Below are 72,089 nucleotides of genomic sequence, written 5' to 3'. Positions count from 1 at the left end.
AAATTGAGTTGTTATTTTCATATTTGGTGATTAATTCGGATTGCCATTAAAAGTTTATACTAAAAACATGTACATTTACACCCCCCCCCCCCCAAAAAAAAACCAAAAAAAAACAAACAAAAAACGAAAATACAAAAAAACAAAAAACAACCTAATGATGATACTGACTTCCGAAGATTTTTGACATATATTTCATATTTAGTTAATGTTTCAGTTAGTTTACTACTTTGCCTTAATTAAAAGTAATTCAAATTTTTGGTTTCCCACTTAAAGACCCTTTTTCTTTCATTTACGTCACTACGTAAAAATCTAATTCCCAGCGTCAGTAAAATTTTAACTGAATAAAGGAATAATTAGTTTATAGTCTGAAATCTTGCTGAAAATGTCTTTTTCGTGACTGTAATAATTAGTTCTTGTCGGTATATGTTGCTGATATACTAAATTAATTTTATTTCCATATATCAAACTTCAGTGCCAAAGGCTTTAATGTTATTAACACTGTTTCGTCTGACAGAGAACAACAATTTGTAATTGGCTGATAAATTAATTGGAAGTATCACTTTTAAATAACTGGTCGAGAAAACAAGGCTTTTTCCTTCAATTAATACATACCAAATCACCTATAGCTAAGAATAGACCATGAAATCAATCTAAGTTCGGGACAAAACTTCAATGACCAAAAAAAACAGAACATTAATGTCATCATAAGCATTTCATAGGATCCAGACTGGTGGTATAATCACCATCTTGTTTCTATACCATACATTTTTTGATAGATTTTCACTTTCTAGTACCAGGTCGATACCGCTACTGGTGGATTGCTATTCCCCGAGATCAGTGTTTCGGTGCTGACATGGTTCATAACATACTTTTCACGTAATTTTGTCAGTTTTTATGGAACCCTTTTCATTTACCTTGGAGTTCGGTATTTTAGTTATACTTTTTTCTTTAACAAGCTAAGAAGCTAAGGTTCCGACTCCCTCATCCGAAGTTGACCTCAGATGGATTAGGTTGTTCTTTAAGTCCCTTATAGTCACATAACTCTTCTGAAAATTCCACTTAGTATTTTATTGAAACTCTTGCCTATTCTTAGTTAAAAAGTAAGCAAGTCATTTTTAAGTTGTCTCATACTTGATACACGGCTATAAGGGAACATTCGTTGCTTTTACAAAATGGTTATTTTCAAGCATGAAGTAGACGATAAAAGTTCAATATTAACGATAATCGCTAAGATGTTTACATTTTTTAAAGGATAATAATCTTTTACAAGTAAATCATGTTGAACTGTTGACGCATATGATGGAAAAAGAGAAGGGAGTGATAAAGGAAACTGAATCGGAAACATTTAGAAGATGACCCAAAATAAACGCTGTCGATCGTGAATGTAAAACAAAATCCATTTGAGAATGGAAGAGAAAAACAAAAGAAAGATAGAGAGAGAGGGTTATAATTCGAAACTTTATATTTTTATTTTTCCGTGGTTTGACTTCTAAAAGAATAGATCATAGTGGCACAATGCACTGAACGAACCTAATTACTTCTTGATAAGAAACATCATTAGATCGCATCCATCAATCTGCTTAATGACTCGTGCATTGGAAAGTTGGACACTGACCACAAAAGAAAATTGAAAGGAAGGATGTTATTACGTCAAATTAGTTAATCATGTATTGAATTCTGCCTTAGGATACGTTCAATACGCAAAATGTAAACAATCATGTATGTAAGCCAAGTCTCTACTGTTTGTCAACTAGTCAGATGAAAAACTGACGAGGCGAGATAATGCCCTGGTTTTCTTCAAAGTTAATTATTTGATAGATAAGAAGGAGTTCATTTAAGATTTGAAGCACGTTATACTAAGGGCTATAGGTATTAAGGGTAAAATTCAATACTCTAATACAATGCTGACTATCTTCAAACCAAAACAACACATGAAAGCCATACAGCTCATATTTTCAATTGGTTCCTTACCAAATACTTGCCTTAAGTGGGCATTTAAAGGTCAAAATCAAACGGAAGCGGGAGCGTGGTATTTCTTAAATTAGGGAATAGTAAAACATAGAATAGTAGCAATTTTGTTGAAATTTGGGGTAAATACATGGACCGTTATGTTAAGGTTTCAAGTATGATTATGGCTACAGAGATCAAATTAAACCCTCCTATTTTGAAACAAACAAGGGCTATTTTTTCACCTTCGATTTGAAGTCGGTTTTAGTTCCATTGTTAAACGCGTTGTTGTTTTCGTGTGTAATTAGTCTATGTAATTATTTTAATCATTTTATTAGAGAACAAAGAAGATTTAGCATTGAGACGAAATGAAAGGCGACTTTGCATAATGACGCCACGAAAAAAAGATTTGTTGACGTGATAACGGATAGCTCGAAAAAAGAAAGATGTTGAATAAATGTTTTATAAATTAATTTTTATGTTAGATTAAACTTATTATGAGAAAAGAAACTTTCACCACATCACACGAAATAAGATTTTTCAACTCTCTCCACAGAAAATGATTAATTTCTTCCTTATCACTGTTCTTTAAGATTTTTTGTTTAAAATTAACCTTGACTTATCCAGTAATATGGTATGTGTTTTGCAATGAACACACTAAATTGAATGTGCAATGATCAATTATATGTAACTAGCTTTATGTCAAGGATAAAGTCATGCAATCAAGAGAATAGAGAATGGGGGAATGTGTTAAAGAAACAACATACCGACCAAAGACCAGAAACAGCCCATAGTCACCAATGGATCTTCAACGCAGACAGAAAATCCAAAACATGAGTATGAAAATAAAAAAAAAAAGGCTCAAAGAATTTAAAGATGTCAAAACTATACCTGAGTTAAATATACACCTATAGTCTTAGTTAAAAGGGGACCCGGTGGTCGAGTAGTCAAAGTAGATCATCGACAGTGATCACCAACCTGTGAGGTTGCGAGTTTGAACCCCTCTTGTAGCGACGTGTGTTCAATCCCGATCTCCGAAAAGGATTGCCAATTATCCTGTCGAAGGTCGGTGTTTCTCCCAGAGTATTCCGACTTTCTCCACCAATAAAAACTGACCGCCATAATATAGCAAAAAGTGACATTAAACACAAAAAAAAAAAAAAAAATGAAAAAAAAAAACAGTTAGAGCTAAATTAATCACAAAAAGTACGAAAGTATTTAAAAAATATCTATTGAAATATGAATGAATAGTTGTTTAGAAAATTAATTGTACTTTACAATGCATCGAAAAATGATGTGTCACTGTGCAGTTTTATAAGATTTCAAGGAAGTAATTTTATAAGTACAGTTAATTTGTACTTTAATGCAATCAAAATGCACAAAGTTCATTTTGCATGATATGAAATAGATATATCGTCTCATTCCATTGGGATAACCTATAAAGATTTCTCACATTTCTCCGCATTTAGTTGTACGGCTTGTATCTAACCAACAAGGGAGAACAAATACATACTATATTATACATATATATTAACTTATAAACTACAATATTTGACAGGACTATTGATAAGTGAGGTAAATACAGAACCCAAAGGAATGGATAAAAATAAAATACTTCTATTAAGCTTCAACACCTATCTTCACATAATCTATTTTCCACATACTTGTAAATTATTTTTGACGCCGTGGAAACATTGTTTTGTGTTGTATTAATCGCATTATTACCCATCTATTTGAACCGCTCGCTCACGAGATAAAAATTTCGAATTAACAAAAGGAAACATAGTCATGTAACTATTCAACAGAAATCGTGTACGGCTTTCCTAAGTTGAGAGATTTACAATACATATTATATACTTAGTATACTGAATAAATATTAACTTAGCTAAGATAAATAACCATCGTTTTGTTTTCCTTTTATTATTATAAATTGTTTCTACTAAAACAATTTTCTACAAATTGCCAAGCTTCCTAGTAGATGACCAATGGCATCTCCTACTACTAACAAATGTGTATTGATACTTTTGTTTGATTATTGTATCCTTCTATTGTCATTCTGTCCAGACAATTGTAATTCTTGGCAGGGATTTATTGTAGGTTATTTATTAAAACTCATTATTTGACGGACATTTCAGAAAGGAAGCAGACAAATATAGTTTGGTTAATGGCTATGTATATCCTTCCGTTTGATATTGCTCCAATTCAGTCACTGACTGACTTGTTTCTGTCTCCGGCTTATGAATTAAGACACTCATTTTGGTTCCTTTTAATTCTATTGGTAGGTTAGGGTCTTTGTCCATTGAATTGATTGCATTTTTATTTAGGTATCTGCAAATCAGAAAAGTCTATTTGACTGGATTTGTTAAGTAAGTGACATTTATGACAATGTTTTCCATTTATAGGGTTTTTTTTCTGAATCCCTTAAACTGCAATACAATGAATGCATATCTATAAAATAAATAAATAGGTATTAACTAAAATGCCGAACTCCAAGGTCCATCAAAAAATAGTATATCAACCAACAGAACGGATGGAAAACAGCTGTCATATTTCAGACTTGGTGTAGACATTTTTATCTGAAAAATGGTGGATTAAACCTGGTTTTATAAATAATTGATTTGTATGAGATATGTAAATCAAAGGTAGTTGAATAATTCCATGAAAGAACAAACTCAATAAAAAGCGAAGATAATTGATTGCGTATTTCAAGTCATGATATCACTTTCATCTGAGGCGTGGAAAATGGACGAGACAAGATTTGTGCAAACCGCGCCCTAACATTAAATGAAATTTGTGCATACTGGACAAATTTTGACATATTGAACCTGATGAGATAACAAATGTGTGCATGCTGCCTTTGCCGTGAAATCAGATTTGTGTTTATATGTAGCAGCTGTTGATTTGACATGAAATAGCTTTTTTGCATTCTGAATATGACAAGAAATGATATTAATGCAAACTAAACTTTAAATGAAATCGGAATTCTCCATACTGAACACGACATTAAATCGGATTTGTGGTACTAGACATGACAAGGAATCAGAAATGTGTATACTTGTTTTGACCTAAAATAAAATATCCGTATACTGCACTTGGATTAATTGTATCATGCAATCTGAACTTCAAAGTTCAGATTTGACGGTATATTGCATATGGCATGAAACATATAGGGCCTATAAAAACATAGTAAACTTGACATGAAGTTCGATTTTCTGGTTAGTAGATTTAACATAGACTCGGAATTTGCTTTCTAAAGTGAAAAAAAAATTGACTTGAATTCGTGCCCATTAAGCAACTTAATCAAATATATACACATTGATTTGAAGGAAATAAGATACTAATAGTAGATTGACAAGATAATGATTTATCACCAATTGGGCGAAATGAACTCAGAAGTATGCACACAAAACTGAAAATAAAGAAAGGATATTGTATATGAAGACACCATAATTGACTAAGAGTCGGGTTTGTGCTTACTAGATCGTCAAGAAGAAAGAGTGTGTGTGTTGAACAACACGAAATCAGTAATACAAACAGCATTTAAATTGAAGTCAAACGTTCATGAAATTGAAACTGTTTTAGGGATGACGTTAACTTTGATATGTGTGTACTTAACACGTCATTAAATCAGATTTTGACATGCAATCACATGTATATAAAAATAAAGAGATGTTGTTTGGTTGCCATTGAGACAACTATCCACCAAAGTTCAAATGAAGTGAATGTAAGAAATTATAGGCAACTGTACGGCCTTCAACAATGAGAAAAACTCATACCGTATAGTTGGCTATAAAAATGCCTCGACATGAAAAATATGAAGCAATTCAAAAATTGCGAAAACTAGCTACCTAATTTATAACAAAACAATTTACGAAAAACAAATATAACAAACATGAACCAAAGACAACCACTGAACTACAGGCGCTTGACTTGGGACAGGACCATATAGAATGTGGCGGGTTTAAACTAGTTTGCTGGCGCCAAACCCTCACCCTATCCTGTGACAGTGGTGTAACAGTAAAACATGAGAACAAACTATAAAAATCAGTTGAAAAGGGCTCAACTCATCAGATCGATACAGAGCAGAAAACATCTAACGAAAACATAGACCGGACCTGGCAACGTATCTATACATCTCACAACCACGAAGACAATAAGTAAAGATATGTAATAGTATGCAGTTACTGACAGCTAGTTAAGAGGCAATAACTAATAAAAAAAAAGAAGAAAAACATGACCATGTGCAATGCCAAAATATAGTTATCGACACATTGTAGTACTTTGATACGTGCATACGTGTATAACAATAATATTTAGTATGCTTTTAGTTTACTGGTAACAAAATCAATATTTATACCAATAAAAACAATATTCAAAGTTGTAATTACAGTGTTGAATTGGTAACCTTTTAGAATAAGTTTATGAACCAGATCCGACATTAAATCGGGTTCGTACAAACACCTGGAAAGGCAATTCACGATTCGGAAGTTATGAAACAATCACACAGTGCAATACATTTTAAGAATTAAAAATATCCAACAAAATTTGTGGGTGGATGTAGAAAAATTAGCATTGACTATTCTCGAATAGATTTTGTGGAAAGATCTTCACCATAAGTGAAGACAACCAAAAAGGATGCATAGATGCAAAATAAACTAATAATTAAGAGAAACATTTTTAAATAAAACATTTATAAGTTCTTCTGTATGTGAGTTTCCTTGTTCAATGATATACTAAGTACTAGTAATATAGTCATACGAAAAGAAAGGGAATGGGATAGATGTGCATGGGGATGAAAATTCCTTGAAATACTAGTGAATAAGTACAGCGCTTTAAATTTTGTTATCCATTTGGACAGTTTAGGAAGGGTCATCAATCTCCGGCTTAAAGTTGATATCCGTTCCGTAAATACCCCGTTACACTCCACTTAATGTTTAGTGTAGTGTTACGTAGTATGGAATGGAACGGATATTAACTGTGTGCGAGATATATCAAGGTCTTCAGTATGAACAATGAAGCCTTTAAAACCTTGACAATAAAGGACGTCAGTAGTCATCCGATTTTCGAAATTTTGATTTCAAACTTCTTACATTGAATCTCAGATTTTTAATCTCGAATCTTACTTCCGGGCTTTCGTAGATTTAAGCATACAAATGAAATCAGAAATATGCATACTTATGAAAATCAACATGAAAGTGGATGTATGCCTACCCTTTAGCTTTTTTTTAAAGAAAATGCACGAGGATTGATTGTATCGTATAAACAGTTGGTTTACCTAGTTTTTATGCGAAATTATTTTGCTTGTGGTTTTCCAGTTTGTAGGAGGTATTCTCATAATTTTCTTTTTCATCTTTATGCTCTAAGTATCCTGACGAACAAGTAAATACAAAGAGAAATGTTAATGGTTTGTTCAATTTACTGAAACGATACAATCAGCCTATACAAGATAAGAGAACGTTGAAAGTTGAACGTAGAGAAACACATAAAGATAATAAAAAGTCTGAATTTACTGAGCTATTAAATTGGTAGCACCTATTTCACTCAAAACTTCTTTCTATAAATAAGTATGTAATATTGGCAAGAAAGTGTATTTCCCAACCTTAACAAGTATGACTTGATAAATTTCATTACAATAATAGTGGGATGTAAGAGTTATATAAATGTCAAAAATACCAATTAACGGACCTGAAATCAAATTTTCATGAAGCAATTGTAATCTATGCATGTATAAGCAACATTACAGTTGCATTCCTGATTTGAGTTTGGATGTTAAAATCCTATTTCTCCTTTTTTTAATAAATTTAATACAATTCGTTTTCTTTGAATGGGTATTGGCTATTTTAAATCGTATATAGTTTTCTGATTGTCAATTACATAAAACGGAACATTGTAAAATTAGAGCAATTACTTTGTTAAGAGTGAATAGTACAAATGAGAAAGTTTTATGGAGATATTAACGGTCTTACATCTTAAGTAGACTTGGAATTGCCCATAAAAATGGAAATTACATTGTAATCTGTTCTTATGCAAATATTTTGAAGATAGAGACAAAACCGAATGATTAATGTGGTAAATATGACAATGAACTTGTTTTTTTTACTTAAGATCACATGATCAGAAGATACAGCTGATAACTCTGGTGCTATAAGACGATTTAAATAAACGAGTTAGTAGTTGCTTTGTCGAATATGCACTGATAATAAAAGCTAAAGAGTTCATATTAAGAAAACGAAATCTGAATTGCTTTTTGTTTAATTAATTAAAACAAAACTATATAGTAATTGCAGTTTTGAATTAGTATAGGATACAGTAAACTGAAGAGTACCCACGGGACTGAAGAAAGTCAACAGACCAGTTAAATGAAATTGAGCAAATTATAATGAAAGAAAATTAAGCAATTTGAGTGCATTTCTTAATCAAATAATGAAACAAGTGTTTCAGGAAATGAATACAAAAATGATACATTGAAAAATAATTGTAGAGATAATTGTATAACCTAAAAATTAGGTTTTCATGGCACTTTTAGATCTGGATATAGTGTGGCATGGTACAAGAGTATTCAAGATCTATTCCTTCTTAGTTAAACTGTCAAATTGAGCATTTCGAATGACCTTATTAATCTTCCGACAGTCAAAAAAAGTCGACCAAAGATTAAATATGACTATTTTTGGTTCGTTTTTGGTAATATGTGTGTTCGTGTTGGAGATATTAAAAATAATAAGTATATTATCATGTTATTTCAGATTAATTCATGTACTGTCATAAATCACAATTTATGGTTATACTTATGAACTTTCAAATACTCATGGTCTTACATCTTGTCGATACGCAAGACAGATTGTTTATGACGTCTTTACATTAAATCCGTTGGTTGTGTACAGATTAGTATTTTAGTAAGGAAAACATGATTTATTTGTTAGCTGGACTTGGATTTGATCTAGCTGTCAGTAACTGCGAGTATTCTTAGATCGGTACTTGTCTTATTTGTCTGTTTGTTCAATTATTTTTTATGTTTATCTGATGAATCAAGCCCTCTCTAACCGATTTTTTTACAATTTGTTCTAATGGTTTGCGGCTACACTACTGTCACAGTTAAGGGGAGGTATGAACAATCTTTAATATGTTTAACAAGAATATATCGTTGTGTGCCTGTCCTAAGTCAGGAGCCTGTAATTCAGGGGTTGACGTTGATTTCTGTCTGCTATATTTGTGTGTTTTTTTAATTATTATTTTTAGCATAAACCAGGCCGCTGGTTTTATCCCTGGAAAGTTAATTCCGTCATTAATAAGCTTTGTCACACTATTTGAAAATGAGTCTTTTAACGTTTTAAGAGCAATAGTCTGTCGAACAAATTATGTGCAGTTGCAAATTTAATTGATTCGGATTTATTGTATAATTCAAAAAGACAATATATACATAGTTGGAACCTTGTGGTGTTTGGAAGATACTTTGGTTCAGTCGACATTGAAAAGTGTCCAGCATAACGCATTGTTGGATAATATGAAATACGTACTGTATCTAATAGTCTTCCGTCTGGAAAGTGTTACATTTTTTTTTCAGAATGGCTCGTTAAAGTATAATCAAAAGTTGATTCACTGAATATTGTAAATAATTGTGAAACAGAAGTGACAAATGTAATAAAGTATTCGTCTCGTCGTATCTTGTCGTGTGTACTGAAAATGTTCCAAATGGTGAAGTTGAAGTCATCCCTTCGTAAATTTTACGGACGCCATCACGAGTTGGTTGACCGTTATGGAATAACTGTTTCACAGATGATATCGGATATGTTCCTTATGTCGTAACTACAATACCCTTCCCTTTTCACGAATGTGACTTACCGAATTAGACTATTTACCGGATTTGTAATAACATAAGCAACTCGACGGGTGCCACATGTGGAGCAGGATCTGCTTACCCTTCCGGAGCACCTGAGATCACCCCCAGTTTTTGGTGGGGTTCGTGTTGCTTAGTCTTTAGTTTTCTATGTTGTGTCATCTGTACTATTATTTGTCTGTTTGTCTTTTTATTTTTGGCCATGACGTTGTCAGTTTGTTTTCGATCTATGAGTTTGACTGTCCCTCTGGTATCTTTCGTCCCTCTTTTGGTAAACAACTGTGAAAACTCACTGTGCCTTAAACTCGTGTGTTCAAATTATTGTCACAATCTTCCTTGTTTTCTGACATAAACTTGCATTAGAAGACACAATTTTTAACTCTAAGAAATTAAAAAAAGTAAAATGATGGCAATGAGAACAATTATATCGCTTAATAAGAGTTTATTACACTTTGTAATTTCACACGTTTACACAGTTTATGTATTTGGCGGTCGAAACTGTTTTTTACTTGAAGGTTATTCGATAAAAAACACATATCATAGATATAAGAAGATGTGGTATGAGTGCCAATGAGACAACTCTTCATCCAAGTCACAATTTATAAAAGTAAACCATTATAGGTCAAAGTACGGCATTCAACACGGAGCCTTGTCTCACACCGAACAGCAAGTACACTAAAATCTTTATTACATATTATATTTTTCTTTCACAATTGTTGTGTCCTGTTTTTGATATTCAAGACTTTTGTTCTCTTTCATAATTACAACTACTTGAACAGATAATCTAAGGTAAGACAGCATAGCCATACACAAAAATACTCAATGGGGCGCTGAAGGTTTTATCAGACACAATCTTTAAACAATTTATGTATTTGATTCTCGAAACTTTTGGTCTCGAGTGTACTTGATGAAGTTTATTAAAAAGAACCACGTGCGACACTAAAATCTATATTACAAATTATTTTGTTTCATTTTTGATCTATCCTGTGTTTGATATTCAAGAAATGTTTAATACATTTTCTTTTATGATTACAGTTCCTTGAATTGATAATCTAAAACAAGATCTCATAGACCTACACAAAATATTCATTAGGTTTTATCTGAACTAGTTTTATCTTTTTTGAAAAAAGTTACAATGCAAGATTTTAAGAATTAAAGCTCAGATTCTGTAAAACTAAAAAGATCAAGTATATTGACCTTAAAATTTCGGGATTTTCCAAAAGATTTTTTTTCTATTACGATTAGATTCTGTTTATACATTTACCCTGAGAGTTTTCAGTGTGTTGTTTCATTGTCAGACTTTAGTTTCATGAAAAAAGCCAATGGCTTACAATTATTAACAACATCTTTTACTGAGACATATCTGTCTTCTTCACAAACAAGTTGTTCATTACTCCAAACTAAATGGTGCTGTATAATTCTTAGATATGTTATTCTTTGTATCAATAATTTAATTATCTCCATCTTTTCTTTGCTGGATAAACTTGGTTAACAAAGTTATCATAATAAAAAAATAACCATGAACTAAATAAGCCGTAACATAAACTATTTACATTGAAGTCGATGACGGTCCTAATAATGATTACGGAAAGTCATTTAAGGATACAATATCATCATGTAAATTTGAACGGATGCTCTGCACATCAGTGTGAATATAAATCAAAGGGAACAGGCAATAATTCAGATTTGATAAAACACACTATTGATTGTCAGAACGGTCAGAAACATAACATCCTTTGACTTTGCGTCAAATTATTCTTTTCAGATGATGTTTTTTGTCTTTGTATCTGATAAATCAAACGAATACCGTCACATTTGATTAAGAGTATGAGCTTTTCTAAGGAAATTGCTGTACAGTGATATTAGACAACGAGTATGTTTAAGTGAAGACTTCTTGGTAATAAAGAAGCCGAAGATGGAAAAACAAATCAATTATAGTTATATTGTTTGTGTTGTTTTTGTATTTTCTTTATGCAATATAATCAAATTTGTAGTTCAAAAGTCTATTTCTGTTTAAATGATGTAACTTTTAGATGTAAACGGTCGAATGAATAAACGACTACTTGCTAATCTATAATTCTATTGAGATATTACGTTTTACCACAGTCCTTTTATTGCAAACAAACAAATTTAATAATAATAACAAAATTGTTAATATTAAATTCGTGTACCATCACGAATATGACAGCCATTTCCAAATGATTGCATCTATTGATGAGTAACAGTTTTCTCGATGAGCCAGCAATTATTTGTTAATCATTGTGCTATGGAAATAGTATGATATTGATATTTTAATACCAATGAGTTTAAATGAAAAAATAAATTCGTACCATTTAATATTAAAAACGGAAAGTCCCTTATCAAATGGCAAAATCAAAAGCTCAAACACATCAAACGAATGGAAAACAACTGTCACATTCCTGACTAGGTATAGGCATTTCCTTATGTAGAAAATTGTGGATTAAATATGTTTTATTAGGTAGCTAAACCTCTTATTTGTATGACAGTCGCATGAAATTCTATTGACAGCAATGTGTGAACAAAACAAACAGACATAACAGGTAAAAATATCAAAAATTTGGGTACAGCAGTCAACATTGTGTTATAATCTTAATCACTATAAAAACAAACATCTATGTTAACAAAGAAAATCAAAATGATATATAGACACTCTATAGACAAAGCACATATTAAGCAAAAATGAAAGACAAGAATACAAAAAATGATCATAGCACAATGGCGGGACGTATAAATACCGAGCCACGCCAAAAGGATATTACCAAAAATGGACTAAACAGTAAAGTATACAAAGACAAATGAAAAGAACAACATGTGTTATTTGTGAAGTTGATAGAGAATATTTATCAACAAGGTCTTGGTATCTTCCGATGAACTTTTTTTTTAGAAAAAGGACGAGACGTTCTTTGACATAACCCTGGTTCATCAGCTTTCTGCTCAGACACTGGTGACGTTTTAGTGCTATTAATACAACAGGAAATAACAAAATGAACGGAGGTGCATCACACACTTTTGAATGACCTAAATAAGATGTACCGACAAGGTATAATACATACAACTATCTCCTATTATTAACAAGTCCTGTGTTCATTTTTCGAGAATATCCTTATATGCAGTGCTGAATACAAATTCTGCCATTTCATATCTGGTCATTCAAAACCAAATTATATTAATGGATTTGATTATGATTATAGGGTATAAAAGATATCTATCTCTTTGAAATTTGCTTTAACAAAATTTTGGAAATAATTTCAAATTAAGGAATGTATCTCCCTCATGCAAAGCCCGACTTTAGCTATAACTTTTGTCCTTTTTGCATGGTTAATAAGCTCTCCATTTTTTAATAAGTTTTGGACTTTCAATTATTTTGTTCACAAGCAATTACTGAAGTGACATTTGCGCATCTGATGCAGAAAAAAATGGTACTGTTATTGTTATTCATAGAAATAAAGAGATATTTTATCTTTTATGTAGATCCTGCTTCTTCTGAATATATATGTTGAAATTCAGTACACAACATAACACAATAATAGTACGTGATTACACATCACAAAATAATTATGTAGGGTGCATTTCCCTTAAACTTTTTCACCACACAGTCATTTTCTCTCATCTTAATAAAATTCCCTGCTTGTTGTGTATTCTTTAAGGTTTCAACAACCTTTTGTTGTAGTTTCGAACATGTGCCAAAATTAAAATGCCGAAAGATGGCCTAGAACTGAAATTTGGAGTATTTATGAAAAATGAATAAGGACATTCTTAACCACACCAGAACAGACACCTAGAATTATATTTAATCAGAGTAAAGCTATGAATTGTATTACAGATACAATATAGTTATTTTCACCTTAGTGTGTTCTTCGATTGAACTTTTAACGACATAGAGTTTTGTTTTTGTAAGATTTTTCACAGGACAATAAGAAACGTAATGAAATTGTAAACCGGTAGTGTTAGTTTTTACGACATTTGAAAGTTTCCTTTTAAAGTATTAAACCTTTGAGAACTTGTCATCAAGTACATAATAAACAATATTTCCATGTCCTTGAAATATCTTTTCAGATGAACAACACTGTCATAAAATGTTTCATGATATTTTTAATTGAGAATACTATAATTATCTATTTTATTTTGGGAATTATTCCGCAATTCGTTATTATCCTATATTAAATGTTAGGGCAACGAACTGGTAAAACAAAAAACAGAAGAGAAGGTGGTTAACATTAATCAAATGAATTCCTCGGCAATTTAAGTACACAAAAAATGTATCTACTGATCGAGTGATTTTTAATTACACATTTAATTTCATGAAGTATATAAATCACATTTTCACTTCACAGAGAATTCTTTTTCTGGAATAATCTTGATACATTCGCGGCTAAACTTTGAGTAAAAAGACAACGATGGACGAAACAAAAGCCAATTAGGAAAAAGGTTGATCGCCAAAATATCAAAACAAATATATAAAAAAGATTTGCAAATTTGCTTATTTACTGTGCTTTTTTTGTATTAATTGAGACAATAGTTTTGTCATCAACGTGCCTATTTGTAGTTACTCTTACTTGAATTAACTGTTAAATTTAAGATATCGATGCTTAAAAAACTGTCTATATACATAATGCCGTAATCTGATTGTTTAATCACACTTGCATCTCTTTTTACATGTATGTCTGCTTCTGTGAACATTAAGGTGAAATATAATTGTTTTCTCGGGCGGTCTGAGGAAAGATTTTTTAAAACTACTTAATTAATAAATACGGACCGCAAATTTTTATAAAAATGACCTGATATATATGATTTTAAACTGAAGAAAGCTTAGTGTTAGTATAATACATTTGATGAATTCATTGATTTATATATAATGTTTTCCCTTTGAAAAACTGAAATATAGTTCTTGATTTATTGATCACTTATATTTTCCTGATGTAAAAGTCAGTTCAATTTGCTCCCACATTTTGTGTTTGTTATGTTTGACAAATGGATACACCTCTGTTGAGTTTATCCAAATAATGAGAGGGTTTCATTGTAATCATATGGCCAAGCGACTTGTACCGCCATCATAATCAATCTTCAGAAAACGTACAAGGCCAACTCGACTGCTAATGATCTTATTAAGGTTAATGAAGTTGACAAGATCCTATATTGAATACTGATGTTCATATCAAGCTTGGTATAAAATAATAATCAGACGAAATGAGACATTGCGATGCCATCACAACTTGTTAAACTCCTGTAAAACTATTGATCTTAGTACTTGATTAATGCAAAGATTATTGCATGTTATATTGTTATTAATGGACCGGTTGCATGAGTTCTTTACAGAAGACAGAGGTCAATTTTCCATCGTCGACATGTCCATTATTGCCTTCGCAAAACCTAACTTTACAATTAAGAGAGTTATCATGCTCAAACAGTAGTAAAGTATATAAAGTATAAACATGCAAAGCCTGCACTAAATTTATACGTCTTGCTTTATTATAGGGGAAGGATATTAATATCAAGCTAGAACAGTTGTTTTCATAGCAAAAAACCAGACAAGGTAAGTACGAGATTAAAGTCTATTATGTAAATGTCTATTATATTTTTTACTCAATTTCATATTTATGAGTTCAACGAATACATTAATATGACCGACTTGATCTTGCTATGCAATGTGGTTTTCAGTCATTTATCAGTTTTTAAGATGATACACATCGTGTATGTTTTCCTTGAGTCGGTCTAAGTGTATATAAAGTGCGAATCCAGTTTGTTCGTTTTCACTGTCGTATGCGAGTATGTCTCTTGTAGAATAAAGGATGTCGGGAAAAATTGCGTTTGTTTACTTTTTGAAAATACATGTACGAAATAATTGATTTGAATGTATGCTTTAACACAATTTCATTTGAATATAACTTTCTAATGTCATGATTAAAGTCCAAAAAAGTGTAATTAAAGCAGCTGAATCAATAATATTGTTTACTGAATGCGATTCATTTTAACTATAGATGCGATGAATTATCACTGTAAGAGCAATCATTTCTGATGTGGAATTTTTGGAGGTGCGATGAATTTTCATTGTTGTTTTATATGATAATTCGACATGCAACAACTGCAAATAGTCTTAAAATGACTTTAATATTGATGAAATTTACATAGTGTATTTAAAGCAGCTGAATCCACTGGAGCTAGAGAAGCCTACTCATCGGGAGTGCCTGATTGCAATCCATTTTCATAGAAATCCAGCATTTTGATCTTGAGGTCAATGGTCAAGCTCACACGAAGGTCAGGTTGATATACGTCACATTGCCTTAAGGTGATACACGTTCATATCATGCATGTATATTCAAATATTTTTGGTGAGTTTGCTACTATAGTGTGTCATGGATCCGAAAATTTACTAGAGCAGAACATCCATGAATTTATTGTATTTTTATGGCGAACATTCCTTGAAAAAATTTAATACTCGCTTTAAAATGATTTGAAAATTTGTCACGCCGTTTCATACATATTTCTACCATATTGATAGGCTTTTGCACAACGAACAGTACTAGAATGTACAACGAACGGTACTAAAGAAAGAAAACAACGAACAGTACAAGAATGTACAACGAACGGTACTAAAGAAAGAAAACAAAGTACAAAAAGAATGAATCGTACATTGCCAAAATTCTGAGGTCAGTTTTTCAAGTAAATTGCTGCAAATAAAATTAAAACAACGGGTTTCTCATTCGCATTGTGTATTTAAAACAACAACAAATCACAAAATACACGGTCGCATTTAGTGTAAGAGCCAACCAACTATGCTCTATTTATTGTTACTTTAATCAAGTTTGAGTTACACAGAGTGTTTGTTTCGCGATGTTTTCAAGTAATTCACAGACCTGTCTATTTAAATTAGTCACAGGGTGTACATGTTATATAAATATTATATACAATGCTGTCAGAACAGTACACTTTGTTTTCATAAGCATCGAATACTTAACTGCATGAACAGTACGTCAATTTATCTTTGGTGAAAATATTAGGACGGTCTATCTACCAATAATTTAATTTTGGATGTAACGCGTCTTCCGATTGGCTGACGTTGTTTTGTTTATCAGCACATAGACATAATTTTGTCATGTGACCTTGACTTCATCAACGTTTTTTCATGATTTACTCCGGTTTAAAATGGAATTAAGAATTAAATTATAAGAAATGACTGTAATATTTTTTCTGTCTATTCGAAATAACATAAAAAAATGTGGTGCACACTTTAAAATAACCCGCTACGCGGGTTATTCAGTGTGCACCACATTTTTGATGTTATTTCTTTATAGACAGAAAAAATATTACAGTCATTCCTTAAATATTGCTTCGCGATGCATGATTAACGTCCGGAATCAATTGCACGGCTGTTATACTCCGTGGTTTAGAACCATTTAAACATGTAACAATAAACTGTATTAAATATATCTTTGTATTCTTACAATTACAAATTTGCTTATTTGTAACAACGTTTTATGAGAAATTCAAACATACCGGTAAATTAAGGTGACTCGATTGTTGCTCGAACTTTCTTTACAGTATAAGATGTATATAAAATGACATAATAAAAATCAATTATCCAGTCATCCAAGCGTCAAATGTAAGGCAATTGTTTGTGCGAGATGAAAACGTTACCACTTACTCAATCGTGAAATGAAGATCTTTTTGTGACTGCTCTTTGGTATCTAAGATCCACCCATTAGAGCTATTTTCATAATGCTTGTATTTAAACGGTTTGGTTGGCTTACTTGCTTTTTAGTATAAATGTTTGCTCAATCTTAATTACAGTGCTTAAGCAAACATTTATACAAACAAAGCAAGCAAGCCGACTACACCTTTAAACTACAAGCATTAGGAAAATAGTTCTAATGATGTTTTATTAGAATGTGCTGTATGTTTAGACCGAAACCGAAAACTGCTTTTTCGGTGACGTGGATTGGCTTAGCTGTCCAAAATTTATGTATACAATTATGGCGTGTCAAAGGAAAGAATAAATCTAATCATACATATAGATCTTGTTTTGAACAAATTATCAGAGAAAAAAGAATTGACAATATTAGCAATAAATGCCATTTTTACGGAATTTATTGATATGTTACCTCAGGCTTTCACTAACTAAGTATGCAAAGATAATCAATCCTTCTGACTTCATAATTTTGTTAGAGAGTCGGCTAAATTACGACTTTATGTGATGCAAATTAATTAATATCCTTCTGTGAAAATGCATCGCATATGCAATAGAAATGAATCGCCTTACAGTGAAAATGAAAGTCTAGTATCATTATTCGAGAGTAAACATGAATCGCATCACAAAAACAACACAGTGGAATTTGATTCAATATCAACAAACTGAACAACAAAACCTGTTTTAAGTTATACAATATTATTAATCACGTTAAAAGGTACATTTTTCTGCAAATGAAAATTTACTGCTACTTTTAAATCTCTTGCACGTTCTGTTAGTGAAAAATTCTTAATATTTGCTTATTTTAGTAATTATTTCACACCTTGATCGCTGTAAGTGCAATATAAACCCTTCTGCATCTCTTACCTATATGATCCTATATCACAAGTGTATTAAAACAATCCATTTGATATATTATTTGTTATTTTATTCCAAAATCATAAATTTTTTGTCTGTTTTTTTATCATTCTACATCAGAAATTCATGGCATATACAGTGAAAATGGTATTTCAGGAGTCGCACTTTACATACACTTGGTCTGGTGTTTAATTTACCATTCATATTGCTCGATTTCAAGAGTGAAACTACCCCGTGTGCGACTTTTCAAAAATAATATCTAGCATTTGGAACAGTGGCAAAACAAATAAGACCATCCAGTGGTAAATCTAGGGGCAAGATATTGCCTCCCATATAAACACTGAGCACCTGATCTTTTCAATGTTTGTTTCGCTTTGGCAAGGACTCTATTGATTATAAATTCACAAGAAAACGTTCTGGTAAATACAAAAAATGTAGTTACATTAAAAATGAATTGAAATAAAAACTAAATTTCCATACAATGTTATCATTTCTCTCCTAAAATATCAAACCACGAGTACAGCAGCTATAAAAACTTTGTGTAAAATTGGTTTATAATGTTGCTATGCGAATACATCACGAATGTGACCTACCGAATTATACTTATTATCGGGTTTGTACTGACATGAGCAACACGACGGGTGCCACATGTGGAGCAGGATCTGCGTACCCTTCCGGAGCACCTGAGATCACCCCCAGTTTTTGGTGGGGTTTGTGTTGCGCAGTCTTTAGTTTTCTATGTTGTGTTTTGTGTACTATTGTTTGTCTGTTTGTCTTTTTCTTTTTTAGCCATGTCGTTGTCAGTTTATTTTCGACTTACGAGTTTGAATGTCCCTTTGGTATCTTTCGCCTCTCTTTTACTGGAGTAGCAACTTCAATTTATTTTTCTACTGGCTGCATCCCTCTCTGGAAGATGCCAATTATCCGTATATGTCTGCAGGCAGATCAGAGAAGTTCAGAGAAAAAATCCAAAGGAATCGATTGATATGCAGCTAAGATTAACACTTTTGAAATCAAGTCACTAAGCAAATTCAAATGGACCTTATCCCGATGTAAACATTGAATGTATAAATATCGAGAAGACCACAAAAGTATGTTCACAAATCGACACGACCTTTTCTTAAAATTGTACAAAAATATTAAAATCTTTTAACGGATAACCTACTTTGTAAAACTACTTACTTGTATCTTTTTTAACTTTTGAACCTTCACAAACACAACTTTTGAATTTTTATATTCACGAAAAGGTAATAATTCTACATTGAACGTTTACTAAACAAGAGCAGACCAGTGTACTCGAAAATATAGATGTGAAAAATATGTATATTTAGGGAAATTGGTACTAGCTAAGAACTATATGGAACATCCCAAAGCTTGGTTACCTGAGAAATCTTTAGATTTTGTATGTACATAATTTTTTATCAATATGAAGTAAAGATTAACATTTCTAATTTCTTTAAAATTGATGTTTAGAAAGAACTTTTAGTATCTTCACCAGCATTGTTTTACTATTGATTTTCTGGAATTTTTTCATTTCTATGTCATCGGTTTAGCCACTGTGTTGTATTGTTTCGGCTGTTGAATTTTTACCTGTAAGCTTAACTATAACATGGTTGTCATTAACTATAAACATTTAAAAGAACGGTTTCTTGCAAATAATAATCATTAGCATTATTCCGTAGAACTTGACAACTTTTGAGTGTTCTATTTGAAATTGGTAAATACCTGTAGCAGTCAAATATATTTATAAATAAGCATTGAACTTTCATCAAAGATACCTATGTCGAAAGCAAACTCACAAGAACAATGTTTTTTTTTTCTTCAATATTAATTTCTTCGCGTAATCCATAGACTGCACTATAGAAATAAACACATGTTCTTAAATAAAATATAGCCAACGTAAACTATTTTATAATTTTCATCGAAACTTCATTTGAGTAAAACGACAAAACTTCTTAATAAGGAGTATATATTAATGTAAAAAAAACACGACTTACTGAGATTGCTAATTGGAATCTAAATACAGTGCATATGTATACCTACTCTGGAAAAGGTTTCAATTTCTCAGATTTACAATCTTAATCAAAGATTTCACCCATGTACATGTATATTCTATCAAACCGAAATTATTCAATGTAAAAATTTTTGAGTTAGTGGTTGTTATATATATTTTTTGAATTCAGAAAAATAAAGCAAATAACTGTCTTTTTCAAAAACTGTAATTAAAAAATGATAAGTTGTATGAATTCAAACAATTAAAGTCTTCGTTACCGACATCTGTTTTACCAGACCGACTCTCGTATTTCTGTTAATTCATTTCCATTCGTGGGGAATGATTTTAATGGATTTTGTGTGTTTCGGTAAGCCAAGAATTAAAGTGTTCAATGAAATTCTAATTTCCTATAGATTTATATGCAGAATTTGTAAAAACTACAAAAAAGAATATATACGAAAATATATTTGTTCTTCAATTCAGGAAAATTTGTACCCACGAGTGTAAGTGAATCACTAATTTCCTTATTTTGGAAGGAAAGGAAATTGGTGAATTCGAGATAATTGAAAGCCAATGGTTAATATGCAAATATAGTACAGAACGATAATAGTCTTCTTAGTACCAATTAAGTCAAACGAAGGTCAAGAAGTAAATAACAAACAAAAAACAAAAAACAAAAAAAAAAACCAAATAGTTCCAACAACATGAATTTCCAAAGCGTTTATAATGTCCATGACTTGGTACATACACTTCAGAAAGTGACTGAATAATATGAAATTACATGACATTATCAAGTGATTGTAAAACTAGTGTCAAAATTTGCTTACCTTCTAAATAGACATTTTCAATAACTTTATATATCTACGACTGACAAAAACAACGCATAAAAAACAAAACAGGTAAATGTAAGGGGTTGTCCTAAATAGAATAATGATCGTACACAATTGTATATGAATATTACTAGTAGCTTAAAAAATGTTAGCCTGTAAACACAATGATGTCTTTTCTTCCTTTGGTTTTAAAGCATTTTTACTGACGCAGTCAATAATAGTTTTTAGTTTTTTCAATTTGACCTTAAGGACTCTGAACTATGGTAACGCCATGCATGATGTCACCAATCTTTAATCTGGACGAAATTGAACGAAAACCAACCAAAAAAAAGATATGCTACAATAAAAGGAAAACATTACACACATAAAAATGAAATTATTCAGATAAATAAAATGAATTCAGGTTAAGAATGTGTCGTTATCACCATTGTTAAATTGTTTGGATTTTGTAGGCTTTGCCTTCAATACATGAGCAGGTAAATATCACTGACAGGTCAATTAGATGTACAATTGAAGCTAATGCTGGTCAATTAGGCTATTAATAGCTCGAGTGCTATAAATATATCTTATTGACTTTGTGCACTGCAAGTGCAGTCTAAAACTTAGAGGCATAATACTAATCACAAAGAGTACTAATATCGTACTTGAAATAAAGAACGTCCACATACATATACTGCAAATTGAATTACTTGTTAAAAGCTGTATTATATAGATCATCTCCCTTTGTCGTCCGTCTGTCCCCGATATACACACCGAAAATAGGTTGTATATCTAATAGTTAAAGTTGTGCTTGAAATATAGTTTTGATTAACATTTCTTCATGGTTCCAAACTGCTTCCAGTTTGTTATGCATAACAGATTGTAACCTAATAATATCTTATGTTTATGTCTATTTTACAGCTAGGTACTACTTTATCTCTAAACAATGCCTATGTATACCTTTAGTTAAGTACCTATATATATTTTAATTCTTTAGAGAGAACCACATATACTCAACGTTCAGATTCGTCAGGCTTTAGACGTCAAATATTGTTTTTAAATATGATAAAAAAAAATGATAAAAATTCATGGTTTATTTTAAATTCTATGCTTACATCTGAATGCGTCAGATATCTTTATTATACCCCCACGCAACTATGTTCCGTAGGGTATTATGTTTTTTACCCGTCCGTCAGTCAGTCCGTCAGTCCTGTTCTTGTTATCGCAACTCCACAGAAACCACACAACAGAATTCCCCGAAACTTTGTAGATAGTAAGGACATATTATGTAGATATGCATATCGACAGGCAATTATGATTCAATTTTTTTACTAGGAGTTATGCCCCTTTGAACTTAAAATTCTGATCTAAATAGTTATAGTACTGAAACAGTTTGTCATTGCCACTATTCTGAAACCACACAACAGAACTTAATGAAACTTTGTAGATGATAAGGACATGCTATGTAGATGTGCGTGTCGACAAGAAATTATGATTCAATTTTTTTTCGAGGAGTTATGCCCCTTTTAACTTAAAATTTTGGCCTATACTAAAGTAACAGTTTGTCATCGCAACTCCTCTGAAACCTAAAAACAGAATTTCATGAAAATTTGTAGATAATAAGATATGCATATCAACAGGAAATTCTGGTTCAATATTTTTTAGCAGTTATGCCCCTTTTAACTTAGAATTTTGGTCTAAATATACTGCTGCAACAGTTTGTCATCGCAACTCCTCTGCAACTTCACAACAGAATTTCACGAAATTTTGTAGTTAATGAGGACATAATAAGTAGATGTCCATATCCTAAAGAAATGTTTATCAGTTGACTTTTTTTTTAAAAGTTATGAGTCTTGAACGTAGAATCTGGTGATATTTTGTGTGCCCAGTGACAATGTCTGGGCGTGGGTATGTGAGCGTGCTCACAATGTTCTTTAATTAAAGATAGTACTTGTTTAATTAAATTGACTTTTATTTTTGAATTGAGTCTGAAAAATGAAGGGTTTCTAGTTACTTCTCTTTTTAGATGTTGAGCTTCCTTGGTGAAAGTTTGCAATGAAACAACTTTATCTTAGTAGTTAAGGTTTTATTGAATAATGTTTTACGTCTATTTACAAGGACGGCAAATGTCTACTGTTTCTTTTAATTTGACCTCGTATTCCTCAATAATATATCAATTACTCTATATTTATTATTCACCTATTAGAAGTTCAACTAGACGTTTGTATTTCGCGACAATACTGATATATTTGCAACAACTAAGGTTCAAATTAATTTTCCAGCTAACGGTTGATTTGAAGTGTTGTAAATGATTTTATATCTCAGATCACAGTCTTCTTAAAAATGTAGGGAACCATCTCTAATAATTTACTGCATCAATGTGAATGAAAGAACGTCGTTTTGGTGACCGCAATAACCCACACTATACGAGGGACATTGAGAAACACAAAAAAGGAATTCTAAAAATGAGTAAACCCGCTTTTGGCAGGGGATACAAATTGAACATCAACATTTTTTAATAATAAAATTGTAGAAAATCGGATTATGGTGTGACTTGATCGCAATTTTTCCCTATACATTTTATACATTTTATACAGTTAAATATTAAATGTTTACAAATACATGTAAGTATTACAAGAGAGAGAGAGAGAGAGAGAGGGAGAAAGAGAGAGATTTTGTGTCTTTTGTCTTTTTGCTTGTTTTTGTTTGTGCTTCGTGCCGACCTGATCATGTCCTTTCCAACTGATTGTTACTGTTTTTTTCTGATGTTGCACTATTACACAACTGTATCGGGTTAAGAGGAGACTTAAGCACTTGCAAACATATGTAACCAGCAACATTATGTCTGTGTCTGTCCAAAGTCAGGAGCCAATAATTTAGTGCTTGTTGTTGGTTGCTGTCTGTCATATTTGTTTTTCGTTATTTTTTTTAATCTCATAAATCAAACCGTTGGTTGCCTCGTTTGAATTCGAATATGAATGTGTATTGCTATACCTGAATTATTTTATCTTTTTTCTATTTTCATGCATTGTTGGAGGCACTTACCCTGTCGGTGCACCCGGTCTCGCTAATTTTGGAATTGATGCGATTCCTTGAGTTTTGGTTTCATGACTTGTATCTTCTTAATGATTTCATGATGTTGAACGAAGGTAAAATACTGTTGCATCCTATTTACATGCGAAATGGAGGAGGCCTATCAATGATAACATCATTAAAGAATAAAATTAACATATTCATTGTCGATTTAACTATTCGGAAGAAAAAAAAACAAAACGCATATCTAGCAATACTTATTTGGTTTTCTCTCACTCATATAATACTTAGTACTTGTATTTATAAAACATATCACATTGAACTGTATAAACCTTCAAGTAAAGCAATACTGTATTCAATTCACATTCGAACCCGTATTTCACCAGTCCAGTAGTCAGTACTTTTGTGTTGACATGAAATCTCATTCATATTTGAATTTTGTACATTTACTGTTTATAGAATATTGAATTATTTGAAACATTGAGGTTTTGCTACTCCAAGGCATAGATTGCCTTAGCTGTATTTTGAACAACTTTTCCGAACCTTTTGTTTTGTAAGCTATTTCGTATCTAATACTTCGTATTTTATTTTGCTTTCCAACTGTTTTGATTTGAACACCATTGACGATTTTTATGTAGACGAAAAAAATTATAAACCTGGTATTTTATAAATAATTACAACTACTCGGACGAAGGCCACAGCTGGTTGACTCTGGTAGCCGACAGTATTAACAGTCCAGTAGTCATCACATATGTGTTAAAATGAAATATTATTGATATGTTTTTGTTTCTGTTAATTAACTGTTTTAAAATGTTAAATTATTCGAATTACAGGGTTTCCTACTCTCAGGCTGGGACTATTATACTACCCATATGTCAATATATTATGTCCCAGCCTCAGGCATATACTGCCTTACCCGTATGTGACACAATTTTTCTAAATCTTTTGTTTTAAAGCTCTTCAAACTGTCCTCCAACTGTTGATTTGAGCGTCACTGATGAGTCATATGTCAACGTAACCAAGTAATAAACCTGGTATTTATGATGTTTTTTTTTACAATAATCTGATTATAAATGTTAAAACGTAGAAGTCGTCCTTGCCAATAGCGATTGCATATTTTTGGAATGCCCCTTTAATATCTGTCCATATTATTATCACCTCGCTACAAATTTATGATTCTGTTCGTTACACTCTTGTTGACACCCTACAGCTTGTGTTTTGCAACAATAATTGCAAAGACAGACAAGAGGGATACATAGCTTAAAGTTATTGACGCCGTTGAGGCGATTGACAGACAATGAAGATGTATCATCCTCAAAAGGAACTATATTACTCATGGTTTCTGCATTATCATGCCATCCACACATAGGTGGACAAATAGGTAAATTTGCTATGTAGAGTATTGGACTGTGTCATCAGAAAGATTTCTACCTATTCACATTGATGCATTAAATTAATAGAGATGGTCCGCTTTATTTCCCTGAAGACAGTGCTCCTGGGTAAAAAGTAAAATCACAAAAATACTGAACTCCGAGGAAAATTCAAAAAGGAAAGTCCCTAATCAAATGGCAAAATCAAAAGTTCAAACACATCAAACAAATGGATAACAACTGTCATATTCCTGACTTGGAACAGGCATTTTCTTAAGTAGAAAATGGTGGATTGAACCTGGTTTTATAGCTAGCTAAACCTCTCACTTGCATGACAGTCGCATCAAACTCCATTATATTGACAACGATGCGTGAACAAAACAAACAGACACAATAGGTAAAAATGTCAAAAATAGGGGCACAGCAGTCAACATTGTGTTATTAATTATAAAATATATCTAAATCAAAATCAAATATATAACACTGTGGTTATACCATTTAATTAAAGGCGGAAAATTTGAGGCGAAAGTGTTGATAGTTTTAGAAACCGACCATTCATCTTTTGTGAGGGTATGTTCTTTTTGTATTCTCAATTTCTTGAGAAAAAAAAATATTTTAAATCAGAAGGTAAGTGAAAAAAGTGTGTTTCTATTAAAAATTAATCAAACTTATCTATTTGAATAAAATTCGTGTTTCTGTATGTTATAAAAAGAAATTACTTGTCTTTAATAAAAGTTTAAAGTAGTCGATTGTCCTGAGAAAAACAACATGTCCTTCACAAAAGATGAATAACCGGTGCCTAACCGTATTGTCGCGAGATTCAGAATTCTAATTAAGCACTTTGTGAATTAAAAATCTGTAAATGGGTACATTATGGAAACATTCGAGAACAAAATCAACAGATATTGTAAAGATATGTGACTCCCTCGTAAATTCATAAACAATCATCACTAGTTTTGAGACGACAACTTACCTGTCGGTGTCGTTTTTAGTCATAAAAAATAACAAAAATACCGAACTCCAAGGAAAATGTAGACAGCTATTGGATATGTCTATCATTAAATGCTTGGCACGTTTTTTGCAAGGACGCTATATATTGATTATAATTTCACAAGAATAGCGTCCTGATAAATGACGAAAACAAAAAATAGCTAAACTTGTTGCACAGTTTATCTTAAAATATTCCTCGAAGTGTAAAAAAGCAGGTAAGATGCTAGTCTTGTGTAAATTCAGATTTAAAATGCTGAAATGCAAACTGATTTTTATAAAACCCACCTCATTTTATTTTTCTGTTGGGTGTCATATGGACAGTGTAACATGAACGAAACAAAAACAGAAAATAAAAAGATACACCATTTAAAATCGAATGATATGCAGCAAAAATTAACACTTTTGAAATTGGGTCACCAAGTCAAATTCAAACGGGCGTTTTTTTTTTGGGAATACACAGTTAATGAAAATAAATCCGTTCATTTTAATGCAAAAAATACCAAAACTCATTAATGTTAACGAAAATGATATTGATTTTTGTTTCATGGAAATTGGTTTAGTACTACCCTTACTCTATAGTTCAGAGGAATACAAGTTTTGTTTAAATTGTTGTATTTACGCAGCTAAAAAATTTGTTTTAAGCTTTTTTTCAATATTCAGAAAAGATTAATATCTTTTTACAATCTGTCTCACAAGCTTCTAATACATCATTCTAGATTAAGAATATTTATAGACAATATGCATAGTGTATTTGTACATATTTTCAAATTAAATTGTTAAAATTATATCCTGTTGACTTGCTTATGCGTCATTGCATGTTGCAAAAATTTGCTGATTTTCTTTTTCTTTGAGGCATATAAAGACAAGGAGATGTGGTGTGATTGCCAATTAAACAGCTATCCACAAGAGTCCAAATAACGTGGTTGTAAGCAACTATATGTTACCGTACAGCCTTCAACAATGAGCAAAACCCATATCGTATCGTAAGCCATAAAAGGTGATCTACCCTCCCCAAACCTTGGACAGTGGTGTAACAGAACAACATAAGATACACAGCATTTAATCGGCACGAAGCACAAAACAACTAACAAAAAGAAAAAGACACAGCGTACCGATCCAAGAAAATTGTAGTTACTGAATGCTAGTTGCGAGCCAATTACAACAAATTGATTAATCATGATTTTCCCAATCTAAAGCATTAACCAGTACACAGCTAGCAGATTTGAGTAGAGACTTCAAAAACAATTTGATGAAGTTTTTTTTATTAGTAAGACAAACTATTAACTATTTACAAAGAGGCTTGCCATTATCATACTTCCTCAAATCATCTTTTAATGTACATTCCATTCCCATAATCAATAGATTTTAAAGTGGGGTTAGAGAATCGTATGGCGCTACAGTGTATTGCTCATATAAACAATACGATACAACACTACCCAACATGAGGTCACTAAAATCATGATTTTTGTCCTAAGCTGAATTTTAAAGTGTTTTGGTAAGTTCATATTGTATCCAGTGCATGACATTTTACAAATTAAAAACTAACTTTACAACCTATTAAATCAATAGTGAACCAAACAATACAAAACTAAATAATTATAAGACAGCTAGAGGAAAACATATGGTCTTCAATATAAGATTAATGTCAATGCCAAGCTCTGAATCGCCTGAGTCTAGGAAAAACAGAAACTTTCAAAGATCTGCCATCAACACCAACTTGCCCAAAGAAAAATATTAACAGTTTGATACAACAAAGGACAGATATAAATAAAGAAAATAGGGTACCAATAAGACAATTAAACTAAAAAGAAAGATGTGAAGGACAATTCCCAAATCTTCTGCTTCCTAAATAATAATAAAGGTAAAAATTTTGGTTAGATTTCTACAGGTGGAATCTTACTTCTGCAATCTATCTATATATTTTATCTGGACAGTTCTTCATATAAGGTTGAAGTATATATATAAACTTGTGGGTAAAGCATCAAGCCGTGGTTACTTATTGATGACAGATTTGTGCCACATATTGAAAAAAAATTGTATCAAAATAATTATATTTTGTATCAAAAAATATGTACAAAATAAAATCTTGTATACAATATTGACAAACATAACATTTGGTATCTATATCGGTGATACGTCGGAGATAAGATATAAGATTCAATATCTAAAAAAAAAAAAAAAAAAAACAACAAAAAAACGGTTGACTAATATCTTTTTAAATAGGAGCTTGTGTTTGGAAAATCATCCCGATCATCAAGGAGTTTCAATAACTAAGTCTTCCGAGCTATCAATAAACATTCGTTTATATCATGCAAAGGCATGGTAATAATGGATACTTTAATTCATGAATGCAACATTGTCTTTACCTTGACGTTATTGATAAATCGGAAGCACCTTAACATTAAAAGTAATTATTCTTTGTAAAAATTTTGTTGTGCAATCAATTTATTACATGACGTTTAATCACTTTTTGTGGTTAATTGTTCTGTCCCGGAAGTCCATTACCGGCCATTTCCAAAGGGGCAAAGCCAAAAGATTGGAATACTTTAAAGTTGTCTCCATTATAGTTGTTTATTAATTAGTAGAGCGTGATGCAGTCCAATTTTCCATTGAGTGTGGAGAGTATAAATGAAGAAATCTATAATGAAAACGCTGACAGGAACTTGTGTCCAAAAAAAATATGTGACATGTAAGAACATAAGGTGGGTGGTAAATGGAAATCGGACGACAAAAAATAGAAATCAAAGTGATTAATACAAAAACGTATTAATTACATGTGCAAAATAATCTAAATAGTTGATAAACCATTATATTTGACCAAACAAGTGTTATAACCGCAGATAGAAAAGAAAATGTGTTAAGAAATCAATGATAAACGATAAACTATTCTTTTATTGGCATCGCTCCCATATTGGAGTGTTATGTCATATATTTAGTTAACTTTTAACTAGTAGTTGTACATATGAATAAATAAATAACCAAACAACACTTTCTGTAATATAGATACAATTAATAAGCGTTGATTCTTGAAAAAGAAACCATGAGCCCGGAGGGCGAATGGTTTGTTTTTCATGAATCCACGCTTATACATTGTATCTATAACTTAAACTATTGTGTTAATGTCTTTTCTTAAATAGAAGGTATTGTAAGTGAGTTTAAATAACCATGGTATCATGTTCAACGATGCATTACTAAATATAAGATCACAACTAATTGGTTAGAAAAATACAAATATAATACAACACGTCTGCCTTTAAATTGTCAGGCATCTGAATATTATCTGTGTTTACAAAATAAGACATATTCGAATTTTTTTTCTAATAAGATTGAAAATGGAAATGGGGAATGTGTCAAAGAGACAACAACCTGACCAAAGAGCATATATAAAGTATATATAATAAGTATGTTACCGAAATTTCTAGCAAGAGGCCCAATTCTAGGCACATCACGATTTACTCGCATAGGAATTTGCGAATAAACATTTGTAAAATTATGTAGTAAAACAGATGAAATCTTACTATATTTATAAAACTAAAATGGACAAATTGAATGTAATCATTTTCGTTTCAAATATGTGAAATAGCCAATAATAATTAAAAAAAAAACACGGTAAAACTCGCTATTATTACAAAAATATCCACAATTACATACAAAATAAGAAAAAAACAGAAAAACTAAAGAAAAGGGACAACAAAGAGAATACAGGGATTCGAACCTAAACCGAAAAGTCCCTACCTTTAACTTGACTCTTTAACTCATTGATCTTAACCATGCTAACCTCGCGGCTACCAATTTATACTATACGATTGCCTATTATGTATGAATAAAGGTACAAGCCCTGTGTGTCTGTTGTACCGATGTATATCATATGTTCATTTATATATATATAATAGACATTTGAATTGTACCCAATTGGTAGCCTAGAGGTTTCGTCGATATGTTGATGTCAGTCACACATAACAGATTTCAAGGACGGGTTCGATTCCCAGTGAAGGCATATAAAAATTCCAAAAATTAAAGGTAACTTTTTAAATTAATTCCATTAGTGAACAGAAATCAGTATATTAGCTAATTCGAACTTAATGAAATTAGGCACACAAAGGAAACAATTGAATATAATTTGGTGAATCCATTTCAGCGACAGATTTAGAAAGTGTTGATTCTAGAAAAAGAATCCACGCTAAATGAATAGGCTGACGTCACGACAATGGTTTCAATTTCAGCGACAGATTTAGAAAGCGTTGATTCTAGAAAAAGAATCCACGGTAAATGAGTAGGCTGACGTCACGACAATGGTTTAATTATTCGGATATGGGGCCTCGGTAGCCGAGTGGTCTAAGTAGTTCATCTACATCAAATGCTAGCCTGTCACCATTGAGGTTGTGAGTTCGAACCCGCACGTAGCAGGTTTGACTCCGATCTTTATTGACAAGGATTGACAGTTTTCCTGCCGAAGGTCGGTGGTTCTCTCCAGACACTCGGGCTTCCTCAACCAATGAAAAATTGATCGCCACGATGTAGACAAGAATACTGAAAGTGGCTTAAAACACCAACAACCAACCTACTTATTCGGACATTATTAAACAGTACACCAACCAATATTTGATTGGTTGATTTTGATTGATTGATGGTTAACACCCAGCAGCAAAAATTAGATGTTATTCAGGATAATAACATTTTAATGAAATATAATTTGTAATCATTGATTGGTTCTAGACGAATACGTTTAGCTGGATTTTAAAAGAGATTTTTTTTACATTTGTCATTTTGGGGCCTTTTATAGCTGACTATGCGGTATGGGTTTTGCTCATTGTTGAAAGCTGTACGATGACCTATAGTTGTTAACTCCTATTTCATTTGGTCTCTGGTGGAGAGTTGTCTCATTGGCAATGATACCACATCTTCCTTTTTTATATTATAGAGTACTAGTAGGCTAACTATTATAAATTACATAGATGTTTCATAAAAATCCGTGATTTTGAATAGAAGACAACAATCACGAGGCTTTCCAACATTATTTTTTATATTTTCTAAAAAGATGCAAAATTAATGACTGCATGCATTGGCTCTTCATGACAACGTTTCAATAATGGATTGGAAAACAATCGGAATACTTGACTCATAATTTCATGGTTAAGCATACAATATCAACTTTAAGAATTGAATACATGTATTTTGTTATTTTATAGGGTTGTAAAAAGCTTTTATGTTTTAATTCACTTTGTTTCAACAAACATAAAATATTTATATGCTTAAATGCTCCAGCTACTTTGAAACTATGTAAACATAATTGAGCACATGCAATTATGTTCAGTTTTCTCTCTGAATACAATGTAACACAAACACAATGTTTGGGTACTGAATGGCGCAGTGACCAGCTCAAACTTTTATTTTCAAATACAAAAATATCTCCTCTGCCTCAAGTTCTGTAACAAAACAATCTACAAAATAAAAACAACATGTTAAAGATACTTAAACAAATGAAAAAAAACCAAATATTTTTGTAAAAGAAAAAATAAACTTCTAACTATAAAACGTGTGCTGTTTTAGTAACTACCCAATCCTCGATAACTTAAAGCTCGTGCAGTTACCTTATATACTGACCGCCAAACCGAATAACAACAATTGTTACACAACCTATTTATGCTCTCCCGTTATAAAATCATTGCGCAATCTTTCAAACTTATTCCGCATAACGCACTTAAATGCATTGATCGTGCTAACATTTTTAGCGCTTCATTCAAAAAGTTTGCCCCGCCATCGGTTTTCACTGGGCTCGTGATGCTCATATTTTATTTCTCTGTGTAGTGTTTTGTGGACTATTGTATGTTTTTCAACTACTGATTTCCCCTTTCGTATCTCCTTATCTTATATACAATGCGAATGCTTTAAGGTTCATCATAACCTTTTAGCTAATATGGCCGTATGTACTCATTGTAAATTTTGTGGTGTAAACACGGCCATATTTTTCAATTCCTTCTGATGAACCTTAACAACAGATATAACTGAAGTTTTTACTTTTCCTTTCTTTTGTTCTCATTTCTTCTAAATTCGATAATCAAATTTATCGCTGAAACATGCTGTTTACTCAATTCACTTAATCACTACACATCCTTCTGTCTTCAACATAATATGTATGATAGTAATAACGTGAGAAATCCTTCCGCTTGTCTAAATACTACATGGCGTGTTTGTTGTTCTACTTGTACAAGTGCCCTGCTTTGAACAGTCTTAATCAACACCCGTTGCTATAAGGACACCGGAAAAATCTTTATTTTCGTTAATTTCTCCATAGAAATTTCTCCTGAAACCATTTAATTATTTAGAATTCAAAATTAGACAGTCTTTCACAGTATTAGCTTTAAGACATTTATGGAAATTTACAATTGAGAATACGATTATAAAATCCGATTAATTTTTCAGTGATTTTAATATTTTGTCTCCAAATGGTACAGGGACATTTCAATTTCTTAAGGTTTACAATAAATCATTTCAAAATGTCACATATCAAATTGTCTTAATCGATGACTTTTGTCTTGGCCAAATTAAAAAAACTACGAGCAAAGAAGCATAGACAACTTCAGTGTAAACACAGATTATAAATGACTTCTTCTTTAAAGATGTATTCATTCAGAATTTATTGCAGTTGAATAAATGAATTAAGAGAAGGAAAATTCCAGTAAAATTGAATTTACTGCTCCATAAATGACGTTTTATCTTCCAGCGCGACGTTAAGACAAAATTACTTTAAATTACATCAAATTGTAACAATAAGGAATTAAGTTCTGGATTGATTGACAGTCCGACTTCAGCTGATGTATTATTATGCAAAGTAGAATTTTATTGCTTTTGAAAGTTTTATGGTGCTTTGGAGACTGCGATCCTATTTACCACACAGCACGTTATGGTATATATCATTTAAAAGAGTACAGCAATAATCTAAATATATATTGCTATAAAAAACCACTGACTTTCGTTTTTCCATTTTCGTCCGTCTCGATATCTAAAATAGAACAAAAAGTTTGAGCGCACGTTAAACTGGTTTAAAACCAAATATTGTTTTCCAGTACCATTTCAGGCTATCTGGACCATGTGATGTTCGTTATTGTTTGTTTTTGTTGTTACGTCCGGTTTTTATCGGTTTTTATCGGGTGTTGGTTGTTAATGTGGTCTGTTGTGCTGTCCAATATTTTTTGTAGTTCCTGTTATTTTTTTTATGTATAATTCTATTTTTGTGTGCTTAGATTTTTATTCAATGCTACGAGGTATATTCATTTTCAAACAAAAATGTTCGAAATATAGTGTCTGCTTGGTGATACTTAAAAAATGGATCAAAGACTCAAATGACAAGAATACACAGTATGTTTCTTCAACAACGGAGAATGGTTTATACTGAACATTAAAACATACGGAAAAATAAAATTTAAAAATAAGTTACCATCTTTTGGAAATTTTGCTAAGTGAAAACACTGAGCGCCAATGTCTGGAAATTGCATAGGAAAAAAAATCTCGACAAATTCAATCACTTAGTAGATGCACAACTGCTATAAATGTGCAATCATTTTGTGAAGTTTCAAGGATCCTGAAGTAGGAGTTGATGACACAATTTAGTTTTACCATGCACCATAACCCCGACACCAATTCGCCCGACATCACAGTATTTAAAGCTGGTTTTGGACTTCGTCCAACCCGGCAAAAAAAAATGCATACACAAGCGATGAGATTAACAGTATTCCTTGAACTTTCCAGTGTAAAAACAACTTCTTAATGCCGATATCATTCTATATAATATACAGTTCGCAAATTGATGTCAGTCATTCTTTTTTCCGACGAGCTTTTTAATCTATTGGGAATTATCATGTATGTTGTCTTTTATCAAGTGACCGGTGTTTGACACAACTTCTACTCAGTAAATCTTAGAAGACAATTTATTTCAAAATGTAATTTGCTGAATACCACAGACGACTCGCAATTATCCAAATGCAAACAAGAATTGACTCTTTAACATGCGGTGATGATTCCAAATTAAACCATTCCATATAGAGTTCCATTCTGATACAAGTAATACATTAACATTGATACCAAAGCTGAAACGGCAATCAATACATATAGGCACATACAAGGAAAATTACTAAAACTGCTTACACTATTATTTTACCCCTTCTGTAATTCTTATGACCTTGATTCCTACTGTTAATGTAGATTGCGTCTGTAACCTCCAAACGCTAAAGGAAACTGCCATATTTGCACCACAGACTGAACGACAATTGCCGACAAAACAAATGATTGTTTAATCGTACTTGAAAGCGTACTATTTGTTTAAATTGCTGGGTTAACCGAGATGTCATGACAGGATTAGAATTTTCCTCTTGGTCTCTTTAATTACGGAGACAAATACGATATAATTAAATGAACACTTTATATTTTCGTGTCTTTACATATGTAATTCCTGACAATGTTCTTCTTGACCAATTATGTAACAGTCTTTATTAGATTCAGTAGCGTCTAAAATGCATTGAACATTTGATGCTTAACATTCAGCAGATTTTTTTAAAGTGAAGAATCTGTCAAGAAATTGTCTTATAGCTTCGTATAATGCGACACTTTGGAAATTAAACAAGCAATTTGTATAAAGACTTCTTTCAAAACTTAGTATTTTTCTGTTATTTTACTTATCATATAGTTTAAAGTTTACAATGACTGTATATTTGCTGTTGTTTTCCCAGTGTTGAGATTTCATGGACGTTAAGTACAAGAACAAATAAACAATACATTCAAACTAGTTTTGTAATTTTCTATGGAAAAGGTTATAGTCAATCTTTAGCAGGCAACATTTAAAATGTTATTGATGTTGCAATTTTAAACAGAATAATCATGAAATAAATACGTAAAACGCACATGAAGAACGTCAATACTTCAAAATGAACGAATTAGACAAAAATCGTATGGAAAACCAAAACTATTACCGACTCTTAAAAAGAGTATTGATAAAGGAAAAAAGCTTTTCTGATACAGCATAATGTTTCTTTATATGCGTATTAACAGATAGCTAACCTCTTAAAATACGGCATGATTTGTTATGTTCTAAACGGATATGCGATATTGATACGTCCGTAAACTACTGTTATTTCTAGTTCACCATCATCAAAATCCTCTAAAAAATTACAATAATACAGAAAAGGTACGGAGAGCCAAAACTGTCTAAAAGTCAAGGTGGGATAGTTTCAAACTAAGTTTAAAAAAAAACACTATCACTATCAATCACGTAAACCACGTGTAAACATATAACATAAGATAATTTTGTATATTACAATTGTTAAGACGGATATCTTTCATATACTTTCTTTTGACAAGCACAATGATATTTCGATGGGTCATTTTGAATGGATATATGTTTTCTTTGGATGTAAAGGAGCAATTAACCTCCAGGAATCGTCTTATACAAAAAAGAGTCACTTTAATGATTTTGTTCTGGGCAAATATGAAAGTATACAGACATCTAGGGATATACTTATCCACCAAATTAGGACTCTTGATAAATCATTCGTACCATCATTAACAAAGGACACTGCATAATACTTTTTTATATCAATATCAGTGACGTCTCAAGAGCTATGCTTTAGTAAATTACGTAAAAACAACACTTTAAAACTTGTATTCGAGGGAATGATTAAACTTTTTACAACACCAATAAGCCACCACTTCCTTGTGTTAAATAACTCGATGACTTATAAAATATACTCTTACATATGATGAAAGAAGATGTAGGACAAGTAGCTTCAATAAAACCATAACCGAAGAAAAAAAAAATGATGAATAAAGACATCCCAAAGGTCAGCAGACAGTAATCAGTTAGTCGAGTGTCCTAACAATGTATTCGCGCACAGTATTTCGAACTCAACAGTGACTACAGAACATGTAGTCCTTAATAAACAAAAACACCAAGAAAGAACGACATTAACCGCTGTATGTCATCTCCTAGGCGTATTTACCTTGAGATATGTGATTGCATTTTTCAGAAGACAGTGTCGTCTCTTTTAAATTCTCTCTTTAGTTGGGAAGAACTGTTTCGAAGATTGATATTAAGGTTGAATGTTTGATTATACATATATAATAAATATAAATAACATGTTATGATTGTTGTGCATTCATGCGCTTTTCTGGAAATACCTGCACAGGAGCGCTAAAACACAAAAAATTGGAAGCAAAGAATGCATTAAATGGGCATTTAAAAAGTCGGAATGCGAATACATATGTTCAAACTCTTTTAGGTCATTTTTTAGTAGCAACAAACAAAAGAACTATGTCAATTGGACATACTTTGATACTATATCTGCCCTTGAATTTTTACTTGATAACATTTTTGTTCGCTTTGGAGATTCCGTATATCGTCAAGTTATCGGAATTCCAATGGGGACTAACTGTGCACCACTTATTGCGGACCTGTTTTTGTATTGCTATGAGTTACAATTTATGACTAAAATCAGCAAAGACCCATCGAAACAACATCTGATACAAAAATTTAACAATACTTTTAGATATTTGGATGATATATTGGCTCTCAATAATGACGACTTCAGTATATATACTAAAGAAATTTATCCTGTTGAACTTACTTTAAATAAAGCTAATACTAACAATGAACACTGTCCTTTCCTCGATCTTGATATCTATATCATTAACGGGAAGCTTAATACAAAAATTTATGATAAAAGAGATGATTTTTCATTTCCTATCGTTAATTATCCATTTTTAGATGGTGACGTTCCCTTGTCACCATTAATGGTGTTTATATATCTCAACTTGTACAATTCGCTCGTGTATGTAACAACGTATTAGATTTTAGCGAGAGAAATTTATGTATTACTGAAAAATTGTTACACCAGGGTTTTCGATATCATAAACTAGTCAAAACATTTACTAAATTTTATCATCGGTATAAGCACATCATTCGTAAATATAACTCAACATGCAGACATCTTATACGTTCGGGTATTTCACATCCAATCTTTTATGGTAATATTCTTTACAAAGCACAAAAATGTCAGTATTCACCTCAAAGGCTAACAAAACCTTTAAACAGACTTATTAAGAAGGGATATAGTTACGATACTGTTGTCAGGTCATTAAAGATTGCATATTTTGGCTTTAATATTGATTCACTTATAGGGTCTTTGCATCGGAATTAAACACATTTATTCTAAAAAACAGTTGTTGGCATGACACGGGTTATGTTCTTCTCATATATTTTATGATGGTATAATACTAAACCCCTAACAGGAGGAATTGTGCCTGATATTCATATGATGAAGACATAATCTTTCAATCAGTTTAATTGAGGTCTGGAGCTGGCATGTCAGTAACTGCTAGTAGTCTGTTGTTATTTATGTATTATTGTCATTTTGCTTATTTTCTTTTGTTTTCCTTTTCTGACATCGGACTCGGACTTCTCTTGAACTGAGTTTTACTGTGCGTACTATTGTGCGTTTGTTTTTTTCTATATTGGCTAGATGTATAGGGGGAGGGTTGAGATCTCAAAAAACATGTTTAACCCCGCCGCATTTTTGCGCCTGTCCCAAGTCAGGAGCCTCTGGCCTTTGTTAGTCTTGTATCATTTTTAATTTTAGTTTCTTGTGTATAATTTGGAGTTTAGTATGACGTCCATTATCACTGAACTAGTATACATATTTGTTTAGGGGCCAGCTGAAGGACGCCTCCGGGTGCGGGAGTTTCTCGCTGCATTGAAGACCCATTGGTGGCCTTCGGCTGTTGTCTGCTCTATGGTCGGGTTGTTGTCTCTTTGACACATTCCCCATTTCCATTCCCAATTTTATTTAATAATAATAATATCTTTGGGATGATAAGTGTCCACATTACTATTTAAGAATAACAAGTTACAGATAGTTATATATATTCCACTTGAGTACACAAAATATTCACGTTAATTGTTGATATTTAAACGTTCCCTCTTAAAGTATTAGAGAATTTATAAAGCATCTTTCTCGAAAAGAAACAAACAAAGGTATCAAATAACGATTAATAGTATTTACAACACCGAATTAATGAATTATATCTTTCAACAAGTATTTTCTCATTAAAATATCAATACTAGTACACGTTAACAGTATCCTGTTTCTTCCGGTCGGACAATGGCTTTATTGTGTCAATTAATGGCAGTCTACGTTTTCACCTACGTTTGTCCGCTTTGATAAAACAAAATACGATAAAAGTCTACATTTTGATTTGTCAATACTAAACCAGCGTGATGGAGGCGACGTCGAAAGAAAAAATGACAGCTTTGATTCCATATCAAACGACAGTCTTTATGTTTTCACCTACGTTTGCCCGCTTAATAAAACAAAAACAAAAATAGTCAACATTTTGATAAGTCAATACTAAAATAGCGTGATGGAGGCGACGCCGAAAGCCTATAACAATGATAGTTTTGATTCCATGTCAAACGTGTACTGACATCCATCGATATTTTGAACTTTTGTTTCAAAGAGCATAAGATGTCTCATTACAGGCTAATGTCTGTAAACGATTCTACTTCGTGAATCTAAGGAAACAATTACATCATTTTCAAACAATAAAAGAAGACAAAGACATATGCAGCGTAGTTACTTGTGACCGACCAACGACTTGTGTTTCTCAGTAATAATTCATCAAGCTAATAATATTTAGCAATAACAAGTTAAATGATGACCAAATGACTACACAAGTCAAATCAGGACTACTTAAATATTGACAATCTGATTAACTTGGATCAATTATAATATAGCAATTATTACAAGGGATTACCATTGCTTTCGAATATAAGGTTGGTGACAATCATAACTGTAAGAATCGTCAATATTAAATATTATATGTAATTTGGGGTTTATATTTTCTTCAAGTGTTGACAGTTTCGCTGATCGATTCCTGTCAGAGAATTATTGATACGAAATATAATTGTATTCTTCACATACCATGCTTGTTCATTATGTTGATAATTGGCTGCTGGTTTCTGATTGGGTGTTTCCTATGAAGTAATTCACGCTGTCAATCTCCTTTATAATTCCAACTTAAATTATTTGTTACAGAACGTCGGACGCATCTGAGGTCCAATTTCAGGAGCACCTATATCGGTATGATACCACACTGAGCAACGCAAAAATAAAGGTAAATAATTTTGCTCATTTCTTCTTATTTTTATCATTTCGAAAGAAATTTTGCTAATTTGAAATGACTGTGAGAACTCTTGTGATGTAGCATGGCATGTTTTATTATTCTCGATCACGCTAACTCAATCATCTTTTTTTCTCTTGAGAAAACTAACATTAGTTCATCTTACAAATAATGCTTCATAAATTTTCCAAACAGTTCTTGTCCTGATCGCTTTATTTCGTTCTGTTCTTTGAGGACAATCTGTAACATAGTATTACATTTTAAACATTAACTATTGAAAAAAAAAACATACACAAATAACGCTTTTCACAAAAAAATCTTTAAAAAAGTCTAACCTGAAATGTTTATGACTTAACAGAATTTTTCTTGTAAGATTTTTGTTAAAACAGTTGTAGTACTATAAAGGATATTTAAAATATGTTTACTCTAATTAGAAAAAAAAAACATTTATCGTATTTGTACCTTTTTCAAAAATAAATCATGCATTAAAATCCCAGAGTTCATCCATACAGTTTGAAGTTGTGGTGCCTACAGAAAAAGAAATACCAAACACCATTATTCTAATAATGTACACATTTGTTATTTTTTTCTATTGAATAAAAATTATGTGCAAGATATAAGACGAATGATCTCCCCTGACGTAAACTTTATTGAGCGTTCTATAGAAAAATTAAAACACCGATGTAAAGTATGGAACATAATACTTTATGTCTCTTATATTCTTAAGCAACACTAATATTCTAGATCTACTTGGTTATGAAGCTTTACGTCCATTGTATGGTTCTATTACACCTTTTCGGTTTTTAGGAGTCTCTTGACTATCTTGGATTTCTCTGTTGTTTTATTTTTGTTATAGAATCTTTTGGACCATTTTTTTTTCTGCTTGAGTGTATCTTAGAATGTATTTTGTTGTTGTGAAAAACATCTTTTGTGCTGTTTTTTTGCAATGTTATCCAATGTGGGTCTGTATCATAACATTTTTAATGATAACATTCCCCTTTTTCTATCCCCATTTAAATCAAACGATGTAAGTGTAATATGCGCATATCCGGTGCATATTATGGAAACACTGATTACAGATTTATTACTCTATTTTGTTATTTTATATTAACAATTAAACCACTAATCTACTACTAACTGCAACTTGATGAAATTTTGATGCAAATGTAGAAAAACAATATTCATAATGCAAGTTTCTGATTGAAATATGATACTTTTAAACGTTCAGCTTTGAGTGACATATAATGATCTGTTTTTCATTTGTAATGTGAGTGTTCCATTTAGAACGTTTTCTGTTTTCCCATCATTTCTGTTAAATTGTCGCTCGCTTTATATCTATTGGTTTCATATTTCATTTTGTGTATATACTTGAAGACTTTTTTTAACCCACTTGATTTTTAATACTTTATGTATCTGTCTTCTCTTAAACATTGGGACTTGGGCCTCAGGACTATCCTTTGAATGTTTATGCAGAAGCACATTGGACTCTATATTATGTTTTCATGTAACTTGCATGGTCACTACGGATCAGTTGACTTCCTTTTGTTTGTCCGTTTACTATAATCTTAAAAAGCTTCATCTGAAACCACTTGGTCAACAGGATGAAAATATGGCCTCAATCATTTCTAAGATATCCAATCCACTTTTTCGTAAGCTAAGAAGCATCTTGTGAAATAACACAAAAGGTACTTATGTTATAATAACGGTGCAGATTACGTGCGAGTTTAACTTTGGTTGAACTACCTTTCACCAAATTACATTCTATTCGACTGTCATACAAGTGAGAGGTTAAGCTAGCTATAAAACTAGGTTTAATCCACCATTTTCTACATAAGGAAATGCCTGTACCAAGTCAGGAATATGACATTTGTTTTCCATTCGTTTGATGTGTTAATTTGAGCTTTTGATTTTGCCGTTTCATAAAGGAATTTCCGTTTTGAATTTCCCTTGGAGTTCGGTATTTTACTTTTTACAACCCTTGGATTACAACATTTTTTTCTCTTTCGTTGTTATTCAGATTGCATTCTATATCTGAAATCACCGTTTCTGAAACTAAAGGACTTGCGGTACATTTCTTGTTCGTACCCCAAAATGAAAGTAACGTCATGTCATTGGTCCATGTTGAGGATATTTTAACCAATGTCATAGTTTTGCTATCATATACGCTTTTCATAATATTACACAAAATGCATTAGATTCTGAAACGGCGAATTTGCAAACAACAGTTAGTGGATACCGAACAAACTATGTTGAAATAGAAATCTAGTGGACCGCACACGAAAGAGTCGATACCCAACAAACTGTGATAAAAATGGAAATCTAGTGGACGGTACACGAAAGAGTCGATACCGAACAACCTATGTAAAAAATGAAAATCTAGTGGACCGTAAAGGAAAGAGTCGATACCGAACAAGCTATGTTAACAATGGAAATCTAGTGGACGGATTCTTCTTAACTACATTGCCAGCTAATTTTACAAAAAAAAAAATATTCCAATATTTCAGAAATCCTCTTTCGATTAATATATGGTGTTATTGCAGAAGTAGTACATTTATCATCATAAGTCCTGATTTAGTAAATAAACTCGCAAAATATATACTTATCAGACATGCAAGTAAAATAAAATATAACGGTTTAGTGTTTGGTATTCCGATGCAGACTAACTGTACCCCTTTTATCGCCGATTTGTTTTGACACTGTTATAAATTACAGTTTGTAGCTTATCAACATAACGAAACACGACAGATATTTTCTGAATTACCTGCAGATATTCAGACGACACCTTATTTATTAATAATTCATATTTTTATTTTTTTTTTTATTGTTTTGCTTGCGCCTATGTTTATTGCGTTGTATGTTTTTATCGATATGATAGAGCAATGTGTGTATACTTGTTTTATTTATCATTTTGTTTTTTCAACTAATCTTGATTAAATAAGGGAATATTGAGATCAAGGGGATATTTATATTTAGATCCCCTTTTCATCGTTTTCGCCTGGTTTGTACTTAAATGAGGAACACGACGGGTGCCACATGTGGAACAGGATTTGCTTGCCCTACCGGAGCACCCGAGATCACCCCGGTTTTTGGTGGGGCTTGCCTTTTTTTCTTTTTGGTCATGGCATTGTCAGTTCTTTTTCGACTTGTGAGTTTTAGAGCTTGACATACTGTATTGTCACTATTATTTTATTGAAGATAGTTTGTTCACCCCTTGATGTATACTGTTTTCGGTCGTTGGGATGCTTTTTCATTGACGTTTTCCGCACACCTCCTTTGATTCATATATCTAGCAGGTAAAGATATGTTTTTTTTGCATGTAATTTTAATAATTACAAAATATACTGTAAGTTCTATTGTTGGTATGATTGACAATGAGACAAAAATTCATCACTTATGTCGCTTTTACTTCTTTTCAACGTTTTGTTCTTTTTAGTATCATAAGTGTAGAAATTGAATTTGGATCATAAATAGTGACAAATATAACACATAAACATGTTACTTTTTTGTTTATAGATGTACCGGTGTTCCTTATACGATTGGATATGAACACAAACCCCTATCCATTTAAAAAAAATAGGTTAGAAGGGGTAGTGCTCAAGTACTGTGTATGGCTGCAAATGTTAAATCAATTTCATTGCTAAATGTTTAATTTTTAGATATATTAACAAACTAACAAGGTTTGTCTAGATGCACCATTTTACCAAAATGGGGTTATGCGATGGGGGTTACTGCATTTCTAAAACCTAAATGGTTGCAAATACAATGTGATTAGATTTTCTTGGTGGTTTTATTTGGGGAGAATTTCATTCGAATCATTCTTTCAAATATCAACGTTAGCTCTTTCTAAAATATATGAATAAAAGACGATGTAGGGTATAAGTCCGTAGGACAGCAACCCAAACGTCTCAAAAACTCAAAGGCGTTTTTTTGTTTGTTTATTTTGAGTAAGGTTGCATGGATCATGTAAATCATAATTGATAGTTTCTACATGACATAACCGAAATTAAGCTATTATCTCTCGAGGTATTTCTTATTCGCTGTATTCATCTTTTTGTGTCATCGTCTGAATGTTCAGTAGTATTTCATCATATAATAAGTAGAGGTAAACAGTAACGAGTACCGCTAACTTAAACTGGTGCTAGTGGTCATCTTGAACTTACAAGGAGGTGATTGTTTTTGCTATATTTTGAAGTCCTCAATGTCACCTTGATATGCAGAACAGCAGTAACTGCAATGTTTACTTTTCTTATGATTTTTGTTCATGTGCGCGCAGTCGCATACACCAAATACTCTCTTTTCCATTACCTAACGTTACTCGCTTCATTTGATTTTTTTTTGTGTTTACTATCTTATTAATATATGTTTGCAAGATTCACAATTAAGAACATAGTCGGATACATCTTGTCTGTACTATTTAATTCTTACATGAATCTCGCTTTCTCAATTCATTGACCTCAATACTTAGTCATAATATATAAACACATAAAACCACTTTCAAATCAGTGAAGCAAGTGCCAAAATGTTCAACTATCATTCTGCATAATTTATCGTCACAGTTTATCTCTTGTTTCCAATTTCATATCGGACTTCTCACTGAATTTAAATATCTGGTATTGAGTTTGGAGCCACGAGTTCCTGTTTTTAATAGTCTGTGCAGTACAGTCGTTGTATCGGTAGAACTTGTCTTAATTCACATTTAACACGTATTCCCCATTAAGATTAATTAATGTACCATTTTTTGATCGGAAGGGGCCGAACATAATATATATTATCCCTTCCCTTGGTTCTATATACATGTAGTAGCATATATAGTCAAACATCATTGTAATCTAAATTTTGTTTTAAACTCATTTTCTCATATCTTTGATATTTTGTTACATCAAGTTTGTTTTGTGTAAATGTATAATTAATCAAAATGAATGATTTTGATAAATTTCAAATGTAACGCTATGGCATCGTTATACAGTTAAAGCAAGAATAAAGGTCTATAACGTAAAAAGCCAAGTTGTTGATGCAATAGTAGAAAACAGTCGTGATCGTGCATATAAATCCAATTAATGTCATCCTTAAATCAACATCACACTTAAATAACAGAAAATCACAAATATTAGTTACATTACTTTGCATGAGTGTTATTTCTTCACGCTCTGAAAGAACGTAAATTAATTATGCATGCAAGTTATATCAATTTGATCTTAAACAGTATGGGAATTTGCAATATCCAGCAGGTATCAATTTTCAATGACAGATAAGACAATACTACAAGAATAGTATGTAGAATTTATAAATATCCAACGCAACAAATGTATACAATTAGATGGTTCATTCAACCTATGCCAACATTTTGAAATTTAGGTATAAAATTGTATGAAAAAATGTTGGCATAGGTTGAATAATTTGTAACGGATTAAACGTTATAACAACATAAATTGATCAGGAGCTAATCAATTTACAACAAGTTTAAATTTAGCATTTTAATACCATTTTTGTTATTACATGTAATAGTAAAAATGTAGGTATAATTGTATTTGTTGAGGATCTCTATTTCATAAGGAATTGATATAAAATAATATATCAAAACAATGGAAAATAAGTGTTAATTTCTATAATTTTATTAAATGATCATCTATTCATATAAAATATATACCAGTGTCAATCTAATGAATTATATAAAATATTTGATAAAAATATTTAATTCTATTTCAAATAGATTCCTTCAAATACATAGAAATACTGACTATCATGACTATACTATATATTGTATTATTGAAACACATAGTTCTGTATTTATGATATTTTACTTTTTTTTTCATAAATACTAACTCGTGTAAAATATCTATTTTGAATGTTCATTATTGAATCCTACAATATTGACACAGACAGAGAATTGTACAAAGTTCACTATGATTATCTCAAAAGTCATACACTTATTAAAACGAAGAAGATATGATGCTGCATCTGCATACATAACTGCTGACTACTCAGTCTGGATTATTGTAACCTCAATAACTGTTTGCTGTTTCTTCAGTAGTTTTACTTTGTGGTTGTCATGATTGTACCAATTTGGTAGTTTTGTAGGTATGTTATTGCGAGTATTTTAATGTTGCTGGACAATTATGTGTAGTGCATATCGTGTATATTTTATCATATAGTCTGGATTTAACTCTGAACTGGTACCCACTGTGGATTAGATTCTGCTGCCTAGTCTATTGGTAACAAACTGAATATCTATATCTAAAACATTTGGTCTTAGATGCATGATTTTTTTTTATTAGTTGTTAGTGGCTTTGAACTAGCTGTCAGTAACTGCGAGTACTCTCAGATCTGTACTTAATGTCTTTTTGTTGTTGGGATATTCAAGTACCCGGCCAAGTCCACTCTGTGATTTTGTTAGATGTATTTCTATTTGTATCCATCGGATGAGTTAAGCTTTTTTCAATTGATTTGTTTAGTTAGTTCTTATGTTTTACTGTTAAACCACTGTCCCAGGTTAGGGGGGAGGTTTGGGATCCCGCTTGTTTAACTGTATGTATGTGCCTTTCAAATATTTTTAGATAAAAAACAAACCGACACCAAGCACGTATTTCTAAAGTAAAACTAAGTAAATAAAGGCTGCACTTTTTTACTGCAAAGCCGCTGTTTAATAAATGAAATTTTTTAAAATTTTATTTGATACTTATTTTAAATTTCATTTTGCTAAATCAATTTGATTTAATACTTTTTGTTTATATATAATTATGGTATTATAATTGTATATAGTGTTGCTTTTTTATTTGTATGTTGCATATTTAGTATAAGAAAGTTTATCATGAAAATTCTCAAATAAAATAGCTTAATTTCATTCTTTTTCTGTAGTAATACATGTACGTGTTCAATTTTTGTGTATTTTTATAATTAATTTAGTATTTACTTCAACACAATTTTGCTAGAATCAAGTATTCTTTTTTATCATTTTAGTCTTTTTTTATTTAAATCATTTTTACTTAATAGTAACAAAACACTATTGCACATATTTTATTCTTGTTTATTTTTATTTTTCAAAGAGTAATATTTTAATGCTTAAAAATACTGACTGTATTTTACCTGTTATTAATTAGTAATTGTTATAACAACACCTATTGTATTTTGTTTGTAGGCATAGGTTGAATATATATTTATCAAATGTTGGCATAGGTTGAAGACACCAATTAGATAGAATCAAAGAGAACGTTTCCTAAAAGTAATTATGATGTCTATTGTTTTTTTTTATATGTCTAATTGAAGTACATTAATTAAATTTGATTGATATTAAAATAAGAAGGTACAAAAGGGGGTAATCAAAATCACAATTCACAAGGTTCTGAAAACAGATCTCAGCATAACACTTAAACGAAAATAAAATCACAAAAAATGGTACCATATAAAAATAAAAAAATATGGTATGATTGCCAATGAGACAACTATCCACCAAAGTTGAAAAAAAGTGCATATATTAAGCGATAATAGGCCACCGTACTTTTATACATATTGGGTATCCACGGTCTAAAATTTTAATCAATTATGCATGCTATTTACATCAAATATCAAATTGATCCACTAGATAGTTATTTGTGGTGTTGGATTAGTCATACATAAAACAGAAACTATTATTTACAACGAAAACAACACATTTCTAAAGACTTGAAGCTGGATCAAGATAAAATTACCCTCGATATCAACCCCGGTTTTTGGTGGGGTTCGTGTTGAGCAGTTTTTAGCATTTTTGTAATGTTTTGTAGTCTATTATTTGTTTTTTCGTCGTTTTCTTTTTGAGACAAGATTTTGCTGGTCTCTCTTTGACTTATGAGTTTTAATTCTCCCTTTAATATCTTGGTCTCTCTTTGACTCATGAGTTTTGATTCTCACTTAAATATCTTGGTCTCTTTTTGACTCATGAGTTTTGATTCTCCCTTGAATATCTTGGTCTCTCTTTGACTTATGAGTTTTGATTCTCCCTTTAATATTTTGGTCTCTCTTTGATTTATGAGTTTTGATTCTCCCTTTAATATCTTGGTCTCTCTTTGACTCATGAGTTTTGATTCTCCCTTTAATATCTTGGTCTCTCTTTGACTGATGAGTTTTGATTCTCCCTTTAATATCTTCCGCCTCTTTTTTTGAAGAATTCCCTCTCCTTTCTTGTCACGATATGTAATGGTATGATAACAGTCAGGCAGCTAGGTCATCTATTAAAGTTTTCAATCACTTTTTTGTCTGATTCAATTATTAACAGTATATTGGAAAACTTACAGATTTACATCCAACGAGTGTGTTGTCCTAAGATAGTAATTTAATTTGACCGAATAATTCAATTTTCCGTCATCACGCTCTAAGAAAAAGACTTTTGCAAATCTACAAAAAACTATCTTGAGATTGTCAAGTCGTCCATGAAAAGTCTTTAATCGCTCACTCAGATATATCTTCAAGAGCCTGTCAATCAATAAACCAATATAAGTTATTTATTACTCTTGATAGATATGAATAATAAGCTAGTAAGTGAACCACAGAAAAGATTTTTTTTTTATAACTTCTTGGTTTAAGTAGTATTTAATGATGTGTGATGATAGAAACTGGTGTGATGTCTTTCTCTCTTCAAAACATCTTCTAATTATCATTTGTAAAACATCAACAGAGGGACATGATGCTGAAATAATGCTTCCCCCCTAAAAAATATCTTATATTGATAAAAGGAGATGTAGGGTGAGCGTCCAAGGGTCTTCAACAGTAGACCGATGTGTATACAATACGTCACTCTCAATTAAGTATGAAGTTAAAGGAGATCTGGGGTAAATATCGATGAGACCGCAACACAACAACACCAGAACATAAAAAAGCTTGGTAATAGCTTAATATATGTTTACTGTTTGTATATGTTTACTGTTTGAAAACTGTCCAGACAAACAGGCTTAAACAACATCAGCAAAACCAAGTAGCTAATAGATATCAGCCTTTTGAATCATGTTTACTAACCACTCCAACGTCGGAAAACTCTTGAAGAAGCATACGGTTCTCTTAAAGATAGCATCATATATCGGAAAAATGTATAAAAGGTTATTAAAGTCAAATCTCAAAGCATGTCAAGTTGGTCGAACAAAACTCTACGTTTTCATTTAATAGTTATTATTATCAGAATAATAGTTATTATTATTATTAGTAATAGTAGTAATAGTGGTTTATGTAGTAGTACAAGTATTTGAAAAATGCAATTCATGCAAAGCAGTAAGATCAGAAGCAACAAAATTTACCTGATTTAAATCTTTATTTGATTTATTAAAGTCTGAAGAACGTTTGTAGCAGTTATCTTTATGATGAAATTTACGCTGATGAACAACTTAAAACCAGGATTGATAACAAAAGCGGATTAATTTTCCAATTGTTCACTTCTCATTTCTGAGTGGGTACATACGATTTTGACTTTTGACAGCTGGTACAATTTACCGAGCATGACCATATCATAGCGATTTCCATTGCAAAGATGTACGAATCTATACTCTTAGCTTAAAAACAACTACAGAAAGCTAAAAAACTACAGGAGGATGATATGAATTATCACTTCACAATTTAACAATCCTTATTTAAGCAAGAACTTGTGTTTTTTGTTCTAAGATAGCCTTCACAAAATCTTGTCTCAATTTCCCCAGTTTTTGATGGGGTTTGTGTTGCTCAGTCATTAGATTTCTATGTTGTGGTTTGTGTACAGTTGTTTGTCTTTTGGTTGTTTTTTCGTTGTTTTTGCCATGACATTGTCATATAAAAACAAAGGATATGGGGTATCCATCCATGACACAAAATCAGTTCATTGTCAGTTTGTTTTACACTTATGAGTTTGCATATTCCTTAGGTATTTTTCGCCTCTTTTATATGAGACATATGAACTCTTTGCGATTTGTTTTTTGCTCATTGTTGAAGGCCGTACGGTGACCTATATTTGTAAACTTCTATGTCATTTGGTCTTTGATGGAGAGTCTCATTGGAAATCATACCACATCTTCTTATTTTTATATCTGACATAGATCTCTGGTGTATACTATTGTCCATCTGACATTAAAAACCGGTTCTGTCATGTTCATGACCTTGACATTTGTTTCTGTATAGTTATGACTTTGAACTCGTATGACGGATTATGCATTCAAAGAAGAAGATGTGCATCCTTACGAAGCACCATGTTTTACTCCCTTTGGGGTTCATCGGGTTCCATATGGTTTTATACGGACCTGTACTAATGATTTTCTAACGGCACACTAACCTCAATAATGTTATACGCTACATGTATAAAATCAATATTTTGGGAAATTTATTAACCTTGATCGCTTTGAATATATCTTTTAATGTCTGCATTTTTATTGGAGTGTAAATCCGAATACCGAAACCAAATTATAGCAAACTGTTTGTTATTTTCTATTTTTGAGTCGAATTGTCTACCTAATATGATATCGTCAACGAGACACGTTGAGTTATTTCATTGAGATATAAAACATCATTTCAAAACCATGTGAAAAATCTTGACCAATCATATCATACTGTTTTCAAAGAAAGATATACAAAATGTAGTCATTTACATCTTTAAATTTTGGATTTTTTAATGACAATAGTAAGTAGTTTTGATAATTTGATATTCCCAATTGTTTTTAATGCAGCAGAGTACAAATATGATTTGAATATATAATCATACAAACACGACTGTCAATAAAAAGCTTTTAAGCTTTCAACTGGTTTTATGCTCCTTGATTTAATTTGTTTTATATTTTACAGTAAAATGAACACAAATGCTGTATTATCAATACTTTCTGATACGCGTAGCCCCTTATTGCTTATTCTACGCATTACTAACTAGATTATCCAAGATAACACATTTTGTTCTGAAAGAAATAGTAAATTGATCAAATTTGTCAGAAAAGGTAGCATTTAAACTGGCAGTTTTAGTAATAAATTCACGTGGAAGAAACTTCATTTGCAAAATATTTTATTTTAATCTTTTACGATTATAGCTTTGATGAGATGCTTTACTTTGAAGTGCATAAGACTTAATGCTGTTTGAAAACACATTTATATTTATTATTTACCACTCAGTGTTGCAATTCCTGGTTCGTATGAGTTGATTGATTGCCTAGATTTTTGGTAATGATTTCACTTTAATTTGTTCATCACTATAAAAGTGATTCCAGACTGATGATTTCTCAAGACAAGGAAATAGCTCTACAATTTTGTTATATCGATGTGTTCTGATAACTGACATTTTCTAAAGTTCAAATTTAATTTTTCATTACTAGGAAAAAATCTGAAGATGATATTCTTTATCTTAGAACGACATCAACTGCTGTCTAACATAATGTCAAGATGTTTTCCTTTGTTTTTGCACTAGAATAGAATTGCTTATTCGATGTTTATCCAAAAAAAGTTTAATATTTTGAATATTATGAACTTAAATTTGCCTCTGTTCACTTACACGTTTCTCTCCCTTTTTGCCGTCGTTGTAATAAATCTTTACACGAACGTTGTCAATTATTTAAAGAGGAAGTTTGAGATTGACTGAATTAATCAACTTGCAAGGTAAACAAGATAGATTTATTTTGTCTATCGATTGCTCGTGTGAACATACATTTTCTATCATTAATCATGTATCACCATTCCAGTGAGAAATGAAGCCTTCATTTGTCAGTGGAAAATTTAAATGATAATTATATTTCGTCTGTTAATTTCCGGTTTATAAAATCGTGTTATTATTATAAAACAAAGGTTGCAACTCACTCGGGCAATTTTATTCATAGCCACTTTTGACTGTTTTGCAGGCCTATTGGCTTTTAACCCTCCAAAACGTTTTACATTCTAGAGGCCCCTCATGGGGGTGTCCAAGTAATCACATAATCACAATTTTTTGGCCAATTTAATCACATAATCATTAATTATTTTGTTAAACAAGATAATCAAATAATCAAAAATACAGTCCTAGATTATCAAATAATCAAATATTCATCAAATATTTGGTCTGGTAATCAAATAATCACTATAAAGACGGCCAAGTAATCACATAATCAAAAACCCCATGAGGAGGCTCATTCTAGGTTTTCTAAAACTTGTAGTCTCAAACTTACCTGATGATAGATAATCCAGAAACACGTGTTGATCGCACGGAAATAACAGCATGTGTTTGTTATCGTCAATCTTGTTCTTATAAGGGTTTTAATCAATTTGTATGATGTAAATTGAAAAAGTTCAAAACAAGTTACTGAGAATCAGATTACTTACCAATTCTTGCCGGTAAACACATAAGTCTGAAGGCAAGCAATGACTTATTGCGTCACGTTATAGATGTCAGTGTTTATAACAAAACACAGATATTGAAAAATAAAGATTAAATATATGAAAAAAGACATTATCCACCAAAAATTGTAAATATGATATTTACAAAAAGTAAAATGAGTGCAAAGTCGTTGATTGTCATAAAAAGAAAAAATAAGAAAAATGTGAAATTTCAAAAAGAAAATTCATACCGTAAATATTTAAAAAACCGTGTAACTTTCAAGACTGAAATTCTGTTAGAATATCAGGAAACTGAAAAGAAAAACAATATATACATACAAAGAAACAAAACAGCAGTACAATAATCAATGATTCGGCATTATCCATCCCTGATTACTATACTATTAACTGATAAATAGTAAATTGTACATAAATAAGGTTGGTAAGTCAATAAAGGCATACAAAGTCATTCTAGTTGATTTGGGGCTTTTCTTAGCTTTACTGTATTTATATATTTTGGCCTTCCCATCTTTAGGTACTGCAAACTGCGTTTCTGATAAAGGTTAATCAAGAAATGCACACAACGAATGCATAAAATTCTATATTTTGTCACGTTCTGCTTTGATTTGTTTCTTCAATTATTGTCATTTCCGTGATATTGATCTATATCTAGCTAAACGTCTTTATGCAACAGCAAATATATGCACACCATTTGAACATTCATTCTAATATCATGTCGAGTTTTCATTTCCTTTCTAGAAGTAAAAACCCTCATTGTCATGCCAAGTACTGTAACATATAAATGTAGAAGAAAGTCATTTGGATAATGCGCGATTTAGAGTTTAAACTTTTCTAGTTAAATAAAGACAGGAGTGAGGCAAGGATGTTGGCACATTCATACTTCCTTTTAATTTCAACATCGATGACATGTATGTAAAGTGTCAGTGAATAGTAAATTCGTCAGTGCAATTACTGACATAATTACGCATATTTTTTTTCTGGAATTAGTTTTAAAGTAAGATTTTTTTTCGTTTTATGTCTATTCAAATGACAACTTCAAATAACCTAGAAATAGATTGTAACATGTGTATTTTACGATCTGATATATTTCACCATAGACATTTTTCATTTTTGTTAAGTCATTTGTCTTTCTTTTTTGAATGTCAGTATATATATTGTTTACCCTATCTAACTCTCTAATCGTATTCTAAACGCATAAAACCTCTATTTCCATGGTCAACGAGAATTATGATACCGGTTACTTAACTTGATAATCCAAACGCACAGTTTGTTGGAAATTGACATCACGCTGGATACAGAAATCAATTGACCTTAAACCAGTTGACAAGTGACTGATTCTCTGATTTGTGTCAGCCATGCATGCTATAATATGGCATATTTAAGATAAAAATTATTGATTTATATCAGTGCTATGCTGCTTTCCATCTGATAACTGTCAAAAATAACAATCATTCAATCTTCGTACTTAAAGGAAACAGGAAATTAATGTCGTTTTTTAATTAGCCCATTAAATTTAATTGAAGGAGTTTACAGAGAAGATAGGTGGTAACATTCTGTTTTATTGTATTATTTTTATTCTCTTTAATAAGATTGTCAACAACATTTGTACGACTACAGTATCGACAAAACTTGTATTGGCAAATCACGCCAACACATATGTTTATAGTTATGACAGGAAACATTGTACTTTATCTGGCCTTTTTAACCTTTTTTTTCATTCGCGCGTCACTGATGAGTCTTTTGTCGACGAAACTCGTATATGGCGTACAAAAATTCTGGTCCTAGTATCTATGATGAATTTATTGACTTTGTGAATTATTTATGACTGCTAACATCAAACGGCAATTATTCATGTCTCATACTCCATGTTGTCTCACACCAACCTAGTCAGAATTTTATTGCTCGCTAACAAGGTTATAGTTCACAGGAAAACATGTAACCATACTCAGTCAAATTATTCTCACTCCGGACAAAAATAGTTTTTATCCTTCATTCCGCGTTTTAGATGGACAAACAGCGATAATATCAAGTTTACCGACACTCGAAGCATGCAAGCATCAAATTTATGTAAACGATTAAGTTTGATAATGACTGCTGTAGTTAGATTCTGTTTGGATCATTAAATCTAAATTTGAAGGGAAACCAAATTAAAATTATTTTAAGAAAAAACCTAATCTAATCAATATAGTAATAAGATTTGTCAAACTTTTTTCTGGGAATATTCATAACAGCAGGCAATCAGCCGAGGTCTTCTTATTTTTCTCAAATGAGGGGACCACATGTGAGGATTTTGTTCTTCATGTATAGAAAGAAATTAATGAATGCTCGCATTTTTTACTCCATTTTTCTTTAATTTGGTTTATTAGGAACCTGGAATTTGATTTAAAAATTAAACAAGATTAGTTTTAGCCAAGATTAGTTAGATATGATCCAGTGCTTTGGTTTCAATTTGAAATGAACTATTTGAGTTTTTGCCAAAACTGATTCAGTTTGATTAAATTATATGACGATGGGAATGATACATGTTAAGTTTTCGTTGTAGTTTCATGAAGAGTCAATAAATAAAAATTACAAACATCAGATGGTGGCAATCGTTAATGCAAAAACAAGATATGGTACGATTTCCAGGGAGACAACTCTCCATTAAGACTGATGTACATAGGTATGAACAACTACATGTTACCTCACGGCCTCTAAGTTTTATGTTGAGGCGTTTGCAATAAAAGATTCGAAAAAGAATTATTTTAGTTGGATTATTTCTCAAATTCCCGTTTTTATGTTTTTGCTCGATATGGTCATAATTATTATAATAATTAACTGTTTACAAAACTTTGAATTTTTCGAAATACTAAGGCTTTTCTACCCCAGGAATTCATTACCGTAGCTGTATTGGGCAAAACTTTAGGAATTTTGGGTAATCAATGCTCTTCAACTTTGTACTTTGTATGGCCTTTTTAACTTTTTTGATTCGAGCGTCACTGATGAGTGTTTTTTTAAACGAATCGTGCTTCTGGCGTACAAAATGTCATTCAATCCTTGTATCTATGATGAGTTTGTTATTCATTAGCTGAAATTTAATTAATTTTTTTTTGGGGGGAGGGGGGTACTTAGTCACGATCTGCTGAGTTCAGCCATTTCATTTTACAATTTTCATTTATACTGCGTTGTTACACCACTGTTCAAGGTAAGAGAAGTCTTTTGTTGATCCAGAGAGTAGAGGTTTAAGGTTTGGAATCCCCATATGATTTTTTATCGTCTAAAAATCGACGAAAAGTATTGCCTGGAACTTTTGCAGGTCAGACTCTCAACAACATCCTTTTTAGATTTTCTGGATTGGTGTCTGGACGTATATTTGGATTTCATATTTTTTCAGATGGGTGGAAACAACTAAACAAATTTTATCTAAATAGACCAAGTTCTTGGTTATCTTGAGCATTATGACCGACAATGAACGGTCATAGATTTTTAGTACTTTTCTTTTTTGAGGATATTTCACTTTTATTAAGCTTGCATGATTATAGCATGATTAAATTGATCTCCTCTTTCAATGAAAACAAATCTCTTAGAAAATCGAACGAATACTGAAGTTTGTTATTTCTCTTTGCTTCATGTTTTGTTATACTATATGACTGCGTAATGATTTTCGTGTACTTAACGAATCTAAACCCCATTGACTTGAACTTAGAATAACAAAATCTCCGTATTCCGCCATGTTAGGCCAGCGGTAATTTATTGTAATAGAGGTTACATGCAGATTCATACGCAGTTTAATTTCCTTTGACCTGGTCGATCGTAAGAAAGGAAAACAATGATTAGTATAGACATTAATCATTCTTGATGGATGTAATCCTTGCTCAATTGGTTTTTGCCTTAATTTGGAACATGGACTTAAGTAAGGTGCTTGGAAGATTATTTTCTAAGTTTTGTTTAACCGTAAAAATTAAAGGGATTATATTGACTCTCATTAGCTGACCTTTATGCATAATAGAATGGAACCTGTCAATAAGAGGAAACGCAGATCTGATGGAATCATGAAAGGAATTTATATTCTTAATGTAATCATCCTATCAAAATAGATCTTCAAATAAATACAAATAAAAAATGGAAAAATACTGCCCATTAAAGTAAAACAAACCTAATATTTCTGCTTTGTTTTTGTTTTCTCATTGCTTTTACGTTCATTTCCGGAATGTATACTTATTTTTTAATTTGCTGAAATAGTCTTCGAAAAGAAATTTAATTTCAAGTAGTAATTTAAAATGATCGAGTGATTATTTGTTCAATCTGTGAAACGTCTGTTTCCTTCTTTAACCTCTTCCTTTATAGTCACTCAAACAGAGTCTTGAGACAAAAGTTAATGTCCTATGAAGTGCAATCTAAATACAATAATGTAAAATATAACACGAAGTTAATACAAAACACTTCAATATAGACCTGTCAAAACACTTGTGTCTACAAATTACATCCATAATATTAGATAATTTTGTCATTTTCAAGTCTAATATCAATTGAAATATTTGCATTGCTTTTCCAGTGAAAATGTATCTAGCCGCGTGGCGTATTATACAAAGTCTGAAGTGAATACTGGGATCATCTCAGTATTATAAAGCCAGAAGTCGGATAATACTTAGTTGTTCCTAGTAATGAGGGGGAGTTAATTTAGTCTATTGCAGATATAAACATTTATTATTATAACTGTCTTACATTTTACAAATACTGAAACTAATACAACTATTTCATGTTGGTTTTATCTTAATAATATAATTATTTAAAATAAAAACATAAGAACACTTTCACACTCGTTAGAAGGTGTTTTAGCCTTAATTAAATCTTTTGACATATTTCCAAAACCGATAAAGGTTCTTTGGCATTAATTCATCTTGATGCTAAAGCTACAATTCTCGGACTAAAAAAATGACAGAACAGGCAAAAGTGATTATTTTTCTTTCAATCAAAACAACATTAAAAAAATGATGCAGGTGAAAAAAAAATTAGTTACAAACCCAGTGCGTCACTTAGAAAGAAAAAAACACAAGTACAAATTAATCAAATCTTTAATGAAATGTTCTATTCCAGACCTTAGACCAGTCACAATATAAGTGCTACATTGTAAGTACGTTATTAAATTAGACGAAATGCAGTATACACGGAAGACCAGAAGACTAGACTGACAAAGTGCATGCATCAAAATATAAAAATGAAGAATTGTACAATTAACATCTATTTAAACGTAAATGTGACATGATTCCCACATTTTCATTTATTCATAAGACAAATAGAGTACACCTAGGAATATTCAAACACAATTCGTTTTAAGGAAAGAAGATAAAATCTGTACACTTAACATAGAACTTTACAGTATGTGCAAAAGATCAGATAAAACCAAAATTTAGATTACACAAAGTACAAAAACTAAGAACAGACAAGAAACAGGGGAATATAAAAAAATCCATTATATGTCGAGGCAAAATCGTTACTCAGAAAGTAATTGACGAATGTTGATCATTCAAAAGTCAAGACAAAATTAAAAGACAGAAAAAGAAAACAAAGCAATGAAATTCAGATGGATAGACAAAACCAGTAAATCTAATAAACAGAACCCTATTTATCCACAAAACTGAATAGAAAAAATACAACCAAGCGAATGAACATACAATACTATAGTAGAGACAACATTGAAATAAACAACTTAGATGTTTCCTTAATTTTCCCCAATGTTGGGTTGCTATCTACTGAATTACAAAAAAAATGTGGTACCCTATATATTGTTTTTTTCCTATAAACTAGAAATTTACAACTACAAGATAACATGAAATAAGCAACTACTTTCAGGACATTCAAAAGCCAGGAGTAAACACTACATTCAAAGTACCAAAGAAACTTTTAATATATCTAAAAAATACCACTTTCAAAATTAACAAGAGAAATGCCAAAATGCAAGTAACAATATCACTTTCAATAACATAGTCATAGAGGAAGATATAGACTTGATATTGGATAAATGAAAACTAATTACGTCTGCGCTGTTTTAAACAACAAAGACAGCCTATCCCTTTCTCACTTGCTGAATACAATAATACTGTTTTGGTTAAATGCGTTTCAAATAAATGTTTTTGTCATGCCATAGACGGGATCCCACTCAAAGCAATTCTGGCAATTTTTATCTGGAAACGTACAAAATATTTCCTCATATTTTCACAAAACAGCTTTTTCTGTTTACTTACAATTTTAAAAGGTATTCTTCTACCAAGTCAAGTTGACGTTTTAAACAAAGGAACGTACAATTTTAGACAACAACAATGTAATAATGATCAAATTATATATGAAAATGTCTTCCTTACACAACTTCCTAAACTAACCGCCTACAGGAAATTAAGTCACAAAATTGTATTATATATCATGGCTGGAGGCATAGCTAAAATTACCCCCATTAAAATTATTCGGTATCAGTTTCGTATGAAATTATTTCCCCCTATTTCCAAGTTATTACTCTGCGTGTATTTTATGGGATTTCATTTCGTTTTTTTTTCCTAAACATGATTTAAGAGAAAAAGCATGGTCTGTAATTGGTTAAAGTCAGACAGATGATTTAGAGGGAATCTACGTTTTCCGTTTAACGATCTTTGTACCATTACGATAATGATAAGAAAAAAACCCTCAAACCGTAATGTAATCCAAACTGAATTAAACCTCTTCAACGTCTAGGTTTCACTTACGAAGTTAAATATGATGTTATAATTTAAGAATTTTTCTAAGGCTATGAAATCTTCCAGTTAACTACGTTAAAACTTTACATTTAATAAAAAAAACCCAAACGTATGGTAGAGATTTTAGTGTGTATATATGAGCGTATTACAAAAGAAATCAAGAACACCTTTACCGCTTTCGTAGACCTAAAAAATTCAAAAGTTTGATATATCAACATTTAGATAAGCATAATCACAATCTAAAATTTATTAAATTCCAACCACTTGAAACCGTTCAGAAACAACCAGGAGAATCACACAAGCAATTTGAAAAATCACGTGAAGTTCGCGAATTATTTTGGATAAAAAGACTTCAAACAGCTTATCCTCTCGGTCTTAATGACAAAATATTAGGAAAGGGGAACATAACTAAAACTTCAATCGATGTCATTAATATTGTCGATAAACGACATAGAAATAAAAGGTCTCATGGCAAACGCAAAAACCGTAATCAACGTATTAAACATCGTATAAATTATACACTTGCTGATCTGTTATCTATAATAAAAAGTAATGGCAGACATCAAGTATGATACAATTTCTTTTTTTAGCCCAATGTATGAATACACCCGTATTATTACAGCCTTTTGTCATCATAGGCTATTTCCTAGTATCGATAAACCTGAAAATCATAAACGGCATTTTCTTAAATTAAAATATATAAATAGAGGTATTGATTTTATTAACTTATCTAGTATATTCAATGACTCTACCATCCAAAGCCAAATACCTCCATATTTTGATAATATAGAACCACCTATTATTTCGTATTCTTATAAAAAAACCCAGCAGAAGTTTGATTTTTAATTATACGTCAGTTACATCAGACGTCAATATAGAAAATAATATTCCTTCCACTTGAGATTGTGAAACATCTAGTTTTAGATATGTTCCCTATGGTCATGTCCTTACAGGAGACCTCTACATCGTCGAAGACCGTGAGGTCATAACTTTTCTTAAGAAAGGACCGAAATATCGTCCTCCATCTAAAATAGATTGGAAACAGTGTCGTCAGATCATTAAAGACGCTCTGTCTGTCTACTGTAAAAATTGGTGTAAACGTGAAAAATCTGATAAAAAATCTCTAGACAGTTATTTAAATAAAATTATGAATACTGTTAATATTCGTATATCTCATTTTGAAAACAATTCTGAAATTAGTAATAGGGTCCATGATATTCCCATTTCCAGAATAAAAAACAAACTCCAAGTACTCGCAAAGCGGTTTGTGTTCGTACCGGCAGACAAAGCAGCAAATAATGTAGTGGTGGTGTGACGCATATACTACACGGAAGTTCTCCAAAACGAAATTACAAATTCATCTACATTCAGGTCCGTACGCTCCACAGAGAGTCAAATTGTAAACAAGCATATCACTGCCACTACCCAGCTTAAGGCCTCTTCCGAACATTTGAAAGTCCCTACTATGTACTGGTTACCTAAATTGCACAAAAAACCATTTAAATTCCGTTTCATCTCCGCATCTAGTAAGTGTTCTATTACTAATCTATCAGTGCTTCTAACTACCTCCCTTACTACTATCAAAGAACTTGTTATTAACTTTTGTAATAAAGCTTATGAAAATAATGGTATTAATTATTTTTGGAGTGTTAAAAATTCTTTAGAGGTTTTAGATAAAATACATGCTTTTGATGGTCCTTTTAATTCTGTTGACAGTTATGATTTTTCTACTCTCTATACTACACTTCCACACAATCTTATCAAGAAAAAGTTTTCATATTTAATTAAATGGTCTTTTGAAAAATCTCATTACAAATTTATTTGCTGTAACTCGTTTAAAGCCTTTTTCTGTAACGAAAAAGGAAAGTATGCTAGATACACTTACTGGAAATGTGAAGATATGATTGAAGCTTTAAATTTTCTCCTGGACAACATATATGTACGTTTCGGCGATAGAATGTATCGACAGGTAGTAGGTATTCCTATGGGCACTAAATGCGCCCCTTTAATAGCAGATTTATTCCTGTATTGCTATGAAACTCAGTTTATGACCAAACTCAGTAAAGACACGTCATTGTTACATTTGGTTGATACATTCAACAATACCTTCCGTTATCTAGATGATATTTTTTCGTTAAATAATCCAGAGTTCTCTAAATATACTACCGAAATTTACCCAATAGAACTTACTTTAACTAAATCTAACATAAACAGCAGTAGTTGTCCTTTTCTGGATTTGGACATTTCAATCTCTAAAGGAAAACTCCATATGAAAATTTACGACAAAAGAGACGATTTTTCATTCCCTATTGTTAATTTTCCTTTTTTAGACGGCGATGTTCCTTTGGCTCTATCATACGGTGTATATATATCCCAACTCGTTCGTTATGCCCTTGTGTGTAGTGATGTCATAGATTTTAACGAACGTAATCAATGCATCACTGGTAAATTATTAAATCAAGGATTTCGTTACCATAAATTACGTAAAACTTTTGCTAAGTTCTTTCATAGATACAAAGATTTGATTAGTAAATTTGGCTGTACTTGTAGAAAACTGATTAAAAACGGTATTTCACATCCTAAATTTACGGTAATATTGTACTTAAAGCGCGGAAATCACTATGTGATCCGTGTAAACTCATCGAACCTTTAAACACGCTTATTAGTAAAGGTTATCTTACCAATGTTGTAATTAGATCTTTGAATATAGTTTACATTGGCACTAATATCGATTTTGTCATCAGCAAATTAAAACATAACTAAATTTGTATTTTTTTCAAGTGGGATGTATAAAGATACACCCCCGTTCGTTTAGATCTATAAAGAGGTTAAACTCCTAACTATCCTACTGTCTGTCGATACATTTATTTTTGGCATTGCACTAGTCATGTCTTCTTTGACTGTCCATGACGTTAAAATACTAAATCCCTGGGATGTGTTTTAGTTGATTTTAGTCTCTGATGCATGATTTTTTATTATTAATTGTTTTGGCTTTTAACTAGCTGTCAGTTACTGCGAGTACTCTCAAATCGTACTTTCTTGTTTATTTGACCTGTTGATACTAATTGTATTGCTTTTTTGTTATTTAATGTTATTCAGGGTTATATCTGGTCTATATACCAGCTTTGATAAGTGTTTGGTATAACTATAAATTTTCACTTCGTACTATGAACATCAAAATTATTTATTTTGTAATAATATTTCCTTTCTCTATTGGTACTGTACACGTATACCTAACAACAAAATTATTTTCATTTACCTGTGTTTAAAGTTATTGCAAATGGATGGTATTTTTGTTCGAGCATATTGTTTTTCTTTAATTGTTTAACATTTCTTACCGATATAACATGTTACTTTTATTATTCTTCCCTTAGTTTATTTATTTTGTATTCAAAATTATTTATTTTGTAAAAATATTTCCTTTCTCTATTGGTACTGTACAGGTATACCTAACAACAAAATTATTTTCATTTACCTGTGTTTAAAGTTATTGCAAATGGATGGTATTTTTGTTCGAGCATATTGTTTTTCTTTAATTGTTTAACATTTCTTACCGATATAACATGTTACTTTTATTATTCTTCCCTTAGTTTATTTATTTTGTATTTACATTGTGTCATAGGTCAAATTTATTTGTTCAGTGTATGTTCAATGGTGTTAATATGTCCGTTGATTGAGTTAAGCTATTTCAGTTGATATTTTATAGTGTGTCTTTCTATGTTGTGATGTTACACTATTGTTTCAGAAAAAGGGTGAAGGTTTGGTACCATTAAAACGTTTAAACCCGCTGCATTTTTTTGCACCTGTCCTAAGTCAGGAATCTGATGTTCAGTAGTTGTCGTTTGTTGATGTGGTTCATAAGTGTTTCTCGTTTCTCGTTTTTTATATAGATTAGACCGTTGGTTTTCCCGTTTGAATGCTTTTACACTAGTAATTTTTTGGGGCCCTTTATAGCTTACTGTTCGGTGTGAGCCAAGGCTCCGTGTTGAAGACCGTACTGTGACCTATAATGGTTTACTTTTATAAATTTTGACTTGGATGGAGAGTTGTCTCATTGGCACTCATACCACATCTTCTTATATCTATGATACGTGTTTCTTGAAAATCTGTCAGCAGGTCTACGTCGAGACCAAACATTTGACTTTTTGGAGCATCAACAACAAAATGAACATACATAGATAAAATAAAGAGGCAAAGAAAGTTGACCGATGATCTAATATGCTAATAAATCAATTCTGAATAAACAAAACGAAGATAAAAACCCCTGAAGAAATTACTGGTACTCAATTAAAAAAAAAAAACGTCAAAGACCACCTTTTTGCCAGATGAAGTTGCAACTTTACGTTTGAACATTTACACAAAGTTGTCAAGTCTTCCTTTAGAGGCCGTACGAACATCATCATGGTTTCATTGACCGTTATGGAATACATGTGTAACAAATGACCACGGAAATATTTGAATTGTGGTACCCACAATCCCGTCCTTTTCCTCGATTGTGATATCAACGAATACTATCTTTCACCGAATTTGTAAATGACACGATGTCAGTCACATGTGTTGTAGAATCTTCGTACCCTAAGGGAACAGTTCTTAGATCACTCCCGGGTTTTGTAAGGGTTCCTGTTGCTTAGTCTTTTAATTAGTTTCTATGTAGATTTTTGTGGACTGTTGTTGGTCTTTTCCTTGTTTTTCGTTTTCTGTAATGATATTGCTATTTTTTGTTCCGACTTCTGATTTTTGATTGTCCCTTTGATGTCTTCTGTCTCTTTTTTACACAAATTATTAGTTTGAACCTTACAGTTTAGATATAATATATATTACAGAAGTTTTTATCTATATTATACAATTATAGCCTTTGTATAAGGTCGATACGAGGATATATCGACCTAAATGGAGTATATCGACCTAAATGAAGTATATCGACTTAGTACGAAGTCCGAGGTCTATATACTTCTTTTTGTCGATATATCCTCGTATCGACCTCATACACAGGTTACAATTGTTATATGATTAATCTCAAGCCATAAATAGAGTAGCTATTCATTCAAAATAACTGTACAACATCTCGTTTTCGGTCTCCCTTTGGAAAATATGGTTGTAATGTGACTCTTTTTGAACGAAACAAATTAGTAAGAACATACAATATAAAAATATTTATGAATTAAAAAAAAATACTTAGGACTTATATTACACCTATTTATCCAATGAAAATAAACCTGTTCATATATCATAAATTCGATCATGATAGCGGATCGATGACTATATTGTACAGTGAGTAGATAAGAAATATGAGGCAACAGTAATTTAGCGATGTTCGACATCCGTAAATTCTATTTTGAATATACACAACCATAATTTAAAGACTAGAGGGGAGCACATGAACTCCAAACGAACATAAACGTCTATGATCAACTTTGCCACAGTTTAAGTTGCAACCTACATTCTAGTATATTTACACACATTATAAGCTCAAAACTTTCAATTTAGATAAAGCATGAGGAAATATAATATACTACAGAAGATTTTATTTATCTTTATGAATGTACAAAAATATAATACTTAGTACTGAATTCATCATATTTAGCTTATGAACATCAGCAGGTCCATATATCGTACATTGAATCATGACAGCGATTCAAAGGTTATATTGTGACATATAGAATTGTAAAAGAATACGTTTTGGAAAAAAAATTCTAAATGTTTTCTAGATCAAACAAATTCTTAAAATGACCCCCCTCCCAAATAGAAATAATAAACAATTATTCAACTTATCATGTCATCTAGAATGAAGCAATATCATTTGAGTATTTCAAAATGTACTGTACTGTACCACCTGTTTGAATGAAATTAAACATAAATATGATAAATTTGAAACCATGCTGTTTTGTAAGTACACTGTTAAAATAGTTCAGTTTGTAGTTGCAATTAAGTAAAATGACAATTAATTGAACGTTCGGTGATCTCCCAACAATTTAGGATAAAAATAACTCTATAAATTGTATGTATCCGAAGCGCTTTTCTGGATATACTTTCATCAGGAACGCTCAAAGCCAAATAACAATGAAAGCCAAGGATGTATTAGACCCGAAACAGGTGAAGAGCTATATGACCAAAAAGGACTTAACAATAATAGTCAAACCTATCTAAGATCAGCTTTGCCTAAGGAGATGTTATCATGATAACCCGGTCCATAAATTTCAGAAGGCCCTCAGAGTCACTAATTAAATGATGATTATTGTAAAGTGTATAGCATTTAGAAACTTAATGCTGACTAAAATTTTTATTCTGCATCAGTGAATAGAACCAGAGAGTAAATATCTGTCTGTTTTATAAAGGATAATGGACATTGGTGAGATGTAAGTTAGACAGCAGTTCTTCATTAAGGACAGTCATGGTTTTATTTCCGATGTCCAATACTTAATAATATTCAATTCATACCTTTTGATGAAAGATAAATGATATAAATGTTTATTTTATATTTCAGAGATAACGTATATCCGATGGTCAAATAGCTTCTTCCAAAGGTACCAATATGTCAAAGACTTATACATATTTCGGAGGAGTTCCTCCAAACTTAACAGACATATTTATTGAATCAATGTCATCTACGGAACCGCCTATTCAGTCGTCATCTACATCGATACCATCCTCTCTTGAAGTTTTCAAAGTTCAATATGCGGCTATGCATGGATACGTCAGCGCATTTGTTTGTGTCTTTGGGATCGTAGCGAACCTTGCTAATATTGTGGTCCTTACGAGAAAAAATATGATTACGTCGACAAACTTGATTCTTACATGGCTGGCAGTTACAGATTCATTAAAGATGGCTGATTATCTAATGTTTGCAATAGAATTTTACATATTGAAAGATTCAAATCTGCCATATTTAGCAGTAAGGAATATCCATTCTGTCCGATTTCTATTATTCCATGCAAGTTTTGCTTTAGTTTGTCACAATATTGCAATATGGCTTACAATATCTCTGGCAACATTTCGGTTTTTGTATATATGGTTTCCAACCAGGGGAATGGTGTGGTGTTCAATAGAACGAGCTAAAATAATGGTTGCGCTTGTGTACATAATTGTTATTGTAATCTGCATACCAAATTATATGATGAATTTTATTGGACCCCTTCCTACTCCTGCCAGTTTCACGGGAAATGCAACAGAGGAGGTTTGGACTGTGCATATGGTAAAAGAAGGAAATGCCTTACACACAATTAATTTCTATATTCAGGCAATAATGATCAAGCTAGTGCCATGTGTAATGTTGTCGATTTTAACATTTCTTCTCATTTATGCTATGCACAAAGCATACAAAAAACGACTTGCGCTTATGAACCAGGGCAAGAAAGAAGAATCCGATCGACACCATGAACATAATCGAACAACTGGAATGCTGCTTGCAATTGTTGTTTTGTTTTTGATTACGGAGCTTCCTCAAGGCGTTTTAAGTTTACTGATTATATTTATACCAGAGTTACAAAACAGCGTTTATAACCAAATCGGAGATGTCCTAGATATTGTAGCACTGTGTAATAATGCCATTAATTTTGTATTATACTGCAGTATGAGCAAACAATTCCGAGATACATTCGTCCGAATATTTTGTAAATGCTGTCCACTCGGAAAACCGAATCTGTCTCGACTGAAATTGATCACCAACAATAGAAATGGGCATACGAACTACGATACTAATTCACAGGCAACTTATGTATAGAGATTGAATATTTTTTTCTTAGAAAGATGCCAAAATACGTAGTTATCTGTGATATGTATTATTAGGATTAGATGTGTTCATTCTGTTTTTCCATGACTTTTTTGCAACGGTTATCGTATGTTTTAATGCTACAACAAAGAAGTGAATTAAATAATATATTCCTGCAACATTAGCAACATAAATGTAAAAAAATAGTCATCAGTGTTAAACATAGCAATAAATATTTTAAATTCGACTGAATGATATAAACAAATTAGATGTCTTCATGAAAATATGTCGAATACCCTATAATAATAGTACAGCAGCAATAAACAACATCTCAGTTTACCAGATAATGCCACTAAATATTTATACAGTTTTTCCAGCTTATGGAAATAAGACAAATAGATATGAATCTTTTATTGTCGGGTCATTAGCATTTCGATCGTTTTTCCCAGTTTACAACACAAACTTATGATAATGATATCATACGAAGCTGAAAGTTCTTGCAAGACAACGTACTTTATGTGAAAAATCTTTTTTTTATCAGAACTTCCTATGCATCACGAAATCGGCAAAATATTCTACGAAATTAATTGAATAGTAAAATGTCTAACAAAACACAGAATTCCTTAAATGATTTCCTTTTTAATGTAGGAAAAACCGCACAAAAGTCTGATTGTGAACTAAGTTACAGAGGAAGACGCTTTTTATTTAAAAATACTTTATATGCCATTACTGTGTGTGGATTTCTATTTTTTTTTATCACATACCACAAACAAATTGTATATAAAAAAGGAAATACAATTTTTAGATAGGAAAAACTCTCGACCACGCAATTTTGTTAGTTTACTGCACCTTAATTCAGTATACCCGAAAAATACAAAAAGACAATTTCACAACTAATTCGATTGACATTTTCAAAACCAAATGAAATCCGTGGCTTTAGACTGATACACAGTAAGAGTCTGTTTCATTATGACAGAAATTCTAGTACTTAGTTTTAGACTTTACGAAGTTAGATAAAATTAAATCATGAAACGCCACACCAAATTTTAACTCGGCTTGTTAATTTCAACTTTTGGATTATTATAGCCAAGTTTCAACTGTCATCTAACACGTATAATGTACCTGTGTTAAAACTAAAAACACTTCCTTAGTCAGTAATTGGCTGTTTTGGGAACTGAATTGCTCTTGAACTGACACTGCTTACTAACCTACATTCCATAACCTAATCAGGATACCAGTTTCGTAATACATGTTTATCAACCATACACCGTTACATTGTAACTTACCAGTAAATCTGAATTTGGGTAAAGTGGGAAAATGTATTTCTCTTTTTACTTCAATAAATGGAGTTTATCAAATTCCAATAAATATATTTCACACTAGCGAAATTAAAATGTTTTTCAATAATTACTTCAATTCAGAATATTAATGCTGCATTTCTGGACTTTGAGGTTTGAAATCGTCGTATTTCATGAATACGAATGCTTAAAACTGCAGTTTCAATAGTATTTGTAAATCTGTCTGGTTGATTAAAATGAATAAGAAGGACATTCAAAATTAAAACCAAAATCACATTGAAGGTAAAGCAAGGTTTTACGTTCAGATATAAATTGAGGTTTCACATAACATTTGATACAATTACGATTTGATCTTAGGAGTGAAACAAATGCACCTGGGAAATATGTCTTATCAATTTACATTATTTATTACGAAATTTGCTGCTTAGCAATACACTTTATTTATTTAGATCATGGTTCATTGTACATGTATGTACGAATATCTTTTATCAATAAATCGCTTGATCTCATCTCTTTAGTTGTGTGAGTACATAAAGTGAAGAACAATTGTCAGCTTATATGTATTATTGATGAAAAATACATAGAGAGCATGTGTACTTTATAATCGTAAAATTATTTGCAAATTATGATACTATCAAAAAATGATCTGTTCCCTGGCGATTCATAAGTGGTTAAACTCTGGTGAATAAGTATAGTGATACACTTTGTAATAAAGAAAGACGGAAAACGCTAACGTGGGTTAATAAACAAATTCACATGAAAAATCAAATACTAAACAATATATGAAAAGAAAGATATAAGGCGTAAAAGTTGGTAACTGTGTGGTTACGTTTGGTACACTAAACATCAAAACGGTACAGGAATATATTCAAGATTACGTATAAAAATGTTGCAACGATACAAGACTTGCTACGATAGGCGTGAGTTTTGCCTATACAAATTCATCAGTGGCGCAGAATTCAACCAGTTGGTTGGAAGGCCAAATCAACTACGAAGTTGAAAAGAGTATTGAAAACCAACAATTCTAAAATGTGCACGTGGTGCCAAATCTTGCTCTGGTTATTTATACCATGGGCGGAAAAACCTTGGTGTTTCGAATGATTTAAAAGATTTATGGAAGGAAGTTTCCAGAAAATGACATTACCGTATTGGTGATAAGAAGTATTAACTACTGAACTTGTGGTACAATCTGGGATGAATCGTCCACAAGCATTGGCAGCGCCCCAGTGGTTTTTAAATAAAGGCAACAATAGTATACCGCTGTTCAATAGTCAAAAGTCGAAAAAGCGAAAACAAATCAGGGTCACAAACCAAAACCGAGGGAAACAACGGAACGACAGAAACACTGAACTGCTACAAAACAAACGCCACCATACATAGAAACGGATTATTTGATAACAACTGCCATATTCCTGACTTGGTACAGGACATTTTAAGAAAAAATGGTGGGTTAAAACTCATCAAAGTTACCGGATGTTTAATTCAATAAGCCAGACGAGCGTGTCGTCTACAGAAGACTCATCAGTGGCTCTCGAATCAAACAGGTTGAAAGGCTAAATCAACTAAGAAGCTGAATGGCATTAAAAATCCAAGTTTCAAAAAGTTGTGTTCAATCTATCTTAGGTTAGCTATGAAAGACGCAACTTTGTGAAACAATGAATGATGCATGATTTTTTTATTTGCTTCTCTATTTTTATAAAACATAGTATTATAATTCTGAACATTCGTCAACTGTAAAAGGAAAAAGAAGGAACATAGAGAAGAAAAGAAAAACGAGTATATCTTTGAGCATATATCCTATAGACATATAGAACTTCCAGGATTTCTTTTTATGTTTTCTGCGAAATGGTGACGTACGAAAATGGCGTTAGAGAAGATTTTCTTTGCACTGGAGAAAATTTCCGTATTTCAGGGAATCATATATACTTTCAAAAACTGGAAAAAAGGGTTACTCATAAATAATGAAATGTTAAGTACACTGAGGCCAAAGAGCAACTCAGAAAGTTCGGTTAATTTGATAATTGAAAAAGGATGTACAAAATAAACAATTGTTCTAACTGTCACCATGTAGAAAGTGCGACGAGAAATCGGTTCAGATTCGATTACAAATGTATGACCTGATGCTCAAAGACAGAATATAATATTAAACCGTTAAGCCAATATTAACAGACTTATTAATGTACGTCAACGTTGGTTAATCCCCAAAGGAATAACAAACATCTGTTTTCGTGATAAATCTTTTCCGCTAAATATGAAGCGTATTTGAGGACAAAATGGACAATATCATTTCATAAGGCGACAGAAGTTTACAGATGTTCAAATCTCGCAACTCGATTTAGAAGAGACAAATCAAGATAAAAAAACAAAACCTGAGAGAATCGCGTGAACTCCATTAGGAGCGAGACCGGGTGGATCGACAAGGTAAGCTTTTCCTGCTATACATTCATCACACGCCATGTGAATTTTCACTCAGTCAAAATGTCACAATTGGGAATAAGACAAAATCGGTAAAATACAAATACTCGTCAATAGTTGTGTTTGTTTTTATCTTTATAGTTGTTATGTCACTTGCTGAAATTTGGTGTTAATGTCAGGTATTTGATAGTCTCTGATATATTGTAAAGACACATTCTCTGTTGTCTGCATGTTGACATAAAATGTCTTTAGATTTTTTGGCGTTGTAAGGTTGCAATCTTATTGATGTATTATCGACCTCTCCTTGTATATATAAAAAAGAAGATGTGGTATAATTGCCAATGAGACAACTCTCCACAAGAGTACAAATGACACAGAAATTAACAACTATAGGTCACCTTACGGCCTTCAACAACGAGCAAAGCCCAAATCGCACAGTCAGCTATAAAAGGCCCCGAAATGACCATGTAAAACAATTCAAACGAGAAAACTAACGGCCTAATTTATGTACAAAAAATGAACGAAAAACAAATATGTAACTCATGAACAAACGACAACCACTGAATTACAGGCTCCTGACTTGGGACAGGCACATACATACAGAATGTGGCGGGGTTAAACATGTTAGCGGGATCCCAACCCTCCCCCTAACCTGGGACAGTGGTGTAACAGAACAACATAAGAACGAACTATAAAAATCAGTTGAAAGAGGTTTGTTACTCGTGCTGTGTGAATGCAGTAGAATGTGTCCCCGTGCCTGTAGCGTATGCCCTTATATTTTTACAGTTAGGGGTTTTTTGCTTGTGAGACGAATATAGCCCCTAATGCGGACAGTGTTTTACATTTTGTTCATACACATTTCAATTTTATTTCCTTATATTTTATGCATAATATAGTAATATGGAGTTTAAATTACATGTATAAACAGTTTATAATAATTTTTACGTGTAGGTAAATTAGTGATCTGATCCAGTTTGAAAAGGTCAAAAGTTAGTATGTCTAGATCTGAATCTGTCAGACTATATAACCTAAAATTGTCCTTATATTGAGTGACAGTTTTTTTTTACTTTTCTATAATTTTGATATATAATGTGTCCCAAAATTAATACACTACACTGTAAAAATATTTTTTGGATAGAGCAGGTGCTAATTTTTGTTCAAATATTTTTGTTGTTTTCTGTTTTAGATAAATTCACTACGTCATAACTGTTTTCTCGGACCAATGTTTGTTATATGTCTGTCTTGTTTTACTGACGTCATTTTGTCGGGCTGTTCAATATAGTTTTTATAAGAATTCTTCGACTGTTTTATAAATTGTTTATATATTCTGTTATTGTAACTCTTATTCAATGTTATGACTTTCGGCCTCATTTATTCTTCTTATTACACTTTAATTAATCATGATATTACGAAATGGAAAGAAAACATTATACAATAATCCTTCAAGGATATTCACGTGCTCTAAAAACCTCATTCCAAATATTAATTCAACCGTCGTCAATCGAAATTCCCCATCTAAATTTAGCACTTTTTATAATTGTGTCAAAGGTGGAAATGCTGCTGCAGCCAGATTATTCAATAAAAAATGCACGTGGATATCCACAAATATTTCCGTGCAATGCCAGAAAATGACAAACCTGATCTAGATTATCTTCTGATAATACTGTAAGGTCAACAGTGAACGGGAGAGCTTTTTCGCTTTCCTTTTCCTGTGACATTACATGAAAAACCCAAAGCCTCATTTATCTGGTTACATGAACAAAGCCAAAGTGTGGTATACAATATGTAGGACAAACAGCACGGGAGTTTTTTTAAACGAACACAGGAACATCTATACCGCTTCCGAAAACCTAAGAAATTCAAAAGTATAATTTATCAACATTTAGGTAAACACAACCACACTATTAAATTTATTAGATTTCAACCGCTCGAAACGATCCAAAAACAACAAGGGCAATCGCATAAACAATTTGAAGATT

The 72,089-nt window shown here is 31.7% G+C and overlaps 1 protein-coding gene across 1 annotated transcript; it reads left to right on the top strand.

The window, feature by feature from the left end:
• The first annotated feature begins 39,619 nt into the window (after positions 1-39,619).
• Positions 39,620-68,189, top strand: LOC127734709 (G-protein coupled receptor dmsr-1-like). Its single transcript, XM_052244719.1, has 2 exons — positions 39,620-39,700; positions 65,174-68,189. The coding sequence occupies exon 2, from the start codon at positions 65,222-65,224 to the stop codon at positions 66,407-66,409; it is 1,188 nt and encodes a 395-aa protein (XP_052100679.1). The 5' UTR covers positions 39,620-39,700; positions 65,174-65,221; the 3' UTR covers positions 66,410-68,189.
• Positions 68,190-72,089: the final 3,900 nt, after the last annotated feature.

This window comes from Mytilus californianus, unplaced genomic scaffold, assembly GCF_021869535.1.
Source record: "Mytilus californianus isolate M0D057914Y unplaced genomic scaffold, xbMytCali1.0.p SCAF_3, whole genome shotgun sequence".
Taxonomy (NCBI): domain Eukaryota; kingdom Metazoa; phylum Mollusca; class Bivalvia; order Mytilida; family Mytilidae; genus Mytilus; species Mytilus californianus.
The sequence above is the reverse complement of the archived record's forward strand: the minus strand, read 5'-3'. Positions and strand labels throughout refer to the sequence as shown.

Bases quoted from the DNA above. Each gene is read 5' to 3' on its own strand.
- LOC127734709 (XM_052244719.1), top strand. From the start codon at position 65,222: ATGTCAAAGACTTATACATATTTCGGAGGAGTTCCTCCAAACTTAACA.